This window comes from Micropterus dolomieu, linkage group LG18, assembly GCF_021292245.1.
Source record: "Micropterus dolomieu isolate WLL.071019.BEF.003 ecotype Adirondacks linkage group LG18, ASM2129224v1, whole genome shotgun sequence".
In the NCBI taxonomy this organism is placed as follows: Eukaryota; Metazoa; Chordata; class Actinopteri; order Centrarchiformes; family Centrarchidae; genus Micropterus; species Micropterus dolomieu.
This window is the reverse complement of record NC_060167.1, coordinates 13728792-13800880: the sequence shown is the minus strand read 5'-3', so window position 1 is coordinate 13800880 and position 72089 is coordinate 13728792. Positions and strand designations below refer to the sequence as shown.

The window sequence follows — 72089 nt, the reverse complement described above, 5'->3', positions numbered from 1 at the left end:
CAGTCAGGCCCCGCGTTATCAGCTTCGGAATCAAAAGGGTGCCAGTTTTATGGTCGGGCTAGCACTTAGAGAAAGCAACTTTGACCCCTCCCCATCTTCTCTGGAGAGGAGAAAGGAATTTAGGGTAGCTCCACATTCATTCAATATAAAATGCACAAATCCACATCGTTGTTCACTACACATGACATGCACTCGCTCTCTTTCTATTTTCCATCTCCAAAACATACTATCAAACGCGGATGCAATTCCAGCTGCTGTGTGAGAGCCGGAGCATTCCTGTGAGTGTAGGACAGCTTTTTTAAGAGTGAAGTCTTCGTCTACCCACTGGGCAGTGAGGCTGAACATGCTGACAGAACACTTACAATTGATGTCCAGATATCCGTGGTGAAGCTAATATGACTAGCGCCGGAGAGGAGCTTCTCAATGTGACTGGCGACAACACTCTGGAGTTCAGGTAAGGCCACATCAGAAAAGTAGTGCCGGCTAGGTATAGCATACCGTGGCTCTAGGTACATCATTAGCCTGCGGAAGCCAACGTCTTCCACCACGCTAAACGGCTGGTTATCAAGAGCAATAAATTCAATAATTTTGTCATTAAGCTCTTTCACCTTTGGGTGGTCGCTACTGTATTTCCTAGATTTGTCAAATGACTTGAGTAGAGGTGGCTGAAAAGTTTTTGCAGGCGTGTTTTCCTTACTTACTTTACTTTTCAAAAAGTCTTGGTGCTGGTCAGGATGATGGCTCTTAAGATAATGTATATGGTGTAATCAAATTTGTAGTGTTGAAAGACGGGTGCTTTACAAACATTGCAGATGGCAAGTTTCTCATCTGTTTCAGAGATTTCAAAATATCTCCATACAGCCGACATGTTTGCTGGCGATCGTGCTACATTTCGCAGTCATCACGTGCGCACAGTCAACACATGACCTTATCTGCCAGGCTCATCGGCAGAAATGTTTATATCTGCCGATGCTGATGATGGTCATTTTAAGCTTTTGTCTGCAGATACCGATATCATCGTGCATCCCTAATATATACATACATACACACACACACATATATATGTATACATACATACCTAGGGCAACCTGATGACAAATGGGCTACTGGAACAAGACATTCATGGACTAGAGCAGAAAATATGGATCTGGGTAAGAACACAAGATCAGATCCACCCAGGGCTGAGACTGAACAGTACTGGAAGAACGTATGTGAGAAAGAGGCATCCCACAACATCAATGCTCAGTGGCTAGTGGATCTAAGAACAGATCACAGCAATCTCCCAGAACAAGATCCAGTAACCATTACAACGGCAGACATCCAAGAAAGAGTGGCAGGTATGAAGAGCTGGACAGCACCAGGCCCTGACATGATCCACACCTTCTGGCTGAAGAAACTAACTGCACTCCATGAACGCCTGGCAGCACAAATGAACCAACTGCTGATGGATGGGACACACCCAGAATGGTTAACCCAAGGACGGACAGTCCTGATCATGAAGGATCCCCAGGAGGGAACAATCCCATCCAACTACCGGCCAATAACCTGCCTCTGCACAACATGTAAGCTCCTGTCAGGCATCATAGCGGCTAAGATGAGTAGGCACATGGCTCAATACATGGACCGGGGCCCAGAAGGGAATGGGCAGTAATACCAGGGGAGCAAAGCACCAGCTACTGGTTGATAGAGCAGTCACTCGAAGACTGCAAGACCAGGCAGACCAATCTATGCACCGCCTGGATTGACTACAAGAAAGCCTATGACTCAATGCCACATACATGGATACTGGAATGCTTGGAAATGTACCAGATCAACAGGACACTAACAGCTTTCATCAAGAACTCAATGGGGCTGTCTGGAAGCCAACTCAAAGCCAATTGCACAACTCAAAAAGGCGTTTTTGCACTATCCCCGCTGCTGTTCTGCATAGGCCTGAACCCCCTCAGCCAGATCATCACAAAGACTGGCTACGGATACCGGTTACAAAGTGAAACAACCATCAGTCACCTCTACATGGATGACATCAAGCTGTATGCCAGAAACGAGCGAGACATTGACTCACTGATCCACACTACCAGGATCTACAGCAATGACATTGGAATGTTGTTCGGACTGGACAAGTGGGGTCGCATGGTATCAAAAAGAGGGAAAATTATCAGAACCGAGGGGGTTGAACTACCAGAAGGCCACATTGGAGATGTTCAGGACAGCTACAAATACCTTGGGGTGCCGCAGGCTAACGGAAACCATGAAGAGGCAGCAAGGAAGTCCGCCACAGCCAAATACCTACAGAGAGTAAGGCAGGTCCTGCAAAGTCAGCTGAATGGGAAGAACAAGATCCAAGCCATCAACACATACGCCCTGCCAGTCATCAGATACCTAAACTGGTCAAAGGAGGAGATAGAGGCCACTGACATCTAGACAAGAAAGCTCCTCACAATGCATGGAGGGTTTCACCCCAAATCCAGCACCCTGAGACTGTACACCATGTCTAGCGAGGGAGGTCGAGGGCTAGTGAGAAGATCCTGTGAGACTTCAAGATCCAGACTGACAAAGGCTGCAGTGATACTGTAGATGTGGCAATCCCAAGCGACATCAACATCAAGAAGAAGGAACACGAGAAGCTTGAGAAATACCAAGGGCTGAAAGAGGAGCTAGAAAAAATGTGGAAAGTAAGACCAACAGTGGTGCCAGTGGTAATCGGAGCACTGGGGGCTGTAACCCCCAAACTGGGAGAGTGGCTACAGCAGATTCCAGGTAAAACATCAGAGGTCTCTGTCCAGAAGAGTGCAGTCCTTGGAACAGCTAAGATACTGCGCAGAACCCTCAAACTCCCAGGCGGACCCGAGCTTGAGGATGACACATACCACCCCGTATGGGGTGAGAGGGGGATTTTTTTTTTGACCTAATTATAAATTATTTAAAACAATTAAAAGTACTACTAGTAAAACTCCAAAAACATGCAAAAAAATTGCTAAATAGCTCAGTAGAACTGAGAGTCTGGTGATAAATCTCTGTGGATTCATCACTATAGGCAACACATTTCTTCTAAATTTTAAAATAAGCCTGAAAAACTTAAAGGAGACCTATTATACTGCATTTCAAGCCCTATATTGTAGTTCTGTGTAGGGCTGGGCGATATGGCCAAAAAGTCATATCCCAGCACTGTTAGGCAGAATTCTGGTATAAAATATATATTGGTATTTTCTGCTAAGCGGCTGGGGACTTAATAACTTGCTTAATAATAATAATAATAATGATAATAATAGCTTGTTTCTTATTTCACCGTTTTAATTATACTTCATTGTCCATCTTAAGTATCACTCACTTATTGAATTTGCCTCCTTCAGTTCTCTTCACACTCACAGACCTAACGTACCTCTGCTGCAAACACGTCAGCGTTCCCAGCTTCTGTGAGTAAACTGCTGCGTGTAGATGCAGAGGGAGGGGCGGGCTGCATGGTGAGGGAGAGAGAGAGAGAGAGGAGCAAATGCTGGCAGGACTTTATGGAAACATTAATTAACTCAACATCAAACTACATCAGTATAAACGGTATTGTCTAATTTCATATCTCTTTTGAAATAATATTGGTATACCTCATATACCGATATACCATCCAGCCCTAGTTCTGTGACTCCTGTATGGCAGCTTTGCATGATTCAAAGTTCAAAAAAATAATTTTCTATCTTAAACTGGCACTTCATGCAGGCCCTCATTTCAGCATCTGTCTTAAACAAGCTGGTAGAAAACGAGCTGTAGAGGCTCCTGTCTCTTTGAGACCCCCTCCTCCAAATCCCACTGTCTTCTGATTGGGCATTGCCTTATGTGTTTACCAGGTGGCACGGGGATTGAGCTGCATGTTACTTTGTGGGTGTGGCCAGCATTCTCTGCCTGAAGTAAATTACCATATATGTAACTCTAGCTCAGAGTGACATCATACTGAGCCATTAGTAGAAAAAACTGTTTAAAAACAGAGCATTCAGAACAGGAGGAAATCTGAGGTTTTTGCTCACAGGGATTTCTTTTAAATACTTTAACCTCATTATCTGAAACTTTCATCATGTTTTACATGAACATCTGACATTGTAACATTATAGATATGCCAGAAAATATGAAAAAGCATAATAGGTCACCTTTAACATAATTGCTACTATAACACCATTCAAACTGATCACCCAGACAACCATTTACAGTACAGTACTGTCTACACTACAGATGATGAAAGAAAATTATGTTAGCTAAATAACTATAGTCATGAATTCTAGACTCCAGGAAATTAGATGGCAAAATTAAACTTCAGCACAGATTTCTTGGGAACCCCCTGGGCTTCCTTGAAAGACCAGGAAGAATGCTAGGTTCTTCTGGAATGTAGGTTACGGATCATGCAAACAACAGCTACATTTATTTTTATTTATTTTGTTCCCAGTGGCACTTATATACAGTGTGAGCTACGCATACAGAATTGGAGACAAGCAACAATGCCAACTGCTATCTTCATACAGAAACCAAATTAATGTTTATCCAAAAATAATTAATGGACCCACATATCCATTTGGAATAACATGCTGTATTTGGCTGGCATACATGCAATTCTAATTGTTTAGGAACCAAACAAATTTGTCCATGAACACAGTGATATTTTCTCATTTATCATTTGGCTAACCTATTAGGCCACGGTGGTAGTGTCATGGCATGAAGGCAGCTTGGCATGATCTACAGCTTGGCATATTTGCACAGGGAGCAAATTGAACGTGTGTGTGTAATGACTGTTTCAAAAAGTGAGTAATAATTACTCATGTGCTCTGAGTAGGATTACCAAATCTCTAAGTCTGCTAGGGTAACTGTGACACGTTGTTTTTTATTATCATTGCCCAAGACAAAATCCAAGCAGATATTATAAAGGGATTCCACTATGAGGAGCTCAATTGCAGGATGAGTTTTTTTTTTTTTGTATTTGAATCAAAATGGAAATGAGGAGTGATGACCTTCAATGGCCTGCTTGAATCAACTGAAACAAGCTTAATTTTTGATATTGTAGCCATGGAAGAAATCTCATCTCAACAGCGGTCTCTTTGTGGTTCAATGCATAATTCAAACTGAGATGAAAGTAAGCTGTTTTTCACTTGTAAATGATGCACCCTTGTCTTTGTGTCTCAGTAACACCATTTCATTCAAATTAATAATGTTCAGATATGTAACATGATAGAATTTCGGCGAAAGAGAATACCATTTCACTACATATTCATTCTTGGGCCCTTGACACTTTGCATCACAAGACATGGTAGGTTGGTCAAACTCATCAAATTTACTTGATTGAATTTTCTGAGTTACAAAAGGGAAATGTCTAGTTGAAGAATTGAATGAATTAATACACATGAAAATGAGACAAATAACTTTAAAATAATTTTCCCATGGTTTTAAATGTTAGTACAACTGAAAATTTCCAATGGTTTTTTTATCGTGCACATAGCCCACCAATAGGATGTCGCTACCGATACGTGCATGACGTATAAATAGCAGTGTCCCTACTGCCTCAGCATCCGACCTTCCGCACTTCCGAGTGGAATGTGCACGCACCGCTAAGGGTGGGTCTGTTCCAGCTGGCCAGGCTCTTCTTGGACAGGGTTTTACTTACTGCACTATCACTGAAACAGACGAACAGCTGACCAGTGCATTGAATGGGGGCTGTGTTAGCATAGCACACAACAGATGCACTCTCACCTCCCTGCACCCTAAGTGGGGTAGGGGGGTAGAAAGCATCCAGATTTATTGTCCTGGACCTGAACATGCTCCTTATGTTCTTTAGAACAAAAGAGGTGTGTTGTCTCAATCCAGCTGCACTGTGGACACCAAGAACCAGCATGCAGCTGGGGTGAAGCGACGGGCGCACAGCTCACTCACCTTCATAGCAGAGGTAAGAGCAAGGCGCAGGGCTGTTCAAGAGATAGCATTTTCAATGAGGGGGGCTCATAAGGTGCAGATATTAGAGCCACCAACACAAGCAGCAAGTCCTACTGAAGCGCAGAGAGACACGACACCAGCCGCTGTCTTCTCACACCCTGCAGAAAGCGTATCACGAGGGGGTGGGTGAAGACTGTCCTGTCACCAAACCCCTCGTGACAGGAGAGATAGCTGCAGCACGACAGCCCCTTCTCCATCCGACCTTGTAGGAAAGAGAAAACGGATCCCACCGAACAGGTATGCAGATCAGTCTCCCTTTCAATGCTTCAACGCTGAAAGCCCAACCACTTAGCTTTACAGCAAGATGTGGTGGAGACTGCCTGCCGCTTGGATGGTCTGTACGACCTCAGCGGATAGACCAGCCTGAGTCTGCCTCTCCCCCCTTTTAGGAGCAAAACCTGGAGAGGCTGGTCCAACACCAGCATTGTGCATATGAAGCCTCACCCTTGTGTCACTGTAGGCTGCGTCACTTCTACCAGAATGACGAACGACCGTTCCTGCCTCACCTAACTGGAGGCAGCCCTTTTGGCATTGCGTGTGTAACGCGTCAATCCCCAAGGGTGGGCTGTCCTGTGGCTGAATTGAGAACCACAGCGGGCAGTGGGTGTTGGCAAACAGATCCACCTCCGCTCTCCCGAGCCTGGGACGTGAAGGGCTTTCAGAGACAGCAGGTGTTCTGATGCCCACGTCCATAGGTTCCCTGCCAGCGCCAGAGCCATGGATTGGACTTCGCCCTGTCTGTTGATGTACGCACTGGAGGAAATGCACCACCACACTAGAAACACAACCTGGAGTGGATTGTGGATGTGTGGTATGTGGCCCCCTCGGCTCTCCTCAGGGAGCCACAACACTCACTGCACTCCCCTGGCAGGTCCCTCCCCATCCAGTGAGAGAGTTGGGGGGGGGGCACCATGCATCACCTTTGCCTCTTGAGGCCCAGATACAGGCTGGCAAACCAACATTGTAGCCGTCGCCTGTGCAGCAAGCCCAGAGGGACCACCTGATGGACTACTGCCCCGAGGCCCAACAGCAGCATCACTGACAGCACTTTCGCAGCTGTCCCCTGCTGCAACCTGTGGACCACCAAGCGACGCGCCTGTCTCAACAGATATGCTCTTGGAGTGTTGCAGTTGAGCACAATCCGAAGATACTCCGCTCACTGCAGCGGCTGGGGGGAGCTCTCTTCCCAATTGATCGCAACCCCAGGCTGTTGAGGGGCAAAATCAACTGGGCTGTGTGGAGATCACTCAAGGCTTCAATCTCTCCATGACCACCAGGTCGTGAGTAGAAAAGAACCCTCATGCCCTTCTCGCGCAACGATTGCGACGTCGAACGGGCTATAGTGTTCCTGGTGTCTTTGAACAGCTTGCTGCTCTGTAATGTCCTTGAATACCCCACGGTCTGTTGATCCATGGTGTCCTTGAACGCACCACAGCTCGCTGCTCCAATGACGGCCCAACGTGCAACAGTGTCACCGTGAACGCATCAGTGGAGCAGTCAATATCAACACAGCTGCCGAGTGAAGCCGAGTCAGGACAGGGCATCCTCCTCTCCACTGCAGCGAGCTGCTGCTGGGAGAATGAGCTGCTGTTCATTGTGATAAAGTGCCATGGGCCGCACCACTGGAAGAGACGTGTTGTCTGGTTGCGTCTCGCCGGCTATATCTGATCTAGAATGGCGTTAGCTTGGCTTGTGCCGTTGCAGCTGGTCAGTTGAACGCTGCACTGGTTCGGTTGAGCATATGTTGACAATGCGGTTGTGTGTTTTAGGAACATACACACACTGTCAGTGAGCTAGCAGTGTTCCCATGGACACTGTCGTGAGCGAACGGGGAACGCAGAGTTAGCTCGCATTGCTGCATTGTGTCACTGTCAGCCCTTCATTCGGCTGCCAGGCGATGTAGGCAACCTGTTGCACAGGCCGGACAGCCGGCTAGCAAGGAGGAAGCCCAGGTCCTACTATCGTCTTGTTCGGATGCCACCAGGAGAGCGACGTGGGACGTGGGCTTCTGTCCCAGTGGTTTGACAAGTGCAGCAAAGACCCAGGCGCTCCCACTGTCTCTCTCGAGCTTAGCAAGGAGAGCAGTTTCCCTTTCATCTCTGTAACGACACGGGGATGAAAGCTAAATGCGCCTCATATAATGCTCGCCATAACATCGCCATGAATTGCATAGACCAGTATTTGGGACTAGGTGAAGGCCAGCATGCATTTGTGTTACTGTCTTTTTGTATCCATATTTGGCTACCCTAAAGTAAAAAAAGTGATAGCGTGATGCTCAAAATGTTGTGAACTATGATTTGTTTAAAGTACTCGTATTTAATCTCTGATCACAATCACAAAATGAGGTCTGCAAATCAAGATGACACCGTGGAAGGCTGTGTTTTGGTGCATACTGTTTTGTTTTGTTTGACAATACATCATTCTGCTGTGATACCCGGTATTTCAAACTGGTGGAACTTAAGCTACTGGTGGGAAAAACAGACTTTTAATCATCTTCTATTTCAGGTAAAGCCTAAAATATAAGAGATGTGGCTATGTGGATCAATACCAGACTGTGCTGCAGTAAAGTGCTGGATCTGGTATGGTAAAAATACACATACATAAACAATACAACAGTAAACAAACCCATACACATAAGATACAACAGTCACAAGTGGTCACAAATTTGATGTGTCTTGAGCCATTGTTTGAGTTGCAATATGATAAAATGAGATTTTCTAATTGCAAAGGCTGCAATTACGTTCTGGTCACGTGACACAAAAGTAAACCTGTATGCAGAGGAAGCATCAACTTCGCATAATACGCTGTACACCTTGAATTGTTGTATAATTACCTTAAGCTTGACAGAAGCTGACACTACAGAAAGTGTCACACAGGGAATGAAAGTAGCACCCGCCACCCGCAGGATAGGAAAAATGCACAACAGAAAGGCACATGCTGTAAGGTAAGTGTATTGTGGTAATCGGCTACTGCGTCACACACACAGCTACCAGTCACAGCTACGGCCAAAGACTGACTGAACTGAAGGAACTAAATACTAACACAGATGAACATTTGCATTGGGTCATCACCAACCTGTTCACGTCTCTAACAGATTTTCCCCACTCAGCGACACACCCGCTGAGAAACCAACTCTGATCATTGGCAGCTCCATTTTGAGAAACGTGAAGTTAGCGAAGCCAGCGGCCATAGTTAAGTGCATCCCTGGGGCCAGAGCGGGCAACATTGAGTCTTATTTGAAACTGCTGGCTAAGGATAAACGTAAATACAGTAAGATTGTTATTCACGTCAGCGGTAATGACTCCCGGTTAAGCCGATCGGAGGTCACTAAGATTAATGTTGAGTCGGTGTGTAAATATGCAAAAAAAATGTCAATGTCGGACACCGTAGTTTTCTCTGGACCCCTGCCAAATCTGACCAGTGATGACATGTGTAGCCGCATGTCGTCATTCCGCCGCTGGTTGTTGAGGTGGTGTCCAGCAAACGATGTGGGCTTTGTAGACCTTCTGGGGAAGACCTGGTCTTATTCAGAGAGACGGCATCCATCCCACTTGGGAAGGAGCAGCTCTCATTTCTAGAAATCTGGCCAAGTTTATTAGTGGACCAAATCCATGACACCCTAGAGTTGAGACCAGGAGGCAGAGTCGCAGTCTAACACACACCCTTCTAATTCAGCAGTTACCCAGCCAAAACCCTACGCAGAGTCGCAGTCTAACACACTTCTCTGCTCCTCCATTTCAGGAGTTACTTAGTGAAAATCCTATAGTGACGGTGTCTGTCCCCCGACCATTGAAATTATTTAAAAAGGTACAGAAGAGGAGCTGTACATAAAAACCTCGTAAAAATTAAAACCACAAGAGGAATAGTGCAAACTAATAGGAACATAAGATCTCTCTCTTCTAAAGGTAAAGTTAGTAAATGAACTAATATCAGATTATGATATTGATTTATTTTGTCTTACTGAAACCTGGCTCGGTGATGGAGAATATGTTAGCCTAAATGAATACACCCCATCCCAGTCATATTATTACTCACATTCCTCGAGGCACAGGCTGAGGAGGTGGAGTTGCAGCTATCTTCCACTCTAGCCTACTAATCAGCTCTAAACCCAAACTAAATTATAACTCATTTGAAAGCCTTGTTCTTAGTCTTTCACACCCAAGTTGGAAATCACTGCAACCAATTCTTTTTGTTATAGTGTACCGAGCACCTGGTCCGTACTCTGAATTCTTATCTGAATTTGCAGAGTTTTTGTCAACTTTAGTCCTTAAAACGGACAAAGTTATTATTGTAGGGGATTTTAATATTCATGTGGACGTTGAGAATGACAGCTTCAGTACTGCGTTTATCTCTCTGTTAGATTCCATTGGCTTCTCTCAGAGTGTTCATGAACCGACTCACTGTTTTAATCACACCCTCGACCTTGTTTTGGTATATGGTATTGAAATTGAACATTTAATAGTGTTCCCACAGAATCCCTCTTTGTCCGACCACTGTTTGATAACTTTTGAGTTTGTATTGCTGAACTACACGCCATTGGGCAAAAATTTCTATACAAGATGTCTGTCTGATAGTGCTGTAGCTAAATTATATAAGGATGCGATTCCATCAGCTCTAAATTCATTATCAAGTCACAAAGTAACGGATGACTCCTATGCTAATTTCAGTCCCTCCCAAATCGATCATCTTGTTGATAGTGCTGCAGGCTTGCTGCGAATGACACTCGACTCTGTAGCTCCTCTAAAAAAGAAAATAATAAAACAAAGACAGTTAGCTCCATGGTATAATACTGAAACTCGCAAATTAAAGCAAATAACTTGAGAGGAATTGGCGTTCCACCAAACTGGAAAATTCTCGTTTAATTTGGCAAGATAGTCTTAAAACTTCGTAATGCCAGAGCAGCGTACTACTCGTCATTAATAGAGGAAAATAGGAGCAACCCCAGGTTTCTTTTCAGCACTGTAGCGAGGCTGACAGAGAGTCACAGCTCTATTGAGCCAAGTATTCCCATAGCTCTCAGTAGTTACGACTTCTTGAGCTTCTTTAATGATAAAATTCTAACTATTAGAAACAAAATTAACCAAGACCTGCCTTCAACTGGCACCAACTTATCTCTATACTCAGGAACCTTAGAAACAGCTGTTAAACCTGATATGTTTAGACTGCTTTGCTTCCCTCAATCTTTACCAACTAACTTCAATAATTTCTTCATCTAAACCATCAACCTGCCTCTTAGACCCCATCCCGACTAGGCTGCTTAAAGATGTTTTACCCTTAGTCAGCACTTCTATACTAGATATGATCAATCTATCTCTGTCAACAGGCTATGTACCACAGTACTTTAAAGTAGCTGTAATTAAACCTCTTCTGAAAAAGCCCAAACTTGATCCAGATGTTTTAGCCAACTATAGACCTATATCTAACCTTCCATTTCTCTCTAAGTTTATGGAGAAAGCAGTTGCTAAACAGCTGTGTGACTTTCTACAGAGCAATAGTTTATTTGAGGATTTTCAGTCAGGATTTAGAGCTCATCATAGCACAGAGACAGCACTGGTGAAATTACTAATGACCTCCTCATTGCATCAGACAAAGGACTTGTCTCTGTACTGGTTTTATTAGATCTTAGTGCTGCATTTGATACCATTGACCATCAGATCCTATTGCAGAGACTGGAACATTTCATTGGCATTAAAGGAACCGCTCTAAGCTGGTTTAAGTCCTATTTATCAGATCGATTTCAGTTTGTACATGTTAACGATGAGTCCTCCATGCACGGCAAAGTTAGTCATGGAGTTCCACAAGGATCTGTCCTCGGACCAATCCTCTTCACTTTATATATGCTTCCTTTAGGCAATATTATCAGGAAATATTCCAAAAGCTTTTATTGTTATGCAGATGATACTCAGTTATATCTATCGATCAAGCCAGATGAAACTCATCAGTTAGCTAAACTTCAAATGTGCCTTCAGGATGTTAAAACCTAGATGACCTGTAATTTTCTAATGTTAAACTTAGATAAAACTGAAGTTATTGTTCTGGCGCCTAAGCACCTCCGTGACGCATTATCTAAAGATATAGTTTCCCTTGATTGCATCGCCCTGGCCTCCAGCACCACTGGGAGGAATCTTGGAGTTATATTTGATCAGGACATGTCGTTTAAGTCTCACATTAAGAACATTTCAAGGACCACCTTTTTTCACCTACGCAATATTGCGAAAATCAGGAACATCCTGTCTAAAAATGATGCAGAAAAACTAGTCCATGCATTTGTTACTTCTAGGCTGGATTACTGCAATTCCTTATTATCAGGCTGCTCGAAAAAGTCCATTAAGACTCTTTAGCTGATTCAGAATGCTGCAGCACGTGTAACAGGAACCAGGAAAAGAAATCATATTTCTCCTGTCTTAGCTTCTCTGCATTGGCTTCCAGTAAAATCCAGAATAGAATTTAAAATCATTCTTCTTACCTACAAAGCTCTTAATGGTCAGGCACCATCTTATCTTAAAGAGTTCATAGTACCTTACTACCCCACCAGAGCACTGCGCTCCCAGAATGCAGGGTTACTTGTGGTTCCTAGAGTCTCCAAAAGTAGAATGGGAGCCAGAGCGTTCAGCTATCAAGCTCCTCTCCTGTGGAACCAGGTTCCAGTTTGGGTTCAGGAGGCAGACACCATCTCCACATTTAAGAGTAGGCTTAAGACTTTCCTCTCTGATAAAGCTTATAGTTAGGGCTGGCTTAGGTGAGTCCTGAACCATCCCTTAGTTATGCTGCTATAGGCCTAGACTGCCGGGGGATTTCCTATGATGCACTGAGCTCCTCTCTCCTCTACTTTCTCTCCCTCTGTATGCAACCTCATCCCATTATTGCATGTTACTAACACAACTTCTCCCCTTTCCGGTAGTCTTGTGCTTTCTCGTCCCTCTCCTCTCTCCTCCTATCAGTTCCTGCAGGTTTTCTGGCTCTGGAGCTGTGGAGTCTGGATCTGTGGCTGCGGGTCACCTGCTGCCCCCGTGTTCCTGCTCGACACCCTCTGCTACAACAACTATTACTAGTCCTATTATTATTATTGTTATTATAATCATTAACATTACGATTGTTATCATTAACACTACTATAAATATCTGTACCATTTTTCATTTAGTCTATAGCAACATCACCTTTACTGTCTGTACCTCTGTGTGTATATATTGTGTAGGCTGCCTCCCTCCCCTCTCTCTCCTTCCATCCCTCTCTTTTTCTCTCTGTTCCTCTCTTGCCCTCTCCCTCTCTCTCTCTCTCTCTCTCTTGTTGTCTCTCTCTCTCGCTCTCCCTCTCTCTCTGTCTCTCTCTCCCTCTCTCTCCTTCACCCCCAACCGGTTGAGGCAGATGGCCGCCCACCCTGAGCCATGGTTCTGCTCGAGGTTTCTGCCTCTTAAAAGGAAGTTTTTCCTTGCCTGTGTCGCCTAGTGCTTGCTCTTGGTGGGAATTGTTGGGCTTCTGTAAATAACATCATAGAGTATGGTCTAGACCTGCTCTTTTATGAAAAGCGCTGTGAGATAACTGTTGTTGTGATTTGGCGCTATATAAATAAAATTGAATTGAACTGAATTGAATTGAACATTGATTAACTAAACACAGGTGATGCAGATGAACTAAATGACAGAAACCATGGAAACAGATGAGTGGCTGGAAAACAGAACAAAGGAAGACATGTGACTAGGGGTGACTGTGACAATATTACACACTTCAAGCACTTTTACATTTTTATTGCATTAAATTAAACTCTATATAAAAAATAGAAAAATAAACAACTCTCAAACATTCAACAACATTCAATAACTGGATTGAATTTAAGGCTTAAAGTCTTCAAACATTGGTTGTGTCATGTCACGTGTGACTTTTCACGGACTTTAAACTAGTTAGTTGTACATGGCACCCACAGAATTACCACAGCTAGGGCTAGTCTCAACGTAGCAACTAAGCCATGGTAATTTTTTTAACAAATGGTGCTAAACTAGCAACGGGGACATGGACACAGAAATGTTTACGTTACATCAACACTGAAAATACTCGCTTACCTTGAATACACGACGAAGTTGCACCAAAGAAGCACAGACCAAAACGGATCGATCGCAAAGCGACGGTTATTTCAAACGACTGTTGTGAGAAAATTCCAGAACTGCGGGATGTTTGCTATACATTCATGCCAATAAAGTTAATTTGAATTTGAATTCGAGAGAGAGAAAGCCAACCCTATAACCCAAAACATGGGTTACTCTTTGAAAAATAACCCAGAAACCCCAACAACCCAGGAATTGGTTCAAAATATTAGCCCTATAACCCATAAAATGGTTACTCTCTGAAAAAATAACCCATAATTTTAATCCAACACAACTAACCCTGAAAATGGGTTGAAGAAAACCCAGGAGTTTTTAGTGTGTGGCCTTTCTACTGTATTTAGATGGAGAAAATAAGTGAATTGTCCATTTAACAGTGGCACTGATGTGATTACGTCACCCGGAGGAGAGCTGGTGAACTGTGGGCATGACATGCTGAAATGTTAGCGTTGAAAAGTTTTGCTGTATTGTCCGTTTCTTTATCTTAGCATTTGTGGATACAGTCCAGTAGGAAATGTGAGCTGAAGGGTGGTTGTCGGGGGACCTTGGACCTGGAGAGTGGTAACGCTGAGATCGGCTGATTTGTTAGGTGAAAAGTTCTTAAATGTTGAGGAGAGATGAACCCTGAAGTGTCAGACATGGACTTACCAGCTTCCTGGACGGCTTTAGGATTGTGGAAAGGGGGGTCTCAGGACTGGAGGTGGCAGAGAGGTTTTTTGGCTCCTTATGTTGATATGGTTTGATGGAAACATCATGATTCTCTCCGAATAATTGATCGTCCGATGGAGATAGCAAGATTGAGTCCATTCTCGAGATGAGGTAAGTGGATGGATGAAGTCGCTTGTAGTAATTCACATGAAATGGTAGCTTAGCGTGCTCACGACAATGTTGCTTGGTCTTGGTTCTGGCGCAGAATACGAGAAAGCAAAAGAGGAGATGGGCTAGGTGAGTATTTATGGAAATGCCAGGAGTGGCATGATTGAGGTGGAATCCTGCTCCTGAAACTCTACCTGAAACAGCCAAGCTCCAAATCAAGCAGGGGATCAAGTAACCATTTCAGAACACTATAAAGGCTCTAAAGCTCTTGTGTTTGATAATTTGATATTAAAGTGCAGTTTTGGGGTAGCACTTAGTACTAGTACTACAATATAATATCCAGGGTTGTCCCTGACTAAGGAGTTATATAGTCGAATCAGAATTATCAAGTTTCCTTTCTAGTATCATAGTTTATGTGTTTATGCGGCGCCGGGGGGTGTTACGCACAGTAGCTCCACTTTAATCTTGAGACGCTCCAGAGCTGCAGTTTCTGTTCATTACTCACTGTAACTTGCACTGTACATTTACAGCTAAACTGAGGCTTATTGTTAACCCATTTCACTTTGCTCGCCTGCCATTCACCAGTCTTGTGTAGAGTTTTGTGTGCGTGTCGTGCAGCTGAAAACTACATGATAGTTGCGGTTCCTCGCGGGTCTATTCAAAGTAGTCTACTGTTTAAAAACAATATAATATTCTTTGAGTGGTTCATCAATGGTGATAAATGATCCGAACGTCCAGCGAGGTGCGGACAATTCCGCACAACATCGGCACAGCTGATCTCTCTTCCTTGTCTGCCACACACACACACGCTTAAGTGCATCGATGCCCCCTACCTTAGGGTAAGGGTTAGAATTTTGGATTTATTCACACACTTTAAAAAGATTTAATAAAAGCTTCTTTCTTTTCACATTTTTATTCACAGCATTATATGTTGAAATTTATATCATAATAGGCTGTATATTAACTTATTGGGAGAAAAACGGTAGTTCTATGTAAAATGAGACATTGAGCTCCCCTTTTAGCCAAAATGGTATGATCCTACTTTCATGACACTGCTGCAAAGATTCAACTGTGAGATTGGCAATCGAATCAGGCTCCTCCCATCGAAACATTGAATCTATTCAGGGTGAGCCCTAATAATATTAAATATCTGGCAAAACAACATTGGGTTAATACATAGGAGGGTGACTTTATCATATAGCAAATTAACTCCCTAAATATAAATGAAACCAGCCCATTCTAAGTCTGTTGGACTCCCTGCCAATGCTGAATGCCCTTTACACTGCATCAATTAGTAAGTACATTTTATGGGCCATTTAAACATGGCTCAAGCCGTTAAGATTATCAGTGGTGGCGCTAACAGTATTTGCCCTAAAGAGAAGTCTCTCCCGTCAGGAAAAGCCTGACTGCCCTTCTCCACAGAAGCGGATTGAGATTCAACTGAAGGGTGACATTCGCTTTATGACTAGGCCGAGATGCCCTCCTGTTTAAATAAGGGCATTTTGTTAATTGTGAAGCAGAAAGAAGCAGTTTGGCATTTGTCTGGTGAGAAGGAGGGCATAATCAGGCGGATCGGAGGCTGAGGAGTGGAGACAAGGGCCATTATGTTCTTCCAGTGCAGACACTTCAGAGGAAATGATAACCGGAGCTTAGAGTGACAGAGTAATATCACACACTTCCCTGCACGAGGAGACACATTCCTTTGCTGACGAAGACATGAAGTGAAAAAAAAGCTTTGAATTTAAAACTTCCATTTGAAGGCAAATTGATGGCTGCTCTGAGAGCTGCCGACTACTCCACTTCACCCCCTCCAACGATATTAACAGACTGTAATTAATCAAAGTTTTACTTTTTCTAATTGAACCCAACTTTCGATTTGCCGGAAATGAGAACCTCTGACATTGGGTTGTGATGATTTCACATTATGCCAAAGACAATTATGTGCATGTCAAGAGTGTTGTATTACCACTCCTAATAACACCATGTCCTCTTTCAGTGCCACTGCGGTCATCTTCCATTGCAAAAATACTCTCCAGACAGAAGAAGTGTGGGCGGCGGAGATAGCAGGGAGGTCACTGCATTGGCTGCCTTCACCAGTCCCACAGCATTCAAAAAGAAGCTTGAGGATCTTGTCAAAATAAGTCTGGAGGATGATATATTGGCTCTGTTTGCAAAATCATTAGTAACAAAAGTGGCACTTCAGTATTGTGTGCTTTATTGAAATTTGGTTTTGGCTTTGGAAGAATATTTCATTTTTCTTTTTCATCAAAAATTTGACATTCATCTTACAACACACTGTAGCTCACTGTATTTTCTTAATTTGGTAAGACAGAATTAGATCAATAAAAAATCCCTGAGTTAGGATTTTGTCAAAAATCCCTGAGTTAGGATTGTGATAAGAATTATGCAAATAAAGCAAGAGGGAAATAGAACAGTAGAAAGAAGCTTCTAGCTTAGAAGCTAGATAAAAATAGTAATCACAATGACCACAGGATAAATTTTTCTCACTTGCACAAAATTGCATCTGCCTTTAAAAATAAATTCAAGGATTATGTACAATCTGATTAGTACTGTTTTGGACACAGGAGGTACTGTACATGTCATTATATCTGGCTGTAGGGGTGGGCGATATAACGATATTTGATCGTGAACGATTAAAATGTCTTTACAATCTGCCTTTTCAGAGAAATCGTTACTATCGTGTTACAGTGCACAATCAATTTGAGTTCTATGGCTCATACACGCAGTTGACAGCTGCTCTTTCATTTACATTTACTCATTTGGCACTTTTATCCAAAGTGACTTACATTTGAGAAGCAACATACAAGATCTACAACTGACAATACATACTAGTAAGAGCAGCAATAAATACTAGTAAGAGCTAATAGCACATACCGCATCAATGGGGTAAATACCTAGGGAAAGAAGTAAGAGTTAACAAAAAAGTGCTATCAATACAAGATAACTGTAAGGGGATAGAAGAAGAGCATGTTAGAGGTTAGGACTTAGAGGTGTTATAAAACATGCAGAAGCAAACAGCACATTCTTTCATGGGAAAATTTAATTAAAAACGTATATTAAAGTATTTAAAATGTCATAAGAACAAAATGAATCAGTTTTTTGTTGTTTAAATGAATCATTAGGCTATATTGTATATGATTAATAAAGTAGTGTTATTTTTCTCTTTTAAACCAATTACTTGCAAAACAGTCTTAAAAAGCAACAGGAAAATGAACCATGATAAGATCGTGAATTGTGATCCAGCCTGAAATAAATCGTGATACACTGATGAGAGGAAAGGTGTTTCTGTTTTATCAACAAAACCTGTGAGTATGCGTCACTCAGCCTATGAGTAAGCTGTGGACATCAGATAGGACAGCATAACAGTCCAGTTGTCCAGCCAGTCAAGCAACAAAGGTGTTCATAAAAATGATGTTGCACTTCAGGGTGGGCCAAGGCCAAAACAACCAAGGGTCTCATTAATAAAACTGTACATAGAAACGACTCCTAAAGGTTGCGTACATACAAAACACAGGAGGTACATACAATCAACTTGAAATGTTGCAAATGTGAGCGAACTCCTTGCCCAACCCTTTAAACATCTATAGTTGCCTATAAAAGGTCAGTGAAACGCCCCTCATTAATACTGATATGTACTGACTGCATCTGGACCCTGGCTGCCCTTCCTCCTCTGCTTCGCCTCGAACCCGGTCCTGTCCCGGTCTGTGCTTGGCACTGGAGTGCAGTCCTCATCAGAGACAATAATGCTGTCACCGCGGAAGCTCTAACATGCAACATACCGTACATGTTATGTGTCTACCACGAAATTTACGTTCGTTTAGTGTAACTGATGATAACGGGGAAATGTGTATTAGCCTGTTTTTAGCTTTGTTACAGAAGCTGTTAGCACAGCAACCTGTTGCTAACAGTTAGCTAGCCAGCTCGTTACTGAATCAAAGTCAGTTTTTTTTAAACCTATCCAATATTAACATTAATATTAATGCTATCCAGATAGTTAGTACTAACAGCCGGGTTAGTTGTTTGTTTTCATAATGATAAAGTTAGGCTACGTTCAGACTGCAGGCAAATGTGACCCGAATCCGATTTTTTTGCCCATATGTGACTCAGATAGTGAAGTAGCCATTATTAAACATGTGGCTCTCTTCCTTCTACCTCGCTATCATCTGTTCACAAATTTCCTTTCTTATACCTAAAATTTACCAGACCAGAGCTCTCTTCTGAGTTACGTGCATGCTACTTGTCTGAGAGGACACAGTGGGGAGAGAGAAACAGAGGGAGTAAGTTGTGGGGCAGTTGCGTTGTCCAGCGCCAGAAACCGTAAAGAACAGAAAGTTGTGAACACTTGTCATAATTTGGATGAAATGTGACCCGTGAGAGGACAATGAAAAACGGATTTCCCCACAAGCTAACCGGAGCTATGTTGCTCCTTGTTTACTTCTGCAACAGCATGCTGCATGTAACGTCAGCATGTAACGTGTTATTCTTCTGTGCATGCGGGTCACTTTCAGGCCGCGGACAGTTCACACAGGAGTCTGATATGGGCCACATTTAAACTATAATGTGAACTGTCAAACAGAAAAAATTGGATCTGAATCATAATTGAGCATTAAGGCCTGCAGTCTGAACGTAGCCTATCATTTAGCCCTAATGAGAGCCGCTGCACTGCGCCCCTTTCCGCTCGTCACAATCTGCTGCTTGTCCTCCAGTGGTGTCTGCAACGCGCGTTCACATGTTTTGGATGCGTGGCTTTGGAAGGGGCCCAGAAGGGAGGGAGTGGGAGTTTCTCTGTTGGATACTTTCAAAATCCAGCAGTTTCTTGGTACTTTCTCAAACTTACCTACCCTGCCTTTAAAATCTCATCCTTGTGAACCCAATTTCAAATCTCGTCTTGTCTCATGGGTTAAGTGTCTCGTCACACCCCTAGTAGTAACGCATGCATAGTAGTGCACACTAACCACCTTCCATGTTTCTGTGAAGGTACACAGATATGCAGCAATCTACTTCCAATTAAGAAAGTCTGATTAAATCTTCCAAATCAAGTCAATAGAAAATAACTTTGCAGCTAAGCTACATAAACGTACATAATGGAACGCACGTGAAATTATGTGAGAGTGAAAGTAATATTGCAATCCAAACTGAATTCATTTTTGATGCTCGGCATCCTCTATCCCTGCTGATGTTCAGTATCACAGAGCCTTCTACAAAATTGATCTACTGAAAGCATTATTCCAACCAGGTAGAATCATACACACAAAATGTATACAGAAAACCCTTATATCAGCGCCTACCAAGACCACCCCATGAGCAATGAGCATTTTGGGTTCCCCAGAATTAATTTATTAGTCCTCCACATTAGCAGGAGCCATTTATACAGTGTATGTAATGTATCTTTCTGTGTTTTATTATAGGTTCTGTGAAAACCTTGAAATAAATATATTCACGATAACCTTGCTAGGAACAATAGAAGGTCCAGAGAAGTTTCAGGATTTCTTCTCTTATTTGTCCATGAACGCAGAACAAATTTCTGTCAGTTTCTTAAGGCCTGTGTAAACTAGACACATTATTGATCAGGTGTTATTGATCAAAGGTCTGAGGCAGAGCCACTGTATCCAATGTTGCCATGTCTGCCAGGTTCAGAACCTAGTACATTTGCTTGTGTGTATGTGTGTGTGTGTGTGTGTGTGTGTGTGTGTGTGTATAAATAATAACATATAAAGGGCAATTTATACTTCTGTGTCAAATCAAAGGCTACGGGGCTACGCAGGGGCTACGCAGAGGCTATGCCGTCGCCTGATAGCCTCGCAATGTCTCCGAGCCGACCGGAAGTACCCCGTGCTTTAAAGTAACATTTACTAGCGGCCAAAATGGCAGCTGTAACACAGTGAATCAATATATTTGACCGTCGCAACCCAATCAGAATGTGATCCATTCGGTCGATAACATTTGAAAAGACTACACCAGCCGCACGTATACAATTTTACCCCCATTACGTTAGCGGAGCGCTAAACCGTAAGTTAGCCTGCTCGGCCGGCAAATGTCAACACAGTGGACGCTGTACCGCTACTGCCGACTAGCGTTTGGGGGTGTAGTTGCAGAATGACAGACACACCTACGCACAAGTATAAATGCATGGCGTAGACCCTACGCAGGAGTATAAATCAGCCTTAAGCCTGACTTCACCATCATACTTTATCAGGTTTTGTTAGGTAATAATGGTGTTTCACCTTTTATGGTTTCTTAATAAAGGCAGTGACTGAAATGAATAGAATGAACACATACTCCATTTGGCTGGATGGATGGTTCACCAATAAGTGCAGTAAACACAATAACAAAACACATTTAAGCAACTGCTGTCTCGCTGCATCTGCATTACTAAATTGCAGGCGGTGGACAGTACAACCACAACGGCAACATACGGTTACTACAAATATTAATATTCAGCTTGTAAGACGTTATTACAATGACTGTAGAGCAGTTAGCTAAGCTAGGAATAACTAACAATAACAATTGTGTTTGGCAGCAGATGTGGGTGTTGGTATGAGCCTGTGTTACATACACTTACACATCCAAACACAATATGGTGTTTGAGACTTATGAAAAAAATACCATAAGGAAGCATCCAGCCTTTTAAGACAAGAAATTGGTCTGTTATTGCTATGTGACCTATGCTGCTCAGTCAAGATGCACTCATCCACTACACATTGGATGTTTTCAGTTCAGTAGTCCCCTAGCATAGAAGGGAATGATCAATAAGGCCCTCTTTTACTGCTTCGCTTCACAACTGTCTCTGGAATAGTTTGACATGCATAGACATTGAGGTAAACAAACTTAGAAAGGCAAAGGTAAGTTTAAAGGGCCCGACAGGAGGGTTTATGAAAAATATTTGAACTTGAGCCTTCCCATTCCTCTTCCTCCTCCTTTTAAAACACATTTTTACTGTTTCTCAGGGTGCACACACAACCTTTTTTCATTCTGTACCACCAGACTAGTTAGGTATCTCCTCTTTCTATGTCAACACTTGTATCTCTTCTTTATAGAAAGACTGCAGGGAACATAATTCCCCTGCACTCTGCTTCACCTTATTCCTTTGGACAATTCTTGTGTGAGAAGATGTCATCTGCGATTTGTACCACCTTGTTCAAGGTTTTGCAAAGGGGACCTTTTCAGTTTAGCTATATAGTCTTGCTAAGTTCACAACCTGAGGCAATGATTGTTTTTGACAAACAAATATGGTTCCAGGTTACAACTCAGGAGAGGTCGATGAGACTGAAAAACTGGTTGGTTAGGAAAAGTAAAGCAAATTAGGAATGGAAACTAGTCCTTTTAAGTTAATGAGGAGATGTTCGTTTTGGATTTTAATCTACAAATGAAATGCTTGGTAATTGACCCTTCGCTAAGCCCTGCCCTCTTAGGTACTGTTGCTAAGTCCGACAAACGGACCTGTCAGACTTTTAGCTGTGACAGATTATAATTGTACTCCTTGGAGAAATATTGTCTAATTTTTGGAAAAATTAAAACAGCGATCTCACAGAAGGAGAAAGAAAGGTTTGCATCATACATTTGAAGGTTGTATTCAGGCTGTCAAACTGACTTGAAACAAATAAAGACAGAACTAAAGTCTACCAATCACAGATTTTAAGTGAACCACCATAAAGCAGGGTAAATCTCTATTCACTAAAATCAATAAAAAACAGTAGGGTTATATAACGTTACAGTCAGTAACGTTAGTAAGTTAAGTTAGGTAGCATTAGCTAACTAACATTACATTAGGAACAATCCACATTTCTGGATTTTTTCAGGTTTTGGTAAGGGAATAAATCGTACTTCTCTTTTTAACCTCTCTGGGTAGCGACTGTAACTAATAATTATTATAACTGTCCCAGGAAGAGCTTTTGACCATATTTTGGAAAAATACTGCAAAAAAAGTTAGAAAACGACTCCTTTTGCATACAAGTAAATGGAGCACACCCATGAAAGTGTCAGACCTCAGTTAGAGCGAGTCCTATACTGCACTGTGATTGGCCAGCTGCATATTCAGGGCGTGGCTTAGCAAAGGGTCAATTATCCAGAAGGGAGTTGGTTCTCATGTTGCTTAAATGTAATTTAAAATCATTATGGAGAGCACCAAAACTAATTCGATTACTTTTTCAGATCTAATGGTTATAATTCCTTCCCAGTAGTCTTCTTTAGCAAGTTTAGCTTTTGGGGTATTGTGTTTTTTTTAAAACCTGCTCTAGCTTTTTCGACTTTTTGTACACATATATGGTAATAATAATGGTCCAAAATTATGGTAAATTGCATTTTTGTTTCATTGGAAAACTTTAACCCCCAAACCCCACACCCAAATTTGAATACATACGTGTTGCATTGGTGTTTTATATCCAGATATAAATCTGGGTGCCCTTTGCGAGTGCACTAAAAATATGACTTCCCCTTCGCTGCTAAAACTCCATCCTAGGGGAAACACTGAATAGTAATTTAAGTAAACGCAAATATTCTGCAGCAGTCATTTCTTCGAAGCTGAAGCCAGCCACAATAACAATGAGGAGCAGTTCAAAAATACCTTTATTTTCTTCTCAGAGTACACCAGAATGCTTTGTTTACATGTTAAAATCACAAAGATTTTCTTCAGGGAGGGGATGCCCCCGTCACCTTTTTCATCCCTTACAAATTTACATATACGTTAATAATTAGTTTTGTATATACTTCACCTCACAAAAGACTTAAGTATAACTCATAATGCTATTGTCATTTTAATAAAAAAAGACAAAATATTTTCTTTGATGCTGTGTTGAGTCTGTTTTCAAAACATATTATTAAGGCCTAAAAGGTAGTGTGAGATAATCATTATGTATCATTTACCAATTATATACCAAAGTTAAAAAGTAGGTAGACCAGCCAGTCGTTTTATTACAACAAAATAAATTTTTGTGTCAGAGCATTTTTATTCATTGACTGCTATCAGGATGTAAAGAGAATTTCAACAAATAAACTTACAGCCTGTGGATACCCTAAATGGACCTTTGTGAAAACAGCTACAAGATCCAGGAAAAACAAAACTAGATATGAGGAAAAGAAGGTCAAACGCAACAACAGGGTGCCAGGGGCACATTTTAGACGGAGAAGATGGATGGTTTGAAAAAGGTGTCAAGGAAGCCATCTACACCCGGGTGGAGAAGCCGTTGTTGAACAGAGGAGGGGGTCTATGCCACCACTTATTCCCCACTTACAATGCGGTCCTTTAATACCTTCCCAGGAAACTCAACAAACGTAACCTTTTGGCCTCAGGTGAGGATGCCAACAATGGTCGTTCAGTCTTGGCCTCGGGTAGTCCTAACGACCATAACGACTGTCGTTACAACAGCCAGGAACACTAACAAACCAGCGGTATCGACGATCCTGGCAAACGACCCCACTGAGGTTAAATAGCTTAGTTTCCGTCAGAACTGAAGAAGTCCTTTGGATGAGGGACGAAACGCCTTCTAGTATCTTCAACCAAGTCCAGTTGCCCTTGACTTTAACCTTCTTTGGATAACTATGCCCTGGATGACTGAGAATCTTCACAGACAACAAATATAACAAAAAATGCTTCTGAAATAAATTGCTTACCCTAGCTTTAAAACTGGTTGGAACAACATCTACATCACATACTTTTGCACTTCTGCAAACTCTACAGAATACATGATTTAAACCAGGACAAAATCGCCCAAACTTTTAGTGGTAAAGTATGACCTGAGTGCATAAATGATACTGTATACCATAGCATAAATCATGTAGTGTGTCCATGAGTTGTTAATTGACACCATCATCCAACACTCCTTTTTGGGCCTGCCATATTCTAAGGGTGACAGTTCTACCACATTTTACAACAAATGCAGCCATTTTGTTGCTCCAGCTATAGGCATTCTGATTATATGTATGTATACAAAGAAAAAAGATGAAGGACCTTTCTAACAAGCGCCAAATCTGCCATTTTTTTCAGTGAATGATCGATTTATTGGTTTTATACATTAATGTTTTACCTCCAGCATTTTTTGACCTTTTGTAAATGGTTCTACATGTATTACATATTCTGCTCATTAGTGCCAAAAATACAATAGGTAATTTATCCAAAAATGATCTATATACACCTAGCAGCTACACAAGATGACTAGATGTGTTGTCATTTTGCTAAAAGATACTTTATAGTAACTGCATATTAATACTGTACATGTGTCATTTTCTAATTACATAGCTCCTGCTGTCAGCTACTGCACAATATTTCATCCATGGATTCACACAGAACAAATTTAACATGATTTCCATATTGTCTGATTTATATCTCAGAATTTGAAGAGTAGAACGAAGGCACATTCACACAATCCAGTACATCTGTTTGAACAATCTACAGACCCCCTCTTGAATATATCCCTTAATGCATGCTAAAACACGTTTCTAGATTATGACTATAATCCAATATTGTACATGTTTCCCATGTTAAGGTGCGGAGTACACAAAATAACACTTTCGGATCTTGAAATGGCAGCGTACAACAGTGTAGTCTGTAGGGGAAACGACCCATTTGTTTAGGGACAGAGGAGGCAGTCCTGAATTATGGAACAGATATGCATTTAAAACTTTTGTGGTTCTATGAACCATGACCTGTAGTGTTGTGGGTTATGAGAACAAACCACAGCTGAAACCTTCAAGGTTATACACTAGCTCTCAAAAGTAACTGCAGAAGTGTTTTCATGTTCAAACCTTGCAAAAAATGTAGGCTACAGATGGCGCTTCTGCTGTGTCCTTGCGGCAAAAATACCAAGAAACTCCGTTTGCGTGTGTTTTTTTAATGGAAGTGCAATCTTTAATAATGTGCTTATATATCCTCGCATAAACAAATCCTGACCTGACTTAATTACATTTTTTATACAGTATAGATATTTCCTGATGGAAGGCCACCAAAAAAACCTTGTTTGCCACTGACAGATGTTGCTGGTATAATTCAGAGAGGAAAGCATTATTTCCATCTGTAGAGAGGGGGAGGTTTTCTGGAAGGCTGAGTATGCATATTTGTCAGTGTGGAAATTAAGGGCTAGATGGGAGTGAAGTTAGGTTTGCTGTGCTTTCTGCATATTTGTGTGTGTGTTGTGTACTTCCACGCAATAGAGTGCTGTACACCATATTTGATCATGCATTTCATAATCATTAGGTGAGGCCCTGGCAGTGGCATCGGCCTCTCACAGGAGAGCTGCAGTTGTTTATCTGCTTGTGCTACTGCAGACAGCTTTAAATAAATGAAGAAGGAGTAACTCCTGAGGGAGTATGGGGACACTCACACTGGGATTTGCTGACTAGTTTTGTCATGGTAGACTTAGTTCTACATTTTTTTTCCTCGCACAACTTTTGTCCCTTTTTTTGGTCCATGATTAATCTATCAATTCATCATGCCACAACTTCCTCTTACATTAATTCCTGTCGTAGTAATAGAGTGTTCCCTGATTAATCTTTCACCCATTTTACTCTACAGCCAGTATTGCAGCAGCTCTCTACTTACTTAATTTGAGAAACAATCTGGAAGAAAAACTAAGGATAATAAATGTTTTCTCCTCTGAGACACTGTTTGGTACAGGCGGATTCCATCTTTGTGGAAACCCCTCTACCTAACTGATCTGGTTAAACGTGTGAATGCATGTTGTCAAATTACGTCACTGCACTTTTGCTCTTGCAAGCATGGAAGGGAGACAGAGTATATGCTACACCTTTGAACAATATGCTGCATTTGTGCATTACTATGCTACTTTTATGTGGATGACATATACGTAATGGTTGAGAAGTAAAAAAGGGCGACCAAAAGAGGTCACACAATCAAACTTAAAATGAACACTATAAAGGCTACACTGAACATCAAAAGGCACATCTGCTTTATGGATAGAAACATCCAAGCTGTATCTGCACACAGACGTTCTTTCTCACAATTAACCGCAAGGAGGAGTTGATGAGAATGTCTCTGGTACTGCAAACAGAAAGGCCTATTCAGTTTTAGCTCCCACATTACAGTTAAGCTTTGCATACTCCTAATCCTTATTGTCTACAATTAATGAGTTTCCCTCATATTGAGAAACATGCAAATGGAGATTTCTGGTTTGGAGACTGCAATTACGGAAGAAGCTAAGGAATCTGAGACCCTAATTATGTGCTATCATTATTGCCATGGCTACAGTTGACTTAATATGCATGGGTGGGAAGAGGAGTATACAATACTATACAATCCAGTGGCTGCATGTGATACAATAACAAAAATATAAAAATGAAATAAAATCAGCTAACAGTTCTTTTTCTATAAAAAGTATTTGGTTTCCATTCACATGATGTATAGTTTTCCACTGCAGTTCCACGCAATGCAATCTAAGTATACTATGAAGTGAACAATGTAATATGTCATACAGGGAATTGTGCTTTCCTTTGAGTATTTTGAATTTTTAGCAAGCTGTGTTCAGAGAAGGAGAAAGGACATAAGCCCACAAGGTGAAAGTTAGTCAGAAAAATGGTTGAATCAAGCAAAACAAATGCAATGACAAAACTGATATGGTGTCATACCGCCTTGCACATTGCAACTCTGCACAAAACACAATGTTCCATTGTCATGGAAATTTGGCACTATTGCATTCACCTCTCAAAACACAAACAAAACCAAGGCTACCATTGTAGACACCAACATACACACACACTCACATAGGTTCATAAGCGTTCCACATTAACAAACTCACTTTTGTCAGCTCAAGCATTGAATTTAATCTGCTTTGATTTTGCAGCAGACAGATCACGCAAGCCCTGTGAGTGCCGTCATCTCAAAACAGCTTAGTGGGCAGAACTGCTTTTTGATGGAGGATAAAACACAGTCTTACAGACAGAATCGATACACTTCTAAACTGGCATGGATTGTGTTTGCATTCCCTGTATTTCTGTCTCCCTCTCTATATTCAAATGGAAAGATGATGTCTATCACAGCAGCCCGACCACAATATCTTCTGCGGTACCAGATTTGTGTATGGGCCTTTAGACCCAGTCAAATTCATACACAGGAAGATTGTTCAGATATATCATGTGTGGAGCAATGTCCCCAACTCACTGTGAACTTCAATGTCATCCACTAGTAGATTTCCCTTAGGACTTAACTGATTTGTAAATGGTGCAGTTCGCCCCTTTTGTGGCGCTTACAATGAGCCTTTGAAAAATAGAGAAAAAATAATAAGCTCTATTCCCTTTTATCCCGCATTGTGCCACTCAGTGCACCTGGGGAAGTGTAGCGCTTGCATGATAAGAGGAATATTGAAAGAGAAGACGACTGAATTCAATATTTCAATATTTTCCTCTCCTTGCTATTCAGTGTTGCATACTTAAAGCACACTCAAAAGTGTTTTGCCTGACATTTTTAGTCACACTAATTATTAATATTAACAATTAATATTTTATTTTTTTTATTATTTCTTACAGTTGACTGTTAGCAGTAAAGCTCATTATAATATTGAATGAATACATATTAATCTATTAATTATTCATTCACTTTTATATTGATTCATGAAGTGATTAATCTGACTAAAGCCTCTGCCCCGTCTCAAGAATCCCATGACATATTAATCACAGGTGTAACCCAAAGCACTCCTATGCACTCCCTCACAGCCTTGTCTTGGCAACACAGGCTGTGACGGTGAGAGAGGGCAAGGGCTTAGAGGTCTAGAAAAAGAATTATTAGACCCATTGCTTGTATAGTACAAGAAGGTCATAATGTTCACATCAAACTGGAAGACTTGGCCTCTAACACCTTCCCTGTGTGATCTGCACATTCCCTAGGTAATCTGCGTATCCTTTAAAATGTGCCATTGCTCCACGAGATTTCCTGCCTACTATATAGCTCACACACCCTCAGTCATTGTTGCCAGGCATAGTGTACAATTGCAGGGGCAGCTCTTTCCCCTAAGAGGCCTGTGGTGAGCTAAGCCGAGTCACACAGCCAGAGCCAAAGGATTCTGGGTAGTTGAAAGCAGCTTTTCCGTCACAGCTACCTTCAAAGACCAGGAAGCCATCCAGAACACAGGGACATAGGATCAAAGGCCCAAAGAGCTCTTGCTAATTAGTAGGTGGGAATCCTGTAAATGCGCCACAAACTATTGTCTGCCACTGTCACATTAGTGATAGCAAAGGTTGAGCAAAAGAGGAAATAAGAAGATGTGGCAGGCTAAGGGAGGAAAAAAGGGGAGGAGAAGAGAGAGTGCGAAAAGGACAAGATGAAAGAAGGGACATGCAGTCCCATTGTTTAAAAGTAAATGTTCTGTGTGTGCGTTGCTTTGTCCCAAAGTGAATGGCATGCGTAGGTGTACACTAATGTTAGCCAAGAATGCAAAGTCACAGCACCCCTTTCTCCTCAGTAACAATCTCCCTCAAGGCGACGGTGACCTTGCTCTCAGTGTCTCTTGTCAGGCACCACATCTGCTCCGATAGCAGGTCATGATAGAACACCATCGAATCATCATACCTTACAGCAGGGCAGCAGGGCTCAACGTTAAGCTTTTTTGCAACTGGCCCCACTGGGCCAGTTGGTTTGAAACTTACTGGCAATTTTTACTGGCCCTCCTTCCAAAAGTTATTTATCAGTGTTACAACAAAACCAAAGACTTAGACCTAAGTTATGTTATACTGTTAACATGTTTTATCGGTTATTAAATACATTCTGGATATTAAAAAAACTAACGAAAATGTAATCACAGTTAAAATTATAAAAACAAAACAATTTACTTTTAAAACAAAACATACTAACAGACTCAAACATGACATGCTGTCTCTCCTGCTGACAGCCATTTAATAAAAAACTTTACACAGAGCAGTAGACACAAGTCGCCTCTATCCTGATTGACAGGTCGCAATGGTAGCAAGCTGTCAATCACAAGGTAGCCCAAAAGCATATGCTGCATTATTGTCTATTTCCCCCATAATTTACTCAATGAACATCATGCTGTGTTGAAGAATACTTGGAACTAGCGACTGGGACCATAAACTCATTATGAAAGTGTTTACTGAGGTAATAATTTAGCTGAGAAGTAGCAACATTTTACCATTATTTCTAATGGAACCGGACTTCTTTTTGCAACCAGCAGACTCACCCCTGCTGGTTGTTAGAGAGAATGCATTTTTAAGTTATGTCTGCATGGTTTCACTTTCAGACCCAGAGGTTGCCGCTGAGATTAGAGAAATAATATTTGACAACCACGCATCACGTAACTACAAATCTGGATTGGACAACGGTGCACGCCATGAGCTGCAAAGCAACTGCAGGATGTTGAGTTTCTAATTCATTTATTTTTAAATACTAATGTTTTTGCACTGGCCAGTGAATTGCTAGTTCAGCTGTCCCAACGTTACTTCTTACTGGCCCTGGGCCATCGGGCCACCGTTATTGTTGAGCCCTGCCTTACAGAAAAAAAAACAATACACTACACAGGCAGTACAATTGACACCTGTTTTATTTAAACCTTTCTACAAACTGTCGACTAACATCCAAATCATTGTTAACTTGTTGCAATTACAAACTGTTCACTGGACAGTTACAATAATATATGGCTATGGTAAAGCTGATCTATTTAGATTAATAGAAGTTACCTGGATTAATAATGTTTTTTGAGCATGTGAGTTGTCTGCTAGCTGACTTCGCTTTTGGTTTAGTCTGAGGAGGCTCTTCCTTAGCACCAGAAGAAAGATCAATCCACTCACTGCCCAATCAGGGAGAAGCATGCGCCATAAATGAGCCCACCTTTCACTCGTCTGTCTTTGAACCGAGAACAAGGGACGAGCTAGGCATGCAGCTGGAGGACTACGGACACACTCACTGGAGTTTTATCCAGCTAACTTCTATTCAAAATTTGAGCTGTTCTCCTAGCAAAAAGGAAGCCAGATGGTGCCCTCACTAAACCAATACTGCACCAAATAAGCCACAGCTAAGGTATAGAGGGACCATATAAGACCATAGACGGATGTTTCTACTGTGACAATCGTGTTTAAAGCTGATGAGGCAGTGCCCCTTGTGGAGTATGCTCTAAAATTACTGTGAACCACCGCCTCATATACCTTCTGAATGGCATCATGCAGCTAAAAAGCAAGCCAAGAGGACCTTGGTCTGCAACCCATGGCAGATGTAAAACTGAACAGAAGTCAAGACAAAATGCCTACACTGCACATGCATGGGGTCACCTTCTCATACTCCTACCCAAGACTCAGTTTCAGAGTGGAATTGACAGTTTGTTCTAATTTCCCTCTGCAGACTAGTGGTTTCCCCTCCCTCCCATCTCAGATGCCTGGGGTGCGACCAGACTGGCAGTGCAGTGGTGAGGAATTTGTCAGCACAGATTGACTTTTTTGCCCCATGAGGTGTCGATATGCTGCACCTGACAGGCCGCTGGCTCTACGCAGTTTGCCTAGCTTGTTAAGTCTGACACTGACAAGAAGCGACTGGGTGAGAACTGACACACAGAGGAACATCCACAGCTAAAGCAAATATTTGATGATGTGATTTTTGCTGGATTGGAGATGGAAGCCGATGTTGACATTTGTGTAACATCTGCACAGTCTGGTCATCAGAGTCTGTCTCTTTCCTCTATCTGCCTCTCTCTCTCTTTACTCTTTAATCCAACCTGAGGGTTAAATGCAACACTGTGTGTAAGACAGAAAGAAAGAAAGACTGGTTACGATATTTAATTGTTTGATGCCAAAAGGGAATGTATGACAGACTGCATTTTTCATACTATAATTTGGAAAACTTTTAAAACCTGTAACAGACTTTGAATCAGATGTAATTGCAACTATCTCTGTACAATAGATATAAGGGAGACACAGCAAAGTATTAAACCATCCAGATGTTTGAAAAAGAAATTGAATTGTAAACAAACAAACAAAAAAAGATCGATGGAATTCTAAATCATTCTCTGTAGTAACATGCACACACTACAAGATGCGTTTGACAAAAGGATTGGCAGAAATTAAACAAAAGGAAAACATAACTGGACTGGCGACCTGTCCAGGGTGTACCCCACCTTTCGCCCAATGTAAACTGGGATTGGCTCCAGCCCCCCGCAACCCTGTACGCAGGATAAGCAGTTGATGATGGATGGATGGATGGAGGAAAAAGTACAAAACAAAGTACTGCAGGGTATTCCTCAGAGTCTGGGGGGGTTTCAGTAGGGCCATGAGAACACAGTAATGGCTTTAATGAAGAGGACTTGCTCTTAATTGAGATTAGATTTATGTTTTATCTAGCTCTCACATCAAGGATCCTTTAGTTCCAGTCTGAATGGCGTCTCATTGTGGTCCATTACGTGGTTGATTGACCATGTTAATTTAAACTGCATGCCATCAGTTAACTGGTTTAATTCTCACAGACTACAGTGCAGGGCCCTGTTGGTATAAACTAGTGCCAGAAGGCGGAGTTTTTTTTCTTTCAGATTTAGAACACCAGAGCCACTCTCTGTGTGTTTTGTGTGTGTTTCCAAGGTGTGGATACATGTTTACATAGTAAATGTTGTTGCTCCTTTGCAACAGACTCATGTTTCATGGTCAAACATGTCACGTGTTTGACCATGTGACCGCATTGGATACACTGTATGTCTGACAGCTTGAGCATACTCCGCCCCCCTCCCGCATGGCAGGCTAGCAGAAAGTGCCTTTTAGTGCAATTACATGGGTTTCTACACATCAATTAGCAATCCAATTAAGTCTTGATGTGATGAATAGCGGTGAATGGGAGTGGAGGAGCTCCTGATCTCTCTAATAATGATCTTGCCGATTACGCTGATCAGTCAGTGGCTAAGAAGACAGAGACACCAAGGTCATCAATTAACACACAGAGGAAGTGGTGGGAAAAGAGAGAGAAAGGCTGATACACGGTGTTACTATGTGCAAAATACTAGCAGTATAAAAGTTGGTTTGTATTTCCTACATGATAGCAATCTAAATACATATTTCTTCATGGTGTGAAAAGCAAGTTCCAGTATTTTAACTGAATAGTCTTAATGAGGGAACGACTTGTCCATGACAGAAAATTGAATAATACGTTTTTTGGCAAATTCTGACTTGATTAAATGAAAATGAATGTACTTTAGCACTATTTCAGCTTCTTAGTCAATATATATTCTTCAGTTTATTTGTCATTTACTTGAAGCTGACACTTGTGTGTTTTTGTGTGTATTTACATTGTGCCTCACTTGATTTCTGTTTTTGCCCATTTTACACAGAAGTATGTTTTGACAGTCTGGCCAATTGGCTCTACACATGGTTTAATATTAGCATGTCACCACATGTTGCTATACATCAAATCAAATCAAAACTTTATCCAAAGAGGTTGCACTGTAATTTTCCATCCCTGCCAGTCCATCATTTACTTATTTTGTTTTGATCAGTATCCCTCTATTATGATTTTACTGGGCAGTTTGTTTTTAGCTCTGATCATTCTTTGTTGACCCTCCTTGATTAAGTAAAGGACGTTTTCTGTGCTTCGCGAAAGAGGAGTTGTCTCATTTTGTTGTTGTTATTATCATCAGGAAATATGCAGCCAAACCCTGGTCTAAACAAATGCAGTGAGATTTTGGTCTTGGTATCGAGACCGGTCTTAAGATCACTTTTTGATGGTCTTGGTCTTGTCTCGGTCTTGACCGCATTTGTACTTGGTCTTGTCTTGGTCTCAGATATTGAGGACTTGGGATTTTATTTCAAGACCAGTCAAGACCATAACTTTGGAATATCAATAAATTGCTTTTGCATCGTTCGATTTATTTGTTAACATCCTAACTTTGATTGGATGTAAAACGTATTGCTTCAAAGGCAACCAATAACCCTAATTAAAAATGTGTTGTGACCGTTAACGACTGTCCCCCCTCCCCACGATGGTAAACATGGAAAAGGATTGTTGAATAAAGATGCTTACATTGATTTCAGCTCTTAGTGTTTGTATGTGGGAGTTTTAATGGGAATATGGATCTTTCAGATCAATTTGAGAAGTACCTATGATCTCGTTCCACATTTTATTCTGTGTCATGTAATGTGGGGAACTGGTATTGGTCTTGACTCGGTCTCACCCTCCCTCGGTCTTGGTCTCGACTTGGTCTCAACCCCTGAAAGTCTTGGTCTTGTCTCAGTCTCGATAAACTCGCTTGGTCTTGACTTGGTCTTGGTTTGGGCGGTCTTGACTACAACAATACTTTTAACAAAAATACAACAAAATATATTAAAACTTTGATAAATACGAGTCAAATGCATAAAACTACAGAAAATTTTTAAAAATATCTTATTTGTTATAAATTAAATTAGTACTACTACTAATGAACATTAAAGGAGACCTATTATGCTTTTCCACATTTTATGACTTATCTACAATGTTATAATGTTGGATGTTCACATTAAACATGGCCAAACTTTTAAGCATTTAAAAGAAATCACTGTGAGCAAACACCTCAGATTTCCTCCTGTTCTGAACGCTCTGTTTTGAACTGCTTTTTCTACCAACTGCTCTGTTCTACTAATACCGAGCCAGACGGAGCCGGTGTTCCATATATGGGCATGTGCTCCCACAAGGCACTGCAATGCTCAGTCTGCCTGTTCCGCTCAGCAACAACAACAGCCTGGTAACATGCTTCAGGTCTTGGCCAATCAGAAGACAGTGGGCTTTGAGAGGGGGGGCCTTAAAGTGACAGGAGCATCTACAGCTTGTTCAGACAGAGTAGGCCAGCAAAACAGAAACTATAAAAAAATACCTATATACTACTACTGCTACTACTCCTAAAAAAAATACTATATATCATATCTCATGTCATTGCTATAATAATAATGATACACCGGGCTCTCCTACATAGGCAAAAAATTATGTATATTTATTTGTCATGCAGTAGTTATTACCTTATATATAATCTGCCACAATGACTTCTTTCTACTATGTAGCATATTAACATCTAGTTTATCCCTTTAACAGCACTATTAATTCTAGCCAAAGCTACGAGAAACTATTTCCTAACCACCACTGTGACAGTGACAGAGAAAACACTGCTGTTAAATTAATTTAATACTACATAACCTGCAACTTTGAGATTTCACACTAACATTTCACATTCAGAAGAAGAGGTAACGTTAGAGAACTGTGTTAGGCAGGAAGCCGTATTAGATTCTTGTTCGGCTCACGTTTATTTACATGTCCCTTCGAGTTTAATCACATTGACTGTAACCAGCAGCTCGCAGATATATTTAGAATACGTTAAACAATATAGGTTAACTGCTCATTAACAACATTAGCACTCCTATAATGATAAACATGGCATTGGCTTTGTGGTTAGTTTAGCAACTGGCACCATTAGCTTCTGTAAGTGATGTTAAAGCCCCCCTCCAGTGTATTTTGACATTTCTATGATATTTCATATTTTTCTGAGTCATTTCCTTACAAAGTGGGTGGTACGGTGGTGCAGTGGTTAGCACTGTCGCCTCACAGCAAGAAGGTCGTGGGTTCAAACCCCGGTTTCCCTGGCCTTTCTGTGTAGAGTTTGCACGTTCTCCCCATGTCTGTGTGGCTTCCTCCCACCATCCAAAGACATGCGGACAAGGTTGATTGGTGACCCTAAATTGTGTGAGTGTGAGCATGAGTGGTTGATTGCGGACAAGGTTGATTGGTGACCCTAAATTGTCCTTAGGTGTGAGCGTGAGTGGTTGTTTGTCTATGTGTGGCCCTGCAATGGACTGGTGACCTGTCCAGGGTGTACCCCGCATTGCGCCCGATGTCAGCTGGGATTGGCTCCAGCCCCCCCGCGACCCTGTACGTAGGATAAGCGGTTGACGATGAATGGATTTCCTTACAAAGTTGATTACCCACATAGTTTGACAAATAGCTTAATGTTGTGCTCAAAGTTGCAAAAGTTGCTTAGTTGTTAAAATGGGGTTGTGACGTATGACTATAGTAATTCCATAAGTCATACGTCATTCTCCAAGCTTGCGCAGGTGCACTGTCATGCCTCATTAAAAAACTGTCACGCCTCGTTAAGTCAGAGCATCAAACCGATAAACATCGCTGTGAGCTAGCTAACCAATTTATCATGTAATTTACTTAGAACTTACAGTAGGTATGTCTGATTGTTGGTTTGTCTTTCTAGTTTAGTTAACTATGTTGTAGTTAGCCAGGTGTATTTAGCTAGCATAGTTATTGCAGAAAGTTAGCTAAGGGTCTTCATTTTATTTTTTAGTTTCCTCCTCTTGGTTTAGTGTGCTGTTCATTTTCATTATGGCATCTGTGTGTGCAGTGTTGGAGGACAGATGACAGAAAACGTGTCGCACTTTCACCTGCCACCGTCTTATATACAGACTGCAGCATGCATTTTACTGACGGACGTTTACCAATGCATCGGTGGAGGCACCCACCACACCCCCACGGTAAAGCCATAAAAAACGTAGTGGGAGTTATCGTGGGCAGTGCATGACAGGACCATCGACTGTATGATTTATAACATCTGATACGCGCACATTAGTTTCTATCATCGGTAAGTAATGGCTACTCCTGCCAGACAGTAAAGTGTATTAAACTTTACAGTGTAGTGATGTTAACACAGCATATCGTTAGTGAACACTCCAGCCAGTAAGTTTTTGGTTGTCATGCTAATCAGAATCAGAAGAAGGAGCTTTATTGCCAAGTAGTGTTTTACACATACGAGGAATTTGCTGTGGTGATAAGGTGCTAGACAAACATACAGTTGACATAAATAAATGTAGAAATATATAAATATGGAATGGAAGAACAACGTTGCAGATATATCTACATGTGCGTTATTCAGGGTCTGTGCCACGCAGAAGTAACCTAACAAAGAGAATATTGTGTACATATAAATATATAAACTGACAACATGAAAATATACAACAACAAAAGACAAACAAACAAATGAATTACGTCCGACTATTAACCACACCCCCATTCTCTGTTTGAGAAAGAACGTTAATCAAAAATGGCAGTTAAAACTGGCTGGGGGGGGCTTTAAATAATATTTAGAAGTAATGAACTAGGGAGAAATGAGAGGACCATTCACTAGAAGTGCCACGCTGTTGAAGAAATAAATCTATAATCACGTCTGTCAGCATAATGTTAGCCACTCACCTACTGTAAGATTAAACATCCTGCTGTGACCTGGGAGAGTGCAGTGAAAAACGGCACTCTTTTTTAATTGTCACATATCGGCTGTTATAAACGCCGATGCAGATATATCGATAAGTGGCTTATATTGGTCGATTATATCTACAAAACAATAAATCAGTCGGGCTCTATCTGAAATTTCCATAAATGGGTAAAATATATATTGTACTAAGGGCCTAAGAGAGGTGGTGGTTTTGCCATTGATATGAAGACAGAAGTTTTCTGTTAACACTTTGATTTCTAAATCGATTTGTAATAAATTTATATTTTTAGATTTAAATCTGGAAGTGGCCATGGCCTTCTTGTTATGGTTGTGGGCTGTTACAGGGCTCCTTCAGCTGTCAATAAGTCCTTGTCATCATTGGCTTCAATTTAGGCAGCTAAGAAATTTCTGTACCTCCCAAATCAAAACCTCAAAATCTGAATATTATCTTTCAGTAACTACTGAAAATTTGAACAATACTAGTAAATTCTGGAAAGTCATAGAATCTGTATCTGCCTGTGGTAACAGCAATGAGTTATCTCCTTGCATTGCCACAGACTCTGGCACTGTATCGGATAGACCTGTCTATCTGTTTACCTGTTTTAATGAGCATTTTGTGTCCTGTGGCTCACTGATCAATTCTGTCTCCTACTCTGCATCTTTAAACACCACAATTTATGATACGGACCAAAATGGCACAGATCAACTTTTCTGCTTCTTTCCATTTTCAGTCGGTGAAATACATGTACAATACAAATACATGCGAGTTCAGATTTTTCAACTCGGGCGAGATATTTGCTTGATGCGAAGTTTCGAAAGCCAATCAGCGGTGAGATTGTCCACACGTCACCAGCGGCTTCGGAGCGTTGTTTGGAGAGGACCAGGCGACCGGTGTAATGACAATCCACTGGCTGACAGGGAGAACGGGGAGCAGCGCTGCAGCTTTCGGACAAATAAACACCTGCAGTGGGTCTGGATTCTGCTCTGACAACTACGCCATTTACCCGCGGGAGGAGGTCAGAGTTAACTGGTTTTATTAAATTAGCTTTTTACTTTAGTTTTTGGAATTACAACTTGATTTATCTTCACTCGCACTTCTGGGCAGCTAGCTTCCGTGCACATCCGGTTTCACTGTTGTTGTTAGTGTCGGATGGCACCAGAGTTCTGCTGGACTTCTACTTCATTTTTATATAAAAACCGGACAAAGATGGACATAACTTGGAGAAAAGAAAGCAAGGAAGTTGAACTACCTGGTGAGTTTAGAAAATGTGTGTCTTTAACTTTATTCCAGCTGTCGTTGTAGTTGTTGCTGCTTTCAGACCACAAGCGAAGCGAGCGTTCGGGGTGGTGAGTTTACATACAAAGTCAATGCCAAGACGCGTAGAGCCGTGATTTCCTGACGGGCAGCGCGAAGCAACAAGAAGCCAGTTACAGAGAAGCCGTTGGCATGGTTACCTTGCGGAGCGCTTTACATTTATTCATTCATTTAGCTGACGCATTTATCCAAAGCGACTTACAATTGCTATTTACAAGGGGTTAAGTGTCTTGCTCAGGGACACAATGGTGGATGGGTCACAGTGGGGAATTGAACCCACGTCTCTCACACCAAAGGCATTGTCTTATCCATTGCGCCATCACCACCCCAGGCTTGTTTTCCTGTCTGTTGATGAGGAGTGCAGAGCGACCCCGTGGATCAAGGCCGCATGGAAAGACCTTATATAAACCTTTTCACAACCATTCACAAGAATTTTTTTTGTTACTTGGCAAAACCTTTAACAGAAGGACGACCTAAAAAAGCAACCATTTATACAGCAAAGTGTAGGCCTATATAGCCTATATGACTGATCAATCAACAACAAAGTCAACGTAAACATTAGACATAGCCTATAACAAGCAATAATAAAAACATACCTAATTTATCCGATCCTATATTTGCTTAGCATGTACTCCTTAAAAAAGTAATATTAGCTACTCTACTTATTACTGGGTGATATAACGCGACTCTCTCCCTATGAGTCCAAGCAGCACTGGCAGTAGCGGACGGAGTTTCATCTTGCGTTCAAAAACATTTTGCTGGTCGCACAAAGTTTACTCAGGACGACAATGTTCTTTGCATCTTAGACTGTGACACAATAATGGCAATAACGTTACTGACAGCAGTCGAAAATTACTCTCTCTCCCTGTTCTCCAGTCTTCAGCTGACTTGAACAAAATAAGGTCCAGTGCCGCTGACCTGCAGCACAGTCGCCCATTTACGTCAGGGATGGTGCGTTCAGTAGCGCAGCATTACTTGGATTAGTAACTGTAATAATAGAACTGTTTTGGAAATAGTAATCTGTTAGATTACTCTTTACTGGGAAAATATTGCAGTATTACTGCCCAACACGTTACGTACCACTGATGGCCGAGAGCTACTGTGGTACACACTGCGCAGGTGTGGAATTGGCAGCTGAACGCAAACGAACATCCTTGTTCCTTATTCCGGAATTCCGGATTACACAGGAAAAATCACATCCCTGACTATACCAAAAAGATGCAGCACTACTTTTAACTAATTGCAAAAAATGTGACAATATCACTCCAGGTTTAGCATCCTTACACTTGCTGCTTGTTTCTTTTAGGATTGATAGAAAAATTATTTTAATTAGTTTTAAGAACAGGCATGGGCTGAGCTCTTATCACCCTATGCACCACTTCGCAGACTGAGATCCTCTGGTAGAGCGCTGCTAGCCATTCATAGGTCTAGGCTAAAAACTAAAGCAGACAGGGCCTTTGCTGTCAGGGTCCCTACACTCTGGAACTCACTTCTTAAGACACATTTTTACAAAAACTATTATTGTTACTATTATCATTAATAAAAAAAGCTGCTGGTCCAGAAAACTCAAGTTAGATAATACATATCACAGTGCACTGAGATTTGTTACAAACTGTAAAGGCCTCGGTATGCTTTACTCTAGGGCTGGTTGGCCATCATCACTATTAGATATTGTTTGAGATGACAAAAAGTCGTCTTCTTGTCTGTTCCAGGTGTATGAACAGAAAAAATACTTGAAACTTCAGAAAATTGGTCAATATGTCAGATTTTAAAACTCTTATAAGTGAAAGGATAAATTAATCAATTGGTACTTGATCACTGTGCGTAGGTGTTTAAAATTTAGTTTAATTAATGACAAGTAAATATATATTATGTTTCTTGTGGTTGTCATCTGCCCCCCTTTATTATGCTGCTGTCTTGGCCAGGTCTCCCTTGTAAAAGTGGTCACTGATCTCAATGGGTCTTACCTGGTTAAATAAAATTTAAAAATATGATGTCAGCATTACTGTTAAGCCTGTTACTGTTTTCAGTGATCTATAAGTTGCAAAGGCAAGTTAAAAGGATAAAATCATTATTATTCTGATTCATGAGCTGTATGACTGTTGAGCTGTATCAACCTTTTCCCCTTGTGCCACCTTTAGAGTACTGAGCACCTTGCTAATATTTGAAGGTTCACGCATACTTGGTTACTCTGGGCCACTGGTTAATTCTATTTGGGTCAGTGACTTTAATGAATTAGATTCCATTCCGTTTTTGCAGTCACTCCCCCTCCCACTTTGTCAAGCTCTAATTAGATATTTTCAGACTTGAGCAATGCACTCACTACAAAGTGAGGTTGTGGGAATTAAATTATTCTAAAGGAAGGGCAACAGAGATGCAGTATGTAGTGTAAGTTAGTTAGGAAACTCAAACATCTCATCCTGTCTCCCTGTGTCACACAGGCTGTGTGTGTATCAAGTCGCAATGCTCATATTTGATTGGCTGAGAAGCATCATGTAAGATCATTCTGGGCCGCTTAACCAGTGCAGTAACAGCAGACAGATAGACGTCAAACAGACATCAGTACCAACTATGGCAGTATGTCTGCACAACCAAGCAGCAACTTTGGCAGCTAAAAATGAAGCCACTGCATAAGTGCCAAAAGGTTCAAAGGGTCTCTATAGCTAATTTCCCTGTTCATGACATATGAATATATGGGGGGTGGAATTTTATATTCACTCGTTTAAATTATATTATGGCTTAATGTTGTACATAATTAAGGTTCGAGTGACTCTTGAATCTCTGGAAATGAATTTATCCATAAGCCTGCACAAACTTATTCATATATACATCACACATAAAAAATATTAAGATCACAATATTTTTTTGTGCTTCAAAATGTTTAATCCTTCTAGCACTTGCTTCAGAAAGTAAAAACAACTTGTGTACTCTAAATGTCTTACAGCCCTGCCGAGGCTGTTCATGCACTGGACCTGTTTCCAAGCAATATTTCTTTCACTTATTTCTGCTGACACTCGTGGTTAATTGTACTTCAGTGTAGGTTCAAAGGAGCTATGGAACTGAGTGTATGACAGAATATGGAAAATTGGTAATTTGCTTGAATATGCTTGATACCAAGCAAATGTCTGGTCTTGTCCATTGTCTTAAATGTTTTCTGTGGTGGTGATGACTTTAAATATACTTTTATCTTACTGTTAAGCCTCTCCTGCAATTATTTAAAAAAAAAAGCTTTATGAGGGGTGTGTAAAAACTGTCCTACCACAAGATAGACTGTTGGTGTGGAGGTCTTCCAATACTGCACTAAAACCATCAGTTGGAATCACTTATTCTTCCAAAGTGGATCATGTTTGCTCATCAGACCTGACCTGCATTTATATACAGAACTCGAAATTAGTTGTTGCTGTTTTTATTTACATTATACAACATTACATTATAATGGAGCAGATCAACAATATATTACAATGCCACAACCTAGGTTGCTGCTATATACTGGTTTCACAATACATTTGCTTACCTATGTTATATTTTTTTTAAGTTTAAAGTTTTGTCAGGACATAATATTTTGTGTAATTATAATAAAGTGTTTGTTCAACCAAAAAAAACAATTTAATTAAAATAATAATACTGTTGAGCTAAATGTCTGTTAATGCCAACAAGTTTAATTGTCAACCTAATTATTACAGTACAATTTAAAAATGTGTTTCACATTTTTTTCCATCAAAGTTAGGGTTTAAGTTTGATGGAAACGCAAGGGAACTTCAAATGTGTTCAAAAAAAGTTGTAACGTTATTTGTGGTTCTTCTTTCTCATTAACTAACAAAGTACAGAAGCTTTAGTCTAAGTAATTTTCAGCAAGGCAATCACTACATTGCACTTAGACAATGAGGTGGTATTTCAACATTAACTTCGGTCCTCACCTTTTTTATACAGTCGGTGGTCCTAACACACATCACCTGGAAATAGCAGTCGTGTAAGCTTCCATGACATGTCGGTTGTATTTTCCTCAGTGAAAAGTAGAAGTGGCATCCTGACTTGCTTGGTGGTTTAGTGACAAAGCTTTCACTAAGATAAGTTACAAAGGAAATATTTATCAAGGTTTGGACTCCAGATGCCTTCACACTTCTGTGGAGTCTTTTTCTGTGTAAAAAAAAAATATTTTTTTCCAGTGACGGTTATCTGTCAATCAACTTTAGTTAGGGGTGGGACTTGGCCATATCTGTTATAGGTATCTGATTGGCAAGTCATATTCACAAATATTGACAAAGGAAATACTTCAAAAACAGTCAATATTCTAATTTTATCTTCTTAAAATCACCAAACTGTACTTAAAATATTAATATTAAAAGTACTCATTATTGAGCAGAATGGATCGTGTCAGTGTTATTTAATTAAATATTATGCATTAATGTGTAAGCAGCTTTTTTCTGTTGTAGTTGGCCGAGGTGGAACTCATTTTAACAACTTTATATAGCCTAGCTTTTGGTGGTTAAACTGTAGCAATGCATCATACCTTATGAACTCCTCATAATTTTTGTATTTAATCTACAAGGTTACTAGTAAGTATAGTTGAAAAAGAAATGTGGATTTAAATGTACAATTTTCCCTTAGAAGTATGTGGATTTATCAAGTAGCACAGAAGGGAAAGTACATCAAAATTATTTTTTATGTATTAAAGTACTATTTAAGTTAATCTACTTAGTTACATTCCATCCACTCCAGTTAAGAATGGATGGGATTTAACAAAGCAAACCATGGAGTATTTTACACATACCTTCTCCATGGCATAACTTGTATAGTAAACAATGATCTTTGTCTCCTTGAAAGTCAAGTGAAGCACAAAATAAAAAAATAAAAAAAATCAATATAATAACAGAGCGATTCATAAAATGGGAATGAGAGGGATTTAAGGGCTTTATTCATCAACTTAATAAACACTTCCAAATGGAAACTAGATTAGCATAATGCTGTGGAGAGCTGCAGTATACCTCTATCACAGCTGTTGTCCTTGACCACAGACAGCTCATCACTATGTATGTGCCGCTGTTCATTCAGACATTTCAACAACATCCTGGGCAACACCTTAATGAAACAAAAAAGCAGTATATCCTTGAATTTAGCTTAAAAGGGATTAGTACATTTTTAGAGGCAAAAGCACATGTCTTTTCTAAAAAGAGACATCAAATTTAAAACTGGAGTGCGGGACTTTTACATATGAACATCCATTACATAAAAATCCTTTACATTCAAGCTCTTGCCAAACAAATTAACATAATGCTGATTAAGCTTATCACCAGGTAAATCTGATGTCTATGGTGGCATTCCCATGCTGGCTCAGAAGTAATGTGTTGTACGTCAGCCAGCAATGATTGGTTTGCCAGGGAAACCCAGAGACAAATAGAGGGCTCCACGAGCCGCTATTGTTTTTTTAAAAAAAAGGTCTATGGAAGAAAATTATGATTTTACTGAGAATTTTTTTTATAATGAATTTGTTAATATTCTTTGGCTATTTGCCAATAAAGCTACTTGAATTGAAACTGAACACAGATTATGCACCTCTATCTACATGGCTCTGGAGCAACCGTAGTGACGGAGTAGATAAAAGCAACTAGAAGTATGGCCTATTACGGAAAAACCTAGGAAGCGTCCAAGAAAGGTTCCTGATGCTCTAGATAAAAAAGCAACTCGGATATCAGAGGAAGGAATACAGTCAAAAAAAAAAGTGATCGTCTGCGATGACATTGGTATAGCTTTTCCTCATTGGAGAGTGCTGAGAGAAGAGAAGGGGCTAAGGCCAGACACGGATGTCGCGTTACTGCTATTGGATAGGTTGGTATTTGTAAAATATTTGGATTATGCTATTCAGCTATTACATTTACTCTACCTAAATAATGGATTACTGTCTTGGAACCATGGAAATGTCTCTGCATTTTTGTAACTATTTCTGAATGTCATAAGCAGGCATCGGCAGTGTTTGTGTAATTAATCTCACTACCTGAAGGGGAGACCAAAGTTCCGCACTGAAAGTTTAAGTATATCTAATATTAAAATTAATGATTAATCCAGGAGCATCACGTTTATTGTATGCCTTAAAACACATGATTTTTCTATAATTCAATACAATAAATACTCTCCACTGCAATATCAGCCCATCTGCCACCAGTAACCTTTAGCCTAGGATGATGATGATGATGGTAGCAAAGGAAAAAATCAGGTGATGTAGTATAAAGAATCTGCATAAGGAGGTGTTGGGGGTGGATGGATGTGTCAAGTAAACTCAGAACTACCACTCAGGAGACTGAGGTTCGAGTCCCATTAATAGGTGCTCTAGTTCAAACAGCTCCAAAGATACCACTAAGTCTGTCTCGTCACACTGAACTGCAGCAGTTTTGTGAGACTTTGGCAAAGTACATCATAGTTATTTCTGTGTAGCCCCAGTACTTTTAAATGTAGTGTGGTGTGTGCATACTGTGTCTAGCTTTAGACATCAGATACAAAGAGTCAGCTGAACAGAATCAACATTGTGGTGTTGGAAGCTGTCTTCAAAAAATTTGACCTGCAAAATGAACAATATGCAATGAAAACAATAAAAACATGAAACAAAGAGTGCTGTTAGTAGAGTGTAAACTTTCTATGGATGTCAGTTTTTGAGCCAAGACAAAGGCCAGAATTTGGCCTACAACAGACTAGGTAAGCTTTGTTTTTAGCCTAGCCGATAGCCAGAAATGCCTTTTGCTATGTCGTAACGCATATTGTAAAAGGGTCTTTTCTACGATCGGCTCGGCCAATAAAATCATTTCTTCAAAAATTGTGAATCACTGCAGCCACGAGAGGTCCTCCCTGGGATATGGGGCGGCCCTATGCCCCCTGTCATTTGACACTGTAGAGTCTAAACTATTGTTACCATTATGAGGGCTCTGTTAAGTCCATTTGAAGTTGTGGAAATTATATTATATTAATAAATGGTGTAAAGGGATGCCCTATGAATAAAAATATCCACATATGATTCTGAACAATGTCACATTTGCATCACCTGCAATATTGCCATATATTATGCTATCACATGAATCAGTCTAGCTTGCTAGCTGGCTTAAAAATAGGCATTCTAACCTAGAGAGAGCATGAGCTGAGGGAGACAGTCAAGGAGATGCCTCTGCAGAGCTGGATTCAGATTACCAGCAGCTCAGTAGGTGAACCATTATGATAGAAATGTCAAGCAACCATTTCCTACATGATTCATTTAATATGAATGTGAAGTAGTCCTCTGTTCTCAGAAGCATTTATATTTAAAGATGGAAGTCTTAGTCTTAGTACATTTTTTGTAGTTAGAGATGAAAGTTGACGATTCAGTGTGACATTGAGAATTGAAATGATTAGAATTGTTGAACCAGCAAAGTGTCAGGTACTTGCTACTTTAAATAGAAGTTCTACCATGCACAAGCCATTTTGAATGGAAAATGCTGTGGACAATGGCATTCTTAATTCTGGTCACAATAATTGAATTTAAGCTGAGGTTCAACCACAAGGCTCCAGATCAGAGAGTGAAGTACAGCGTGCTGAGCATCAGGAGACACATTAGACATTTTCAAATGAGGGTGGTAATGGCTGAGTGTTACTATAAAGTGCCATGTCAGTAAGTGTGGGATAAAGAGAAAGGTTGATGCTTTGGACAGTGGTATTCTTTACAATTCTAAATTGTATGTCTATAAAGTGTCTTTGTGACAGATACTTTGGTAAAGCGCTATAGAAATAAAATGGAACTGGATTGAAAAGAATGATAGCATTTTACCTGCCACTGTTTTTATATTATTGTCTTTGAAAATTTCATAGACAGAAAGGTTTATTATGGAAATCCAGGCATTCCATGGTAATCATTTATTCGATTGTAAAATTGATGGTGTAAACAATGTCAAGAAACCATTTTTTCAGGTTAGAGCAACAGCCCCTCAAAAGGTCTGTGCATGTCCCTGAAATATAGGAAAGAAATGATTCTTCAACTATTCGGGGTCAGCCCTAGATAGGTGTTGTGTCAGCTAGTCAAAGTGTCAGGGGATTTTGTGAGAATATTTCAGAGTCATGAAATCTCAGATCTATCATTTTAGTTAGTTTACTGTTCTGCAGTAGCACGTTGACTTTTAGCAACAAGCTGAATTATAATTTTAGTGTGAAGTAAAAGTAAAGTTTCAAATAAATATCCTGCTAATTTCTATAAGCAAATATGAAATAGGATAATTAAAGGCTTAATGACTCAGCAGAATGCCACATGAAAAGTGAGATGTCTTTTCTTCTTCTATCACTGGTGATATTTTACATATCAAAGATGGATCAGAGAAATCAAGTGAGTGCTTCACGATTGGATAATACCTGCATTTCTCCTATCTTGGATCCATAAAAGGTTATGTGATGAATTGAAAGAAGCTAATCACTTCTGTAATTAACAGGTCTCCCGTTTGCTGCAAACATAGTACTCTTAGATCTTTCTATATGGCTGATCACTTCCTTGTAGTCACTGCCAACTAGTAAAATTCTCCAGTTTTCAGTTTTCACAATTGTTGTCTAGACCTGCTCTATATTAAAAGCACTATGTAAAAAAAAAATTAATGAAATTCACTAGACCTTAAACATAGGTCTACTAGTTCACAATGCAATCTAATAGAATTACCATGCAACAAAAACTGCCTTATTGATGCTTATAATCTCGAGTCTTTTTGTGGATGGTGTTTGATTGTGTTGTTGTTTGTTTCTCTCTTTGTCCACCCTTGAAGTTTCAGAATATCTCTTGCTGTCAAGTAAAAGAAAACCTTGAAGACAAAAGCATAAGCTTTTTTGTTTTCATGAGCAGACATACTACAGTTAGTACAACAGTGTCAACATAAATATGATAAGAGGCGGGTGGATGTATGACCGCCATTGTTTAGGATCATGTGTAACATCTAACATGCGGACTCTTTTCGGTCTCTTTCATTGACTAAGGATAGAAGTTCATGGTTTCATTAAGGGTAAAAATTTGCATTTCAGCAGGCACTTTATTACTTCTATTGCCTTTGAAGCAATACATAAAGTATCTCAAATGTGGTATCGTCCCAGGTTGAGTTGAGAGTGTGCTTTATGTCAAAGAAGCCCAGTAGAACATGGGCGAGAAGCAGCTGGGTTGGTGGTATTACATGGGGGTGCACATTGTACAGTGGGCAGGCCATCCATCAGGGAGACTGCAGCTCCCAAAGGCGGTCTCTTCAAGTGCACTGCCTGGCCCCACTGCTCCACACACACCCATGCCTTGCTCTAGTTATAAATAGGCACATTCACAGTGACCAAAGCACATAGATAATATAATAAGTCATAGAAAATGACTTAAAAGCTAAAGTAACTAAACCAGAGTAAGATGAGTAGAGCTGGTGTCTGATTGTGATTTGTGCCAATTTTCTCTCACCTCTGTCAGTTTCCAAAACAACTCTACACTCACTGTAAGAAACCTACTGTGAAATTCACAGTAAATAACTGGCAGCAATTGACAAGCAACTTAGTGTAAAACAAGTCACAGTAAATAACTGGCAGCAATTGACCAGTAACTTACTGTGAAACAAATCACAGTAAATAATTGGCAACAATTGACTAGCAACTTACTGTAAAACAAATCACAAAAAATAACTGGCAACAATTGACCAGTAACTTACTGTGATAAAAAAGATCACATGTATTTATGCCAAAAGTTACTGCATGTTAAAAGTCTTGACACATTTTATAAATAGAATTAACTGCAGAGAGACATCAAACAATAAATGTAACGATTTATTCTTGACTGACTGTTGAACAGTAACAAGCCAAACGTTTTTCTAGTGCTTTAAAATGTATAGCAAATACACTGAATTCTGTCTTCCATTACATTTACAATCATCGTCCATGTCTTCTAAAATGTGCATAAGTGACAAGCAGCTCTTAACATATTCAATATATTACAAACCATAAAACAATGGATGGATTAAAACAGAGGATTACATATTTAAAAATAGTGGCAATAACAAGTCAACATAATAAATCGTCATTTCTTCTATCAAACCATATACAGACATTCTGTGGTCAAAAAGGCACTGTTTGGCTAATACATTATCATTTCCCTTCCATCAAACACAGTATTTAAAACACTTTGAATACAAACAACCAAATGCATAAATGGCAATTCCTCTGAACCAAAGCCCACTCATACATTTTGGGACTGTCAGGGAGGTAGTAAGGTGTCAATAAAATAAGTACTGTGACAGAACTGGCATATACTGTATTCTATAGGCAATAAAGCTTAAGAAGTAACTCTGTGTCCCAACCATAGGCCCCAACTCTATACTACATATTAATTCCCATCAGGTTTTGAGTCCTTTTAAAGTTTATCCAGGAAAACAATATCAAAAAAAAAATAGGCCTGGGTGTTATATCTTACTAAAAACCTTAATGCTAACTGCAAAAATTGTATACAATAAAGATTAGTATACAGTGCATAGTTAACAATTTGTATACCTTTGGACCAAACATCTGCATTACTTTAAAACTTAACATCAACATCTCCAAAGACAAAATCCAAATGCACACAGAACACACCCTTTTCCATGTTTGAACAAAGGTGACTTGCTGATAGAAAAATGAAGAGCAGATCCCTGAAAGATAAACAATGAATAAGGAATGAGGGTCATTTTGGTGATATTTCTTAGACCTGTAGTAGATCAATTTGGAAATCTTGCATTCATAGAGTGAAGTTATGGACTATTCTACACAAAAGAGGAAAGGGGACATACTTTTTGAAAGAAATGTAGCACTTTCAAAAGGTTTTTGGTTACAGTCAACCCTCTCCAGTTAAAAAGGTGCTACTACTCTTAATGACACTGTTTATTGATATGGTACTTTAATAAATCTGTTACTAAAAAATTAAACATAACAATATATATATTTAGGAGGGGAAAACTTGAGATGAAGTATGAGCTAGTTAGTCAAAAACAGCATTTCTCAGCCTGTTTGTCATGTACTTCCAGTGGATGTTTTTGCTCATGTTCCCGCCTTTACATGCAAAAGATCTGTTGCCCTTGTGGCAACAAGCATTGTCTGCATTGATTCTGGAGAAGTACAAAAAGACATTTGTACATTTGGCTCTCTCCTCCATCGCCACTCAGAGCACGGTGTCTGTTTGAGAGACAGGAAGTGGGAGCTATAGCCCTGACCCTTGCACATGACAGGTTTTCCGACGGAAAGACTCGGATCTCTCCATAGGATTGGGAGTAGCAAAGATCCATCACAGACAACTGTCCTAATTTCTTCAATACCGCGGGCAGTACTGAGATTATTGACACTTCAGTCTTTCATAACTTGGCCCCATGGTCCATCTAATACAAGGTTTCAGAACCCATCGCTACAGCTTATTCAACCATTTTTTCCTTCGTAGCTGGTACTGTTTTCAAATTGTGAGTTTGTCTGTGTCATTGTGGCAAAATATGGTCTTAGAGACACCTACAGTAGCAGAAACTACAACGCAAACTCATTTTGTGTCAATGTGTGTTTGTTTTTGGACAAATTTTGTCACCATGATAGCATCACAATCATGAAAGATGCAGCTATAAAACCTTACAAGTGTATAGTTGAGATCAAAAATGAAGGCTGATTCTGAAGGTGGTCTGCCCAACACATAATAATAAATAATAATGATAATAATAATAATAATAATGATAATAATAATAATTAATATTAATAATAACTTAAATTTATATAGTGCCTTTCAAGGTACCCAAGGCAGCTTAACAAAGGGGGGTTTACATACTAATGTAATATTAAATACCAACTATTCATGTAACAAGAGACAATACTGTAATGGGAATATACTTGCTGTGATTCCTGTCAGCATGTCAACGCTCCAATCCTTGAGTACTCAGTGGTCATTACACACCATAAATTATACCTATGTTGTGCAGTTTATTCGTTTGTACGTACTGCTTGAAGGATTAAATACTGTCGACATATCGTCCCTTTAAGAGTGATTTTTTCCCCCTCTTCTCTTGCTCAACTCCACCCAAACATTTTGAAAATTCCCACTTCACTCTCAAAGATTTATATTAAGACCATTTCTTCAGTGAAAAGTAGTTCCAACGTAGTCTCAGGGACACAGTGAAAGTAGTTTAAAAAGATATTATTGAGACTAAGGTCTCAAAACTTGGACTAATACAAACCGAATACATCTTCATGGAAAAATACCACTTGAGGAAAATCTTTCAAAGACACATTATTATCACATCCTCACCTCCATCTAGTTATTTGCCAATCAAACTCTGTGAAGTCCCTGATGATGCGTGTATGACATCTTCTGCCTGATTAATCCTGACCAGGAACCTAGTAGAAGTGAAAATGGAAGTTAATATTTAGAATCACATGACTGGTTTAACATGCCAAATGTGCTGAACAGAAGACGAACATGGCTTGACAGATCATGTCTTACGTTAAATGTTTGTAAAACGGTTAGCATGTTCTTTTCAAAGCGACCATGTAGCACACCAGACCCAGACATAATAATACAATACAAGTACCTGGGTGTCTGGATTGATTCGAATCTCTCTTTTAGAACTCATGTAAAAAGTATGTGCAAACGAGTTAGATTTAATTTAAGTAATTTTAGATTTGTTAGGGAATCACTCAGCTTTGAAACTGCTATGATATATATGAATGCCATGATTATCCCGCATTTTACATATTGTTTGACAAGCTGGGCACAGGCTAACAAATCCACAATGAAGTCACTCCAAAGTCTTTATAAACATACTATCAAAGTTTTAGTATCACAAGAGGGGATTGTATCATTCCCACTCGAAAAAGTGCTTTTAGTTACTCAGCGTTCTCTGTAACAGCATCTAAACAATGGAATCTATTGCCAATGCTGATAAGAGAAGCAAATACTTATCGTTCTTTTACTGGTCAGCTTAAGAACAGGCTAATTGATAATCAGATATGTGCACATTAGACTACTGGGTAGCACTTTATAATAACTACACACTATAAAGCATTATTTAAGTATTAGTAAATACGGAATTCATCATTTATAAAGCATTGTTCATACATTAATACACATTAGTAAGTCATTCATAAACACAGTTATAAATGTTTTATTCTTTATTAACTACACACTATAAAGCAGTTGTTAAGTATTAGTACATTTTTAATTCATCATTTATAAACCATTGTTCTTACGTTAATACACATTAGTAAGTCATTTATAAACATAGTTATACATGTTGTATTCTTTATTAATAACCTCATCTCTAATGTGCTTAATAATTGTATTTTCATACTTTATACATGATCGGTTCACTATTTATAAATGAAGCATTATTTTAATGACAAACCATATATATGAGTTGTTAATGGTTCATAAGATCATTTGGAAAGTTTAAAAAAAATTATGACATAGGTTAACTGCCTGTTTTTTGATACTTTCCCGAGAAAGAATATAAATAATCTCAGCATAACGCCTAAATCTACCAGTGGCAAAGCCCAAAGGATGCTACTAAAGCTGATGATATACACGGGCAACTTTTTGAACAATGTTGCTGGGCAATCTTGCTAGTGGCAAGTCTGACTATGTTTTGAACGGATAGGGGCGGTGCGGGGCGGGTGGCGGGGGAAGGAGATACGGTAGTAATCTTTACTCATTACCATTGACAGCAATGTTGCCCTGCACGATGGCTCTGAAAGTTGCTCTGTGTATCATCTGTTTAAGACTACCCGAAAGATGCCCCAGCTAACTTTACTGGGTAAAAGCCTCACTGTTACAGGCCTGGTACCGTTTCTCTGAGACAGATCATCTATCACTACCAGCTCATCAATGATGTGCTTAATGATTGTATTTGATAAAAAGTGTTATTGCAATGAAAAAAACATATATGCCCCTATGGTTCATACGATCATGTAGAACATTTAAAGAAATTATTTAAGTATTTTCTCTGTAAAGTAAGGAATATCTAAGCCATACAAAACATTACAAATGAGAAAAAAAGTCTCAGTTTTATTACGGCCTGGGTTAACACCTTAACACCTCTTTAGTGTTGTTTTTGGACGTCTCGGCGGCTAGCAACAATAAACATGTAACTTCCGGTCAAGGTAGCAACAATAAATACGCAACGTCCGGTTACGCTTTCAAAATAAAACTAGTAATAACGTTTTGAAACAGAACGTTACTTGCGTTCCATATGCAACCGAAGAAAAAAACTCAATATTCACTTTGTGTTTAACACAGGTAAAAAGTATGGTTTCTGGTCAAGCCGCCTTTCTCAACCATGTCTCTTCCTTACCATAGACTGTAGCCCACATAAAAAATACGGGCCTTAAACATAGACTGTAAGCAGCGCTATTTTGACCCTTGGCGCATCCAGTAGTCTCTGCCGTGTGCGCTCACTTTAGCACCAGACTGCACCGAGGAAGAACAGAGGGAAGCGGGACGCAGTTGGAAAAACGAGGTCACACGGGCCCAGAAGCGGGTGTTAAGTGTAAAGACACCATCACTCTGGATTTTTGAATGCCGTCATTTACCGAAGGAGTTTTTTCCCCCTGGAAACTCCGGTGAGTAAAGTTTGTAACCTTTAGGAGAGAGCTAAAAGTGCAGCGTGATGCTAGTTTAAATGGGTGGGTTAAAACCATATTACTGTAAGTAAAAGCAGACGGAGGATGTTGTGAACTGTTCAACAGTATTTTGTTGTGTTGTGGTTTCAAACTAATCTCTGGAGGTACTTTTGGATGTGTAAGCACATACCTTCAGAGGTATTTTTATTTACAGTATTTATGATAATACATGTTAAAGATAATTTCCTTGACTAAAATGGGTAAACTCTGTTCAGTATTTTTTGGTTGTAATTTAATATAATGTTAAGAAATTTAATTAATTCATAGTAGTGATGTCTTGCTTAAATGCTACCTGGTAAAGTTATAAATCTTTGGTAACGTTATAACAATGTAAAACTTAAGAAGAGTCCCTGGACAACAGGGTGACGATATTGAGTTTTGACAAACGGGATGAGATCTTATTTGAAGAACATTGACTGTGAGGATTTATCTGATTTATTCTGCACTATACTTGCAGGCTGGTTTTTGAGACCCTGGATTGTAGCTTAGAGGTCAACTCTTCACTGGATGCAGATGGCAGCGAGTCCCAGAGATGATGCACCCTGTATGATGAGATCAGAACATGGTGTGGCCAGCTGCTTCAGATCCCATTCAACAGGACTGACACATCAGATTACAGGACACTGGCAGATAAGAAAGATCTACCACACGTTCATTATCCTGCCCAGGTAGAGATACAAATAACTGAAAGACACTGGACACTTTTTAAAATTGTATTTTTTATGAAAGAGCTCTTCTTATTCTGGGGATTATTTCAAACATGCTTGGTGCACTATGAGAGTGTTAAAGGCACTGTAATAAACCTGCCCATTGTTTAATCACACACAGTCTATTTCTTATCCCAACACTACTCCTCAGAACCTAGGTTGGTAAGTTAGCTAAAGTTCTACACTAGTGTTAAATATTCTAGACCTGTCTTTATCATTCAAAAACTAAGCTATAGGGCTTTCCCCAGTACGTTAAACTATGATGCTAAGGGGCTCCCAAGTGTGTTATAAAGTGACAACAAGGGGTCTTGACCATCGGTCCATATGTGAACTTGGGAGTGAGAACGGGTTGGGTTGTAGATGGTTCATTTTATATCAACAGTTGTACAGTTTATGCAGCAATAGTCTCGTGTTATTGTGTTTTTTTGTGAATGAATGGGTGAAAGGCATTTTGTAATAAATAATATGTTCTGTATCCCTTTGTGTTGTGTCCATTTCCTTTTACTGTTCAGAAGATAATATCATTTGTAAATGCTTTGTAAGGCATAGATAGTCCTCATTTTAGATGAGCTCACACAAAGTACTTATTAACAACTAGTAAATGCTTTGTAACTACCTGAATTAATCATGAAATACTTTATTAACAAATGTTTAGAGAATATGTATTGTCTTTAAATTTCATTTGTAAATTGTTAATGAGACATAGATCCTTTAGATGAGCTCACGCAAAATACATTACTAACCATTAGTAACTACCAGAATTAATCATGAATTGCAGTATTATTAAGTGTCATAAAACATCTATGAACACGCACTATTAGACCATTTCTAAATAACTACATGTCATGTCAAGGTAGCGGTTGATGAAAGCACAGGGGGGGGGGGTAAGATTGGTGTCTTTCAATGGACCTTCCAAGCAACACTTTGCTGGTCCCATCACAGCAGATCTCTGGAAGCGCAAATGTTGGAGTTTTGATAGGAGTTCAGAGAAACGGTACCAGGCCTGTAACAGTGAGGCTTTTACCCTGTAAAGTAAGCTGGGGCATCTTTCGGGTAGTCTTAGTAGCATCCTTTGGGCTTTGCTACTGGTAGATTTACGAGTTATGCTGAGATTGTTTATATTCTTTCTTGGGAAAGTATCAAAAAACAGGCAGTTATGTAATAATTTTCTTAAACTTTCCAAATGATCTTACGAACCATTAACAACTCATACATAAATGATTTGTAATTAAAATAATACTTCATATATGAAGTAAGAAAATACAATTATTAAGCACATTATAGATGAGCTTATTAATAAAGAATACAACACGTATAACTATGTTTATAAATGACTTCCTAATGTGTATTAACGGAAGAACAATGCTTTATAAATGATGAATTCCTTATTTACTAATGCTTAACTAATCCTTTATAGTGTGTAGTTATTATAAAGTGCTACCGACTACTGACTGCCTACTGAGATTTGTTGCTTGTTTGCAGATTGTCTTTTGTCATTCTTTCTAATCTCTCGTTATGTTTAACTATGTTGTGTGCTGATATGTTGTTTGTTACTTATTGTTGTGTGTTGTATCTGTCTTATTACTATTTTGTATATATTATTACTTGTAGCTGTAATAAGTCATTTTATGTCATTTTAAATCTTCATTTTAGGTTGCCTTCATAATAACTGGCCAGGGACAACAGATGAAAATTAGCCTGTTGAGCTAACTCTGGCTTATTTACAGTTATTTTACTGTTAATTAATGAGCACTTTCCCTGTCAAATAAACAAATAAATGAAATGAAACGTGATATTTTGATAAGGTATGTTAGGATTGCTATCCATCTTAAATTATAAGGCCCCGATCAGACAGAATGTATTTTTTTGCAGAAGCGCCTTTTTTAATTGCTTTCAATTGGCAGTGAGCGTTTTGAAGGCTGTTTTCAAAGGAGCGCAAGAAGTTGAAAAAATTTCAACTCTGAGCAGAAAAGCGCCTGACCTCATTCGCATTTTTTCCATTGTCCAATCAAATGAATGGAGAGACGGGCCCGAGGAAGTTTAAAATTGCTTGGATTGTCAGGAGACTTTCTGAGGGTCTCATGTACCCACACGGATCTGCCTTTCCCTGTCTCCAGCTTGTTTGTACACCTGTCACCCTCAAACAATGCCAGAGCAAGCGCCCTCCGTTTGTCTATTTTATTGAAGCAGATGTTTTTAGCAACAAAAGACAGACCTGTGAGTTGTGATCAAGTTTCTGCTAATTCGAGAGCTAATTTACTTAGCGTCAAATCAAAGATTACAGATCGCTGGCGCTATAATCTTTGATTACACTGACAGGACCGCAGACACACAGCGCACTTTCTGTCTGATCAGGCCATAAGGAGTTCATTTAGCAACTTTTATTTTCACTAATAACTACTAAGGCCTAATAACATTCTGTAAATCTTTGGTTACTGTTTATTTAATGAACTGACAAAAATGGCTCTTCCTCCAGCAATATTTCTCTCTGGATCTCGACTATTGCACCACTATATAGACACTATCCGTTGCACAGCTCTGAATTTGAAAGCCGCCCAAGAAGACCGCGTTCACAACCATAGTTATCCACCACAGCTTTTCACCTGTGAACTAACTTAAGCACCGCGCAATCACACAGACATACGCACGTGAACCCTGTGCACACTGACACCAACAGTCCTTTCAATGACATGAAATGGAAGCAGTGAGCTTTCAAAGCATGTTCAAACCGCAACGTTAAGATCGCTTAAATGCTGAAGTGAAGAACTTTGTGGCCTAAACAAATTGGAACGATGGTCACCTTCTTCTACATTTTTCTGTATTTCTGGAAGACTGGATGCCTTGCTGGCAAATTGCTGCCCCCCACAGGTCTACTGCTGTCACAACCTTTGGCTGGTTACTGGTGGGATTCAGCAATCAAATGATAGAAATGTTCGCTATGTTTTTTGTTCTCACGCAGGAGACTTCAGAAAGTCAAGTGAATTGGACCCCAACGTGAAAATAGAAGAGAGAAGAATAGGCATAAAGAATGCAACAACCACACACTTTTAGAGCTGTCATTGTAAAACTACATTTTGCAATGTGGACCAGTGTAGCTGAGATACATTTTAATGTGAGACTGGGTGTTTGTAGGCTACCCAGACTTGATAATCACACGGCATGCGTTGGCGTCTGTAGCCACCTGTTGGAAGCTCCGTCTTAAACCGGACGCTTATCCAGTTTTAATCCACTCTTTTTTGTTACATTTTTTATATCCTTTTTATTTAACTTAAGTTTTTAACTTAAGTTTTATGTGGGTTAAGGATTTTAGTCATCCAACATGGATTTTAAGCTAGATCAACGCTACTGATCACAACAAAGCTCCGGTGACTATGCTAGCCGAGATAACTCGGCCCCACGAGGACTGCACACTCCTTAAGAAAGCGAACAAGAAGATTGCTGACCTTATGGAAGACATCCGACGACTTTCAGAGGAACTCAAAGAGAAAGATTCCCTGCTGACTGGCTTTATGGATGTGGCTTCAGTACAAGCCAAACAGATTGTTTCTCTTAGTGCAACCGCTAACATCCAGGAGACCGTGTTATGGGACCCCTCTAGCCTTCCCAGGCTTTCCTCCTGCTCGACTCCAAAGCATCAGTCAACCTGGGCTGAAGTGGTGGTCTGTGGCTGCAAGAGAGGCTTGGATGGGGCAGCCTCTCCTCCGCACATCGGCCTCTCCAACCGCTATGCAGCCCTGTCTGACGACACTCCGGTCCATCCAGCAGATGCACCTGCGGCTTCGAGTCTCCCTGATATGGATCTCTTTCGGCGGACAGTGCCTGCCGACACTGTTGCATCTCCTTCACCGGCTACATCTCCCGCGCTGGGCCGCCAGTCTGCCGCTGGGCCTGATCGACGGCCGTCATCTCGGTCAAAAACCTCCGCTTCCCGACGTAGGATCCTGAAGGAGGCTGTGCTCAGACGCTCCGGAGGCCGTCTCTACCCTGCACCGTCGGGTAGCCCTTCTCTCAGGTATGTTGCTGCTACTCCAACACAACACTCGGCAGCTCACACACTCCATCCTCAGTCCGCACGCAGTGTTGAAGCAGATTCTGCTCAGTCCTGCTCTGGAACCCCACAACCGGCATCTCCTCGTCCCCTTTTCTCCCCAGCCACACTAATAATTGGTGACTCCATAACGCTACCACTCACTGCTTCCCCGGTGCCACCACGGCTGACATTTTAAAAAAACTGCAGGACCTAATGCCATCGCTCCCGTCCTCCATCACAAGAGTGATAGTCCACGTGGGAACAAATGACACAGCTCTTCAGCAGTCTGAGCTGACAAAATCAGATTTTAACTGTCTTTTTAACTTTTTAAAGCAGTGTGGAAAGTCCGTTTTTATCTCTGGTCCCATTCCCACAGTTGGTCGCGGTGTTGGCCACTTCAGTAGATTCCTTGGCCTCCACGACTGGCTCCAGTCCCCCTGCATGGCTCACGGTGTGTGTTATGTCGATAACTTTAATATTTTCTGGCAAAGAATGTCTCTTTTTAAGACAGACGGACTTCACCCAAACAAACCGGGCTCAGAAATGTTAGCTGCTCACATACAGCATGTGTTGCGGTCTACACATGACTTACGTGAATGACTAATCATTCATGCAGCACACCTGGACACACCACCGGTCACTGAACAGATCTCTGCCTCACTGCCACTAACAACTGTCTCCACCTGCTGGCATGTAAAGCCGTCTCCTACCAGCGTTGTTCCAAAAACTTCTATTCCTGTCATCATCACGCATAGACCAGTAAACCGAAATGTGCACATCCGACACAGAAATAATAGTAACCTTATAAGGATTAGGACAACTGCACCAACTCCAGCACCTAGAACAAACTCATTTAAAATGGCTCTCTTCAATGTGAGATCACTGTCAATTAAGACTTTTATCTTAAATGATTTTATCTTGTCTGCAAATCTAGATTTGATGTTTTTAACTGAATCCTGGTTGCAGATGAATGACTATAGCCAGCTAGCTGAACTGTGTCTGCCTCAATATGATTGTTTTAGTCAACCGAGGGTCAGTGGTCGTGGTGGTGGGCTAGTGAGCGTGTATAGGAAAAATTTTAAATGTCATCAAGTACGCTGTGATGAATTTAACTCCTTTGAAGTTCTCACTCTTAAACTTGGAGGGCTGCAACCTATCGTATTTGTTATAATTTATCGCCCCACCAAAACCGCCTGGAGGATTTTTATCAGAACTTCCTGAATTTTTATCTACTCTGGTTTTAAATTATGACAGAATTGTTCTTTGTGATGATTTTAATATTCATGTTGATGACCAACATGAATGTTCAATGTTGATGCAACTGACTTTTTAAATATGGCCACTTCTTTTAATTTCAAACAACATGTCAAAGGGCAAACACATAACCGTGGTCATATACTGGACTTGGTTTTTCCCCCGTGGGTGTCAGCATTTCCTCTGTGGAATTAGTGGACATGACCATATCTGACCACAAATGTATTGTTTTTAGCTGCGATTCGCCTGTTACTCATGCCACCTCACCAAGCTCTGTGTGTTCTCGCATCTTTAATGAACAAAGTGTTTCAAAGTTTTGCACATTCTTTCAGAGCCAAAGCCAACACCTGTCTGATTCCAACACCAACAATCTGGTCGATCACTTCAATCATATCTGCTTGTTGTCACTAAATATTACTGCTCCTCTAAAGGTTAGGCCTACGTCTAAAGCTAGTAAGCAACCCTGGATAAATGACAGCATTCGCAGCCTAAAAAGGGAATGCAGGAAAGCAGAGCGCAGATGGAAAAAATCCAGTCTCCAAGTCCATTACCTCAGTCTGAAGGATTTATTAATTAACTACAATAACATGGTTAAGGATGCGAGAACACACTATTTTTCTGAACTCATTACTACACATAAACACAATCCCAGGTTTCTGTGTAAGACTGTGGATCAGCTGGTAAACCCAACCCCTCCTTGTGCCTCAGCTGGAAGTAATGATGACTGTGAATTGTTTTTATCTTATTTTACCAATAAGGTGGTGTCAATCAGAGGCCTCTATTACCCCCACGGCCTCCAGTTTTATCCCATCGACTTGTCTGAGCTTTTAAAAACAGTATCACAAATGAGTGTCCTCCAGCCCACTCGATGTAATACCTACAAAGTTTTTACTGAAAGTAATGGATTCTGTTGGGCCCCATTTGATCTGTTTTTAACAGCTCCCTATCTACTGGTTGTGTCCCTGATTATTTTAAAACGGCTTGCGTGAACCCGCTTTTAAAGAAACCTGGTTTAGATCCCTCCCTCCCACAAAATTTTAGACCAATTTCAAAACTGCTTTTTATTGCAAAGATTCTAGAAAGAATTGTGTCCAAACAATTGCTCACTGTACTGGAAAATAACAAATTATTTGAAAAGTTTCAGTCTGGTTTCAGGAAGTATCACTGCACTGAGACTACCCTGCTTAAAGTCACCAATGACCTTTTAATGTCTGCTGATGAAGGTATGTGCTCACTCCTGGTACTCCTGGACCTTAGTGCTGCGTTTGACACCATTGATCATGTAAGACAGACTGAGGCACTGGGTTGGGGATCTCTGGTACTGCCTTTGAATGGTTTTCATCCTACCTGTCAAATAGGAAGTTTGTATGTCTCTTCGTTCTGTCCAGTTAAAAATGGTGTGCCTCAGGGGTCGGTCTTAGGACCCATTTTGTTTTCCTTGTATCTGCTTCCCTTTGGACATATTATCCATAAACATGGTATTTCTTCTGATATTTATGCTGATGACACACAAATGTACTTGCCAGTCAGATCCACAGATCCTGGAATGCTGAGTTCACTTAACGACTGCCTTTGTGAAGTTAAAAAATGGATGTCAAATAATTTCCTCCAGCTGAACTCAGACAAAACAGAAATCCTGGTCATTGGGTCCCAGCAGATGGCAAAACAAATACTGCCATCTGCTGGTTCCCTAGTAAATCACATTAAGCCTGTGGCAAAGAACCTTGGTGTTTGGTTTGATAGTAATTTAAATTTCAAGCAGCACACCACAAAGCTTGTTCAATCATGTTTTTATCAACTTAGAAATATAGCAACAATTCGATCTATGCTAACTTTTAAGGACACCAAGACCATTTTACACGCCTTCATCTCATCACGCCTGGATTATTGCAACAGCCTTTTCACTTGTTTAACCCAAAAATCTATTGATCGACTCCAGACTGTCCAGAACTCAGCTGCCAGGCTTTTAACCAGAACAAAGAAATATGTTCTATTTAATAGACCCCTATTTTAGCTTCATTACACTGGCTCCCAGTGTGTTTTAGAATTGACTTAAATTGAAATTTTATTGATCACTTTTAAAGCTTTTCATGGCCTCTCGCCTTGTTATATTTCTGACCTTTTAGTCCCTTACGCCACCAGCACGTACCTTGAGATCCTCGGGCAGAGGTCTGTTGTCTGTTCCAGAGTCTCGACTGAAAACTAAAGGGGACAGAGTGTTTGCAGTCAGGGCCCCGAGGCTCTGGAACAGCCTGCCCGAGGAAATCAGGTCGGCTGGGTCAGTGAACTCTTTTAAGTCCCTTCTTAAAACATACTTTTATAGGAGAGCCTTTCCCGATCTTATTTGACTTTATTTTATCCCTTTTATTTTATTCTATTTTACTTATTTCATATTTATCTTAAACCTGTATTTTGATCTTTTCAATGTTTTCTTGCTTGTATTGTTGTCTTTTGGGTATTGTATTGTTGTCTTTGCACTTGTTGAAGCACTTTGTAACTTGTTTTTGAAAAGTGCTCTACAAATAAATATTATTATTATTTTATTATTATTTATTATTTGGTCTCTACTGACCACAGAATGATAGTTGAATAAAATGCTCACTGTGATAGATGGCCTGGTTTAAGTGAGTATCTCATCTCTGCAAGTTGTTTTTAATACTGTGCTGAGTTGAATTTAAGCCCAGTGGCTGCTTGGAAGAAACCATTATGGTCCTTTTTAGGCAACAACCCACATGCCCTTAATCTGTTTTAAGCAACCTTATGTAAGATTTGGGGTTTTTTGGGTGTGATTTGGTGCCCCTACCCCTTCAGAGTGTAACCGTTGTTGTAAAAAATGTACATCTATAGACGTGCATTCGTTATAATTGCATTACGATCAAAAACTAGTAAGTCACCTACTTTTCTTGCAGCCAAACATCAAGCAAGTGTGACAACGCAAGACATGGCAATATTACTTATTAGTCCAACTGTGTACACAGAAAGAATGCCAGCTTGGCATCTGTCTTGTTGCCTTTTATTTCATGAAGCTCTCACTAATGTCCTGCAGCCTCTTGCTTGGTCACTATTTTTCTCTTCTTGGCTGCCTCCGTCAACGCCCTGTTCAGTCTATTCAGCTCTGCCATTAGCTAACGTTATTTTCACAGATGCTGCTGAGTCCAGTTATGTTGCCCACTTGCCCGGCTGCATCACTGCTCTCCACCTGCAGCAGCATGATTTTGCTTAACACTTGGTGGCAAGCTAGCCAACAAAGCTACACAGCAACTGAGGCAAGAACACTTAAAGGGATACTATGCGATTCTGCAGAGTTTGTTGATAAACAAACTCATGAACGAGCATTGCCATTGTAACCAGTCCTATTCTGCTGAAATATAGCAGAATCCACAGCGTCTGTTGTCCGAGAGCATGTTAGCCTCAAAAAGAGGGCATGTTTTTGTAGTACTGTAGAAAGTGTGACAGCAAGCCTGTCAAATTTAATCTGTTGAAACAAAATACATTTCTAAGCCTAAATCTAAGGTCTAGTTTATTTATCAGTAGGATTATTGAGAGGTACTTCAATAGTTACAATTTACGAACAGACATCATCAAACAAACGACATGTAAGCACACAAACGCAGTATCTAAAACACAGAGTAAAAAACTAGCGAGTTATTCGAAATAGTTTTTGCAAAAATACAGTGACTGATAATAGTTGGGAAGCACAGGAGCGACCGTTTATCTCCGGGGCCAACGTCAAAGCTAACTTTGGGGCTAACCTCCTTCACTTTATTCAACTGTTGGCAGCATCACACGGGAGCTCCTCTTTAGTCCTGAGAAGCTGCAGTCTTTATTCACCAGCTGCTGTAACTTCTACTGTACATTTACTGCTGAACAAGGCTTATTGCTGACCCGTTTCTCTCTATTCACCGGGGCTCCTTTCACACACTACCTATTCCTCCTCTACCGCACACACATTGACCACTGCGACTAAGCCAACAAAGCTAACCAGCTGGGATCATCACAAACATGACAACAGACAGACAAGACAGTAAAACTGAACCTGTTGTTTATGTGGAACAGCAAAGCTAACATTAGCCTACTCACCTGTCCAGCAGAAACAGAGCAACGTCAGCATTATCCAGCATTGAAACCCCTCACAGATGTTAACACAGGTCTTCCCCACGCCGGGTCATATAACTTCTTTCACAATTCCTCAGACCTTTCCCTCTGTGGCTGTTTCTCAGTCATCTTCACAGCTAAAATCCTGTAAGAAGTCCAGCATGTTCGAATTTACCGCTGTTTGTTGCTTCGAGCGCGCCACCACCACCTACTGCTCGCTCCGAGCAGCTTTGTTTGTGTTCAATTTACAGACCCAGGGCTGTGTAGGAAAACCCGATTATTTATTTATTTTTTTCAGAGCACACAAAAAACAGAGAACTACCGACACATGAGGAAATATTCGCCGAATTTAACAAAAAGTGTATTGGATAAGAATCGCAAAGTATCCCTTTAAGCTATTGATACACGGGGCAACATTTATTGAGCAATGTTGCAGGGCAATCTTGCTGGTGGCAAGTCTGACTATGTTTTCAACGGATAGCGGAGTGGTGGGGGAAGGGGATTATGGTAGTAATCTTTACTCAGATGGCAACATTGCCTAGCACCGTTGCTCTAAAAGTTACTCCGTGTATCATAAATGTGGTTAAATATACATCAAAGAAATAAACAATGGCTAAACAACAAGAATGTTGAGTTCTGTTGTAAATTGGGTTCTCTTGTGGGGAGAATTTGATTCATACGGGCAGCTAATAAACGCAAGCTATGATAATAACTCAGTTAAATTTGGCTACGAGTTTTAAGGGTTAAAGATAATCGATTAACAAACTATTGGACATCACTGATCACAGAATGCAGGGTTTTAGTCTTACTGCTTGTCGTTTCTCCCAGCCGGGTTGCTGGTCGGCGGCCTCACGCTGTTCCGTGCGTTCTCGGTTAGGACGGCTTAAAGCCGTCAGCCGGTCGCTTTCTATGCCAGGGAATTGCTCCGGAGGTCCGTCTTGGTGGGCTTATTGAAGACAACTTACAGTGGGAGGCCTTTTCAACCCTGGCTCGGGTTAAAGGTTTGATTGTCCTTTGTTACTGCTGGCGTGCCCACGTGGCTGGGTCCGGGCTTCGGTGGGAGTATAAAGCTTGGTCGTTCTTGAATTAAAATTGTGTAATTTAACGGTCTGATAACTTTTAACAAACAAAACCAAAAGAAAATAAAAAGCAAGTAAGTTGCTGGAAACGAGGTAAAAGCCTTGTGCGCTTCGTGTGTGTAATATTGAAAATTAATAAAGTAGTATAGGATAACATTTCTTTATCCTATACTTTCTAAAGGAAGTGTCAGAAAGTGTTGGGAACAAAGCATTGGTTACAACATAAATTGAAGAAATGTTAGGGATTCTTGCTGAAAAGCACTGCAAAATTAACTTATTTATCTTTTAAACAACAATATCAACAACAATATGGCAACATAACTACTCAAATGGAGTGGAGAGACCTGTTAAGTAACTTAAAGATTATTTAATTAAACAAGGTAATGCTTTGAGTTTTGAGGAGGCAGTATTCCTTTGTTCACACAAAGGAATTCAGAGCTGTTCTCCTCTGGTGTTCTGAAGTTTCTCACCAATTCACGTCTGGGCGTGAAGAGGAGAATATCCTTTGATGTGAGGTAATTAAACAAAGAGGGAGGTCAGTTGCCATACTTACATGTGTGGGGGGCAGTTTAGGGTTTCCTGCCCTCTTTCCAAAAGAGTTCTGATAGGCTGTACAGGAGAAAGCTAATTTCTGGTTAGTGTTTTTTGTGTCATTTTAACAGTCAGGCACCGAGTCTTCTCTGGCTGCTGCCCAAAGCTGGCAAGTTTTACGATCGAACTGCCCAGAAACAGCACTCAGGGAAAGCAAACCTTTCACCTCCCACTTTGGGATCACTTCAGCTGTCTGTTGAGGGTTGATATCTCAAACACTCCTTCTCTTTTCTTTCTCTCAGGGAGAGAGAAATAATTTGGGATCTCCAAATTTATTTGATATAAAATGAACCAATCTACACTGGCTTGTTCACAACAGACCAGACCCAACGGGCATGAGGTAGGCCTGTATGACGAACATATTTGATGTGCAATAACATTGTTATATATTGAGATGACATATGACTTGCAATGAATAAACAAATATTGATGTGTGCATATTAGCTACCTGCTCGTTTTTTTAAATAATTAAAGTATTAGAATTTTATATTTTAAATACAACTGTTGTTTCTAGAGCAGCAACATTAATGTTTACAACAGCAAACAAACTATCTGACATCACAATACACAGTACTCAGTCTGTATCAGTCCCTCCTCGTCCTGCTGTTATTCACTATCTGCAGGTAATGTCACCTGGTAGAAGGAGGTGCGGCTGGTTTGAGCTGAGTTTTTAACAATGTGCCAAATTTTAAGACTGCAGACCAGTCTATGCTACAGACAGACAGCTTTCTATTTAGCTTGTTTGTAACATTTGGTTAATTGCCAAGCTAACCTTAGCTGTGCTTGTTAAAAACATACAGGTTGAGAGACTGAGCAGTTTAAATTAACCCTTTCTACATGTTTACTAGGGATGAAACGATTACCAGTTTAACACTAAACCATGGTATTATTCCTGACGGTTATTTTTACCGTACACATTTTAATTACCATGATGACCAGGTATGGTTAACTGCGCTATTATAATCTCACGGCAAACACTGTCCAGCATCTCCCAGAAGCATGCGCGCATGTGCAGAATGCAGCGTGGGTTTGTTTGGGTCAATGACAACATGGCGGAAGACAACGCTGCAGAGATTTTTCAGTCACTCTGAAGTCCGGTGTTGTGCCGAATTCTGCCTGCCTGCTGAGAAATGCATGCACCCTGCGGCTGGTAGCGCTAATTTAAGCTGGGAAAAGAGGTGGATGCAAATCTCGGCAGGTAGCCTACAACATCTGTCCTGCCGAATTATGCATCCATGTGTTAAGGTCCTTTTCAGACACTTTGCTGTGCTCATAGATCAAACGCGGTAATCACGACATCTTTTAGCTGAATCTCAATGAATGCTACTTCTACTAAGTGTAATAAAATATTAACGACACTGAACATTCATAAAATATGTACTTCGAATCATTTTATCACCATTGATGAACCCCACAAAGAATACTATAGCCTTTAAAAGCAATATTTGGAGGTGCATGCAATTCTCGGCAGGCATGCAAAAGTCGGCATAACTCCTGTCGTATTTTAGTTTTTATTTTTGAGAGTGATGAGGGAAACTTAATCGAAGAAAATAACCTTACAGTGAATGCAGGGTGAGTTAACCGTTAGCTTTGGTTTGTCTCAGCAGTAACAACGTGTAAACTGAAGCTCTCAGTGTTAGCTACTCTTGTAAAAAACGCTACACATTGTTTTACTGCTGTGTGCGTCGTGTGTCGTCAGAGTCTATTCGTCCACTGCACATGATAACACGTTACGCAGTTTAGTCAACCAACCAGCATATCTAGAAACGCCACAGACTCCTCTGTATTTATGCCAGTTTTGGGGCTCATTGCAGTTACTATCACTGTCTTCTAAAGACTTATTTGTTTTCATGTAATTGTGCACAGGGTCATTGTATTACCTATATAATATAAAATCTTGATAGTGCACACTAGTAGTAGTAGTAGTAGTAGTGATAGTGATAGTGATTTTCATATGCTTACAAAGATATTTGCTGATATTTTATTTTTTATGCAAACAAATTGGCAATTGTATTTGTAGTTTTCAATATAAAACTTGTTGAAATGGTTTCAGTGTCTGTATCAGTACATTTTAATATTTTTTGGCACATTTGTACAATACCGTGATAATACTGATAATCGTGATAATTTTGGTCACTATAATCATGATATGAAATTTTCATACCGTTTCATCCCTAATGTTTACCCTACACACAGGTGTATTGATAAAGTATTGTATTTTTACTTGCAAAGTTTTTTTACAGTAATGAGTGTAGCTGTCGCAACTCCAATAGTTTGAAGCTAACTTAACTTCACCATCGCCATGGCGACGGCCTGGCGTCTCTCTCTGCTGGCCGCTGTGTCTCTCTCTAGGAGCCGACAGAGAGAAGCAGAGGCTGCAGCCTGATGATAAACAGTCCCAGGCCCGTTTCATATCACGTTTCGGTGCCATCAATAGATAAACATTAGTTTGCTTATTCATTACGTTTCAAGTTAAATCAGATCTTTTTCCAAAGAACTTACACTGTGCATTATCAGGGCTCTACAGTGTAACCGTTTCGCTTGCATGTCCCTAAAAATCAATACCTTACCGTTAAAATGATTTACGAGCACAATCTGCAAGTAACTACAACCTACCATAATCCCACCCGTCGTGCACCGTGCCACTAATCATTCGAAACACCCCCACCCCGAGTACAGGGCAGGAGCGGACACTTGAGCAGCTCATTTCAAAACAAAGACAGAGATGTCAGCAATTGGAGAGGTGAGACAGAAGACAGTAGGGAGAAGATAAGGAGGTTGTGGGTTTAGCTAGCTGGCTATTTAGCTATATCAGGTGCCTTTTGTTGAAACATGTTGAACTTTTCATAAAATCGATGTGCTCATCAATTTAGACAACTGACCAATCACAGCCTGAATTGGGCGGGACATAAAAAAAAAAAAGTTTGACTTGCTACTAGGGTTGGGCGATGTCTACAACATTTCCATCAGACGATGTCTACACTGAAACATCGGGATGGAATAGAAGATGGACGAGAGACTGATCCTCTCCGTCCGTGACTTCCCTGAAATATATTAACAGTACATTAACAGGAGGGCGTTTACATGACTAGATTTATCAGCTATATGAGTAATATAAATTCAAATTAGCTTTATTGGCATGAATGTATAGCAACAATATTGCCAAAGCTATATACAAAGTACATAAGGACAACTAATTTAATACATTTCATTAGATAAGAAAATAAAACGGCATAAGTTGTGTTTGTGTGTTAATCCAAAATATAATAATAAAAAAATATATAAAACTCAGTAAAAATAAATATTTTTAAAAAAGTAAATAAATAAAACGGTAAGCGCGCGCGCGTGTGTGCGTGCGTGTGCGTGCGTGTGCGTGCGTGCGTTTAAAAAAAAAAGGTAAAAAATATTAAGAATTAAAATAAACTAAGTAAATGACACAGTAACGTGTGTTATTTTAAAAATATATATAAAAAATTAATAAAATGAATAGATAAAAACGTGTGTGTGTGTGTATTAATAGGGGGAAAAAATTAATTAATTAGTTCATAAAAGAAAGACTGTACAATCTGTATCAAAAATTAGATTTAAAAACACTAGTTACAAAAATATCAAACAATCATATAATAATAATTTGAAAATAAGAACAATTATTTAGTAGTCTAAGTTTCCACTGGTTGTCCTCAGTTCATGGCATGATTAGATATATTTTGCTGCAATTATTTGACATTTGGGCATTTCTCACAGTAAATTGGGGTAATAGGCTATATTATTATATTATATATATCGACTAACCTTACTTAGCCTATAGTTTTACTTTAAGCTAGGCTATGAAGGAATACAGTAGCGCAGTGGTTCTTAACCTGGGGGTCGTGAAAATGCTACTATAAAAAAAAAACAGCTTAAAAAAAACTAGACGGACTATAGTTGTGAATGGAATCACTTTTGGGTGGACACTGTAAATATTTTGCAATGTTTAATCCAAGAAGAATCAGGCCCCGATCAGACAGAAAGCACTTTGCAGGTTCAAAAACGCGAGGCCCACAGCAATGCCTTTTTTTGGTTGAATTTGGAAAAGATCAGTGCTGCGTTTTTATCATGTTGCTTGGCAACCACCGAATCCGCTGTCCTGTCAGTCTAATCAAAGATTATATCGCCAGCGATCTGTAATTTTTGGTTTTCTGCTAAGTAATTGTCATATTAGCAGAAATTTGATCACAACTCACAGGTCTGTGTCTTTTGTTGCTAAAAATATCTGCTTTAATAAAATAGACAGGCTGCTCTGGCATTGATTTGAGTGTGAGAGGTGTACAAACATGCAGGAGACAGGAAAGGGAGATCCGTGTGGGCACATGAGACCCGCTGAGAGAAACCGCTGGTAGTAGCCTACCAGTTAGTACAGGGGCTTCGGCTTAATGATGGTCGGTTTAAGGCGTATTTTAGGATGAGTCGGGGACAGACTGTTGCAGTCTCCGGACAATCCAAGCAACTGTAAACTTCCGTCAGCACAACTGAGGACCCTTCTCTCCATTCATTAGATTCGTATGTTATATTTATATTTTAAACCTCAAAAAGGGGTCGGACTGCCAGAAAGGTTAAGAACCCCTGCAGTAGCGCGCAGAAGCCGTTGCCGTGGTTACTATCTATAGAGCGCCTTCCGTTTACTCGCGGAGTGCTTCCAATTTGAAAATACCATCATGTGCATGTGTTACCTCGCACAGACTTTACTTGGTTAAAAATTTGGTAGCTTATGACGTTACAAGTCACGGTGGAAATTTTACAAACACGGACCAGGTAAAACAGCAGTGAACACACAAGGTGCAGATGTTGGTTTTGGTTGTTTGATAGGCTGCGTCATTAACAAGCCCACAAGCGGCTCACCTGCTGCCGTGATAACAGATCGCGGGTGGAAAAATATGGAAACAAGACGAGTTCTGTGTCTTTTAGTCGACTTTATAAAACGTAGCCTACTGCTGATGGAGAAAGTAGACGGGCGAGGGGGGAGACCGAGAGAGGAGGGGCAGGCCGGTGTGTTAACCTGAGGTGTAGGCCTCTTGTGTTTCTGTGTGTGGGGAGAAGAGAATTCCAACGAAGGTGCGAAGCATATTTATAATTTATAATAATAATGTTCTTGGTGATTAAAACCTGCTTTCACATGGCAGTATTATGTGAAAAAAAATTCACAATGCCTGCTCAACCATGGCCCAACCCTACATGCCATAGTAAATGTTTCAAATGTTGAACTTGTTGTGCATGAATGGTTCTGATTATTGATGAGATGGTAGCATTAACAAATTAAGTAGGCCATTTTTCTTTTGCTAGGATTTAATGAATGAAAACAAGAATCTGCTGTTTTTCCAACTGTAATAAATGCTATACTAGTGGTGAGCTAAATAGTAAAATGACAATATATATAATAAAATTAAATCATTTAGATATTAACATACTAACAGTGTAAAATTACATTAAATATAATTTTGTCTTATATTATTATGATAATATAAATACTAATACACTCATTTAAACTAGTTTCTCCTCTATGTTGAGGAAAGAGCCTCTGCAAATCTGTAGATTTCCACTGTACAGGTGTGCCAGTATGTTCTCCTAGCCTTTTCCTGGGATCAACTCGTTCCCCTTGTTCTGTTTTACATGTGGTTTACTAAAGTTATTGTCATACTGTTAAGTAGTCTTGTTTACATTAGGTGTGGCGTGGGTGAGTGTGGGTGCTGCTGGTGTATTGTGAATCCGTCCCTGGTTGAAAAACTACACAAACACCAATCATAGTAAAGTTTTTTGTGATGAGTGATCTGTGTTTTTAAAGCTGCTTTCAATGTCAAATTTTCAAAACCTGTTTCAATATTTTAAAACGCTTTGACAAATTTTTAAGGCCAATGTTGAGTGTACAGATACAAGGGTCTTCACTTCCATAGTCCTCTAATGGTTTCACACCATAGTTGAACACAAAGAGAAAGAGCACACACATAGCATACATTTGTATATAATAAATAGTTTGTTAAACTTTGTGTTACTTGAACATTTTTCACTAAATGAAAAAATTTAGAAGCACACGTGCTCCTTGGGAAAAAGGTTAACGTAGAGCCCTGCTGCATTATATACTTCTTCTTATAGTTTGCTTAAGTGTTGGTGCCCTAAATCATTATGCTGTTGTTGCCTAGTCAGTGCAGGTATTATGTGTTCCAGCTCAAGCACACCTGGTGCAACTAATAAAGCCCTTGATTAGTTCCATCAGGTGTGCTTGAGACAACGCCTGTTTTTCATATTTGTGCGTTGTGAAGGATTATGTTCATGGGGTTGAATAATTCTGAGACTGGAGAGTCATAAGATGCATTTTCAGTTCAACTTGGGGAAAACACTTGAAGAATATGTTGTGTTGAGCTATTTCAATTGCTTTTGTTTGATTTGTTCATTGCAAATTGCTGAAGTCTGTACATTTTGACACTGAATCTGTTTTGCATCGGGGGTTGAATAGTTTTGATTGTATATGTATATTTTGTATATGTTGCAACTGTATCTTGTAAAATATTTTGTAAAAAAATTTTTTAAATATATGCTACATTTAAAATTTTACAGTGCCATTTATATTGTTACTTTAAAATCCTTAAGACTGTGGAGCAAAAAATGACTTACTGAGGCACAGCACTCGTGCCTTCTAATGTCCTATTCTTACCACTTTTAGTTTATTAAAGCCATGACGACACAGTTTTATGAGGACATCAATATATTTTCCAATCAACAGAATGAGAGGAAGAGAAAAAAAGGTCTTGAGTGCATACATTACAAAGAAACAGCTATTAGTACGACGCTAAAATGCTAGAATGTAATAAGGTCAGCATGTACCAGAAAAATATGATCACACTTCTCAAAGGCTAATTCCATATCACATTCATGTTAGCACACTAATCAATTTAGATTCACCCATCAAGCTTAGTCAGATCATTAGGAAGCAATTTTCATTTTGCCTGAGAGTCCATTAGTTGCTTGAGTAACATTGAACTCTAAATTGATGTGCTCAAATTGCATCTGGACTGATTTCAGAACAATAACAAGCACAGAGAATTACATGCAAATGCATCATTAGATCTAAAAACCTATTGTCAGTTGCAGCCACTGATGGTGCAAACACATCAAGCAGAAGCATCTTCACATTACCACAAACTTTGCCAATCGTTCCAATTGCTTCTTTTATTGATGTGTTTATGGTGGCTTTGGGCACCCTTGCTCTTTCACATCTTAATAGATGGAAATAGCAATGTGTACGCTCCACTGAGCATCACAGGAAGTGACTTTCAGCTACCTTACACAA

The 72089-nt window shown here is 40.1% G+C and overlaps 2 long non-coding RNA genes across 3 annotated transcripts; one reads left to right on the top strand and one right to left on the bottom strand.

Moving 5' to 3' along the window:
* Nucleotides 1–14714: 14714 nt before the first annotated feature.
* On the bottom strand, nt 14715–42474 carry LOC123956826. 2 transcript variants are annotated; one of them, XR_006821646.1, is made up of 3 exons: nt 42290–42474; nt 41632–41737; nt 14715–14961 (listed from the first exon to the last, which is right to left on the bottom strand). It is a non-coding gene; the product is annotated as an uncharacterized LOC123956826 (long non-coding RNA). The 2 variants fall into 2 exon arrangements; XR_006821647.1 differs by lacking the exon at nt 14715–14961 and adding an exon at nt 31459–31574.
* Nucleotides 42475–52615: 10141 nt separating this feature from the next.
* On the top strand, nt 52616–54194 carry LOC123956732. The gene is made up of 2 exons (XR_006821617.1): nt 52616–52952; nt 53470–54194. It is a non-coding gene; the product is annotated as an uncharacterized LOC123956732 (long non-coding RNA).
* Nucleotides 54195–72089: the final 17895 nt, after the last annotated feature.